This window comes from Antechinus flavipes, chromosome 1, assembly GCF_016432865.1.
Source record: "Antechinus flavipes isolate AdamAnt ecotype Samford, QLD, Australia chromosome 1, AdamAnt_v2, whole genome shotgun sequence".
In the NCBI taxonomy this organism is placed as follows: Eukaryota; Metazoa; Chordata; class Mammalia; order Dasyuromorphia; family Dasyuridae; genus Antechinus; species Antechinus flavipes.
In genome coordinates this window covers 725,305,310-725,376,092 of record NC_067398.1, presented here as the reverse complement: position 1 = coordinate 725,376,092, position 70,783 = coordinate 725,305,310, and the positions used below count along the sequence as shown (strand labels likewise).

At 44.8% G+C, this 70,783-nt stretch overlaps 2 protein-coding genes and 1 long non-coding RNA gene across 9 annotated transcripts in view; 1 reads left to right on the top strand and 2 right to left on the bottom strand.

Moving 5' to 3' along the window:
* Positions 1-20,849: 20,849 nt before the first annotated feature.
* LOC127545881 (uncharacterized) lies at positions 20,850-25,411 on the bottom strand. Its single transcript, XR_007949845.1, has 2 exons — positions 24,128-25,411; positions 20,850-23,383 (listed from the first exon to the last, which is right to left on the bottom strand). It is a non-coding gene; the product is annotated as an uncharacterized LOC127545881 (long non-coding RNA).
* A 117-nt stretch (positions 25,412-25,528) lies between these two features.
* On the top strand, positions 25,529-55,324 carry LOC127545867 (zinc finger protein 25-like). Of its 5 annotated transcripts, XM_051973367.1 has the most exons (6): positions 25,537-25,757; positions 26,245-28,058; positions 29,060-29,186; positions 29,675-29,761; positions 34,485-34,653; positions 34,995-36,841. In XM_051973367.1, the coding sequence occupies exons 2-6, from the start codon at positions 27,726-27,728 to the stop codon at positions 35,881-35,883; spliced, it is 1,605 nt and encodes a 534-aa protein (XP_051829327.1). In that variant the 5' UTR covers positions 25,537-25,757; positions 26,245-27,725; the 3' UTR covers positions 35,884-36,841. The 5 variants fall into 5 exon arrangements, with proteins under 5 accessions (XP_051829330.1, XP_051829328.1, XP_051829329.1 ...); XM_051973370.1 differs by lacking the exons at positions 29,675-29,761; positions 34,485-34,653; positions 34,995-36,841 and adding exons at positions 52,292-52,378; positions 54,006-55,324 and having other exon boundaries at positions 25,529-28,058; XM_051973368.1 differs by lacking the exons at positions 29,060-29,186; positions 29,675-29,761; positions 34,485-34,653; positions 34,995-36,841 and adding exons at positions 51,679-51,805; positions 52,292-52,378; positions 54,006-55,324 and having other exon boundaries at positions 25,530-28,058.
* A 10,153-nt stretch (positions 55,325-65,477) lies between these two features.
* LOC127545844 (zinc finger protein 135-like) overlaps positions 65,478-70,783 on the bottom strand; it is a 15,522-nt gene continuing 10,216 nt past the window's right edge. Inside the window, exons 3-5 of one of the 3 annotated variants that reach the window (XR_007949842.1) lie at positions 70,022-70,196; positions 68,404-69,587; positions 65,478-66,546 (exon numbers count right to left, since the gene is read on the bottom strand). Coding sequence is in view for 1 of the 3 variants with exons in the window: in XM_051973338.1 (XP_051829298.1) it covers positions 66,528-66,549; positions 68,550-69,587; positions 70,022-70,143 (1,182 nt within the window). In the remaining 2 variants the exon portion in view is untranslated. Of the gene's footprint in view, positions 66,550-68,403; positions 69,588-70,021; positions 70,197-70,783 lie in introns of all 3 variants that reach the window. The other 2 variants (XR_007949841.1, XM_051973338.1) reach the window with 2 other exon arrangements.

Genomic DNA, 70,783 nt, shown 5'->3' with positions numbered 1-70,783 from the left:
ATTTCTGTTCCGATTTTTTATTCCCCTCCCTCCCTCCACCCCCTCCCCTAGATGGCAAGCAGTCCTTTAAATGTTGGATATGTTGCAGTATATCCTAGATACAATATATGTTTGCAGAACCGAACAGTTCTCTTGTTGCGTAGGAGAATTGGATTCAGAAGGTATAAATAATCCGGGAAGAAAAACAAAAATGCAGATAGTTCACATTCGTTTCCCAGTGTTCTTTCTTTGGGTGTAGCTGCTTTTGTCCGTCATTTATCAATTGAAACTCAGGTCTCTTTGTCAAAGAAATCCACTTCCATCAAAATATGTCCTCATACAATATCGTTGTCGAAGTGTATAATGATCTCCTGGTTCTGCTCATTTCACTTAGCATCAGTTCATGTAGGTCTCTCCAAGCCTCTCTGTATTCATCCTGCTGGTCATTTCTTACAGAACAATAATATTCCATAACATTCATATACCACAATTTACCCAGCCATTCTCCAATGGATGGGCATCCATTCATTTTCCAGTTTCTAGCCACTACAAACAGGGCTGCTACAAACATTTTGGCACATACAGGTCCCTTTCCCTTCTTTAGTATTTCTTTGGATATAAGCCCAATAGAAACACTGCTGGATCAAAGGATATGCACATTTTGATAATTTTTTGGGCATAATTCCAGATTGCTCTCCAGAATGGTTGGATTCGTTCACAACTCCACCAACAATGCATTAGTGTCCAGTTTTCCCGCATCCCCTCCAACATTCATCATTATTTTTTCCTGTCATCTTAGCCAATCTGACAGGTGTGTAGTGGTATCTCAGAGTTGTCTTAATTTGCATTTCTCTGATCAATAATGATTTGGAACACTCTTTCATATGAGTGGTAATAGTTTCAATCTCATCCTCTGAAAATTGTCTGTTCATATCCTTTGACCATTTATCAATTGGAGTTTACTAAACATTAATCACACACACACACACACACACACAAAATCTGGAGATTATATCAGAGATGACATTTCTAACAGAAAGAAATCCAAGCTTAACCCACACCATTCAACACAAGTTACTCATCTTTGCCCAATATGCTTGCTCCTACTACTTATGTGGTGAGTTTTGTCTATTTCCCCTCACTCTTGTGTTTTCTATCATTTTATGTACTTGGTGTAACCAAACTCTGCCTCATTTTCCACCAAGATCTTTCGATTGTATTTATTTGGTCACTATGAAAACTTTATAAGAGTAATAAAAATAACAGCTTAGATTTCCACCAAGGTCCATAAACTTGCTAAAACATCCTACAACACATCATGTCAAGAGAATAAATTTAGGCTCTTAAATGTTTTGATATTCCCCCAGTTGGTCTGTAGTTTCTCCATGAATAACCCCATCAGTGAAGTAGGAAAGCCTGGGACTACAGATAGCAGAAGTCACCATTCTATACTTACTGGGCACAAGCTCCTTGATCTCAGGGAATTATCACGAGCCCGTGAGACTAACTAGCAAATAGGGGCTCACTGAGGGAACGTGTTAAAACCTTTGCTAAGACACAGAATCCACTTTGACTTTGTTTTGTCAACACCAGACTGTTCTGAAATGCTGTGGAGCTCTCCTATCTTACTGCATATTATCAGCATGTTTGTTCCTAGCTACAAAAAATGTTCTCTCCTTCTACAACTGGACGTCAGCCTTCACCAAGGACCATTCTAATCAATTCTGTGACTAAACAAGAAGGCTTTCTTGACAATCCTGTCGAATGGTTCTCCCAACTCTGTTGGGCTTCTAGTAACCACAGGCTGTGATCACACACTCCCTCTACCCTCCCTTCTCTGGATCTGACTTTGAGCTCCTTCAAGTCAGTCTCTTCTTTGTGCTCTTTCAGTGCCATAATTCAAAACAATATTTGAAATGTATTACACACACACGTATTTTACATGTAATCCAGAATGATTGAATCCAGTTTAGAAGAGAGAAACAAGTAAAACAAGTATAGAAGTAAATCAGAATGAAGAGAATCTGATTCCTAATCCTGACACTCATCAGCTGGGGAGGTCATTCTCATTTATGAAATAAAAGCTGAACACTCCTACCAGAACCTTCCTTCTCAAGCAGTAATCATTTAAGTGAGATAAAATTACAGGTCTTCTTAGTAAAAAGCTCTTGTGGTCATTTAGTCTTACCTAGAGCCAAAAGAGAGTGTAGTATCAGTGTGAATATCTCTCCCACAGTTAACATGTACAAAGCATTGGTCATTTGTTACTCTGAGAACTCCTTCCCACCAATATGTCTCTTCGGATTTTCAGATTTAAAGCTCCCTTTTCATCAGCTATCCCATGGGGCAGAAAGTGTAAAGTTGTATTACATAATTTACAAATGAGCAATTGGAGACTTAAGAAATTACTTTAAATGGCAACATTTGAGCTTAAGATTTACATCTTTAAAAAAATCAAGGTTTCATTTATCATTTTTAAATTAAAAGTGGAAAAACACTTTTCCTAGACCTAGAAAGTCTAACACAAGACCTAGAAAGATGGTCTAACACAAAGGAATACTTCCTATGCACCTACTGTGTGCAAGCCCCACAGTAGCCATTCTTCAGTAGCCACCTCACTCCTGATTTCACAGCAGGATTCCTTCCCCCATACCCAAGTATCTCCCCTGGGGGAAAAAAATTGATTTCTAGGAAACAGAAGAAGAAAAAAAAAGTTTTGTAAGAGAAAGCCAAAACAAAATTTAAAATAGAAGGCACTTGACAGTGAATGAGATGAACTGAATGAAGACTTTTCATAAGAATGTGGCCTCCACCTATGCCCTAATTGTGACTTGAGATTGAAATAACAAGTAGAGCTAGAGGTAAAAGCTGCAGGTGTTCAATTATCTTAGACAAACATTTCCCTCAGTTCCCCCCACACACCTTTTAATTAGCATTTAAGTACCTAATACTGTAAAGAGTGAGTTGTTGACTAGTATTCTTTGTTTCTGAGCTCTGGGTAAATTAGATCTCCCCAGTCAATGGGAGAAAGGGTTGGGGGTTTCTGGTTAGGGTCTATACAATCTTGTGTTTTGCAGTTTACACTTTGCACTCCTCTACTGATACCTTGTCTGTTGGGAGTTGCCCTTTCTTGCAAGATTGTAATAAATCCTTTTCTGCTTTTTACCTTGAGAGTCTCTGATTTTAATTTGAGTAAGGGTGCTGTCCCACACGACAGGATTCTAACTTTGAAAGAGAAAGAAATCTTAAGGGAACATTTCTGAAAGAAAAGGAAGAAGAAAATTTTTTTTCTCCATGGCAAACTCTTCACATGGAATATAACATAAGTATAACTCCTCTCCTTCAACAAGGAGCTTGTCCAGCTTCCTTTTACCTGGTGGCCAAGAGGATTTGGAAGGTTGCAGATTGGAGCACGCTCATTGGAACCCACTGACTCAGCAAAAACAGCCTCCTGAGCCTAAATCCCAGTCAGCTGCTTGTGTTCCCCCACCTGTGGTGGCTGACCAAGGTGGGTGGAAACAGGAGGGGAAGGCATGAGCTTCACCTGAGGATAATAGCCTGAAACTGGTATTTTAATTATTTTTAAAAGTTCCTTCCACACTATAAATAGTCTGGGTAGTTAGTTGGGACCTCCTGGGTCAGAGCTCAAGTAGCCCTGTAGGGTTACCCAAGATAGACAAGCTATCATAGAAAGCTCTGCTAGAAGGAAATGGCGAATCACTTTATCTTTATCCAGAATGCTCTCTGGACAGTACTAAGATGCTAAAAGATATGGCTAAAGAAGGTCCATGGGATGACGAGTGGGACAAGATTGAGTGAACAGCAAGAAGTTAATTCAGGTTCTCTTAGAACTGAACAACTCTCAAGGTCAGTTTCTTAAGTAAAATTGAAAAAGGTGAGAGCTTGGCTCTCTCTGATGGCTGAAGTGGGTGGGGGTGGAAGCTCCTGGGGCCCAACTTCAGGGGAAAAGCTAGGCAACTCAATGGTGTGGGCGAGGTGTTCTTTTTTTGTCTTGCCTGACTTGGGGGATATTTTCTCTTCTCTCTTATTTTTAAAAAGTGAAATGAGAAGCTTACTTCTTGGAGTGAGAAAGCGGGGAGAAAAAGGAAAGCTTCCCCATCAAAATGTAGTTATCAGATGGGAAAGAGGCAGTGTACCCCAGTCTTCTGGGGTGGATGAAATTGCTGTGGCTGAGCTAGCAATACCTAGTTCAAAAGAAATGTGGCAAATTCCAAATGGCCTTTCTCTTTGACAAAGGCAGACTTATTTAGGGGAAGGAATTACAGACAAAATGGAGTACCCTAGACACCAAGAGTGGTAAATATAAAATTGAGTAGGAGAGCATACAGTTAGAAAAGGAAAAAGGCAAATTCCCTTAGGGGAACTCACAACTAACCAGGAGAAAGGAAATACTCCAAGAGGTAGGAGAAAGTCAATGGCCCTCTTCTATGATACTGAAACCCCCACTATGCTCTTTAGCTCTGGGTGTACTTTTTCTTTTGCACATTTAGATCAAGTCCCACTCCAGAAGGAAAGGAGGATACTCCTTCCTCGTGTGTGTATAAGTGTATAAATATATGCGAGATCAGCAAAAAACAATCTTTTTCCTGACTATACACTCGTATTCCAAGTTTAGAATGAAAGAAAAACATGGCCTAAGTGCATAATTAAGCAATCAAATTTCTACATTGATCACAGTTAACTAAGTACATCAGTGAAACTCCTCATTTTGCATCGAGTCCCTCACTGTTGTAGGAGGGGTGCAGTATATTCCATCATTAGTATTCCGCAATGGTGTCTGGTACAAAGCTGATCAGAATGTGATGCTTTTAAAGTTTTTTTTTTTTTTTTTTTTATCTTTATCGCAATGTTATCGTTGTGTAAATCGTCCTTCTGGTTCTGCATCAATCAGTTCATGTAAGTGTGCCTAATTAAAAGCTTCATTATTTGGGGAAAGGAGGAGGGTGGTATTTTGGAGGAAGACTTCTTTTTTTGTAAGTCTCTTAAGAAATCAAAGTATGCTTTCAATATATGAATAAATTCTGATAGAAGTGTTTTACTTTGCCCTTAGTAAGTTTCTATTTTTCTAAGTTTGCTATTACTAAGTTCTAAGCTTGATGGCACATATTTTTTGGTATTGGCTTTTTTTTTTCCTAATGAAATAAACTTCTTGTTCTATTCATCATTCACATTAAAGTGCTTTGATCTTCAAAACAGCTGCAGCTAATTTCTATCTTTAAATAACTGTATTAATGAATCTCTGGAAGTTAGGGCTTCAATACATCAGTGTTATTGAAAAAAACCCGAATAAATAGTAGAACAGCAGGATGTCCTCGAATAATCATATTGTCAACCTTGACTACCTGGAGTAAGTTTTGTGTTTTTTGTTACAATTAGTAACAGAGAAATTTCTGCTTCTGCATAACAAAAGGTCCCAAGCCTCGCTTGGTTCCTGTGATGGATACTAGTTTATTTCTCTTTATTTCAAAGAGTTGATATTTAAGAGGGTTGAAGAGTCTTAATCTGTTTGGCATCCATGGGGCAGCTAGATATCCTAGGATTCAGAAACAGTACTTAAATTTAACACCAGGGAATCTTCCATAACTATTTCCAAGTGGAATCTCCTTGGAGAGGTGGAATCTATCCCATTGAAAACTTCAAGCTGAGACTGGATGACAATGTGCTGGATATAATAGGGATTTTTTTTTCTTTTTCTTTTTCTTTTTTTCTTTTTCTTTTTTTTTTGGAAAAGGGGAGGTAAATGAATAGGGTTAAATAACCCTTTAAATTCTCTGTGACCTGAGTGCTAAATTTATTGCAATAGCAGCCATTGCTTGAGAACTCCATTTTCTGATTGGGTTTATCACCTGTTTTAACTCAACTTGTCAGGATCTCTTTCAGAAAAAAAAAATCACTTTCAAGTCTTTAATTCAATCCAACATTTAAAAAAATCTTATCCATTATGGGTTTTTGAAGTCTTCCTCCCCCCCCCCCCCACAAAAAAAAAAAAAAAAAGGTAAAATACCCAGAAAAACAAGGACTTTTCAGGAGAGAGACTGGTATTTCACAGACTAATCTGCGAAATTAAAAAACCTCCTTCAGAATGTGATGTTACAGCTGCATTTGAGAGGGGGAAGCCCTGGGGCTAACGGAGTGAGATGAGAAGGTTCCTAGGTAGGGAATTATACCACATGAGAAGCTGAGGAGATTGTGTGTGTGTGTGTGTGTGTGTGTGTGTGTGTGTGTGTGTGTGTGTGTGTGTGCGCGCGCGCGTGCGCGCAGCTTATAAGAAAACTGAATAAAGTGTGAAGGGTTTTGAACATCAAAAAGATTTTTATAGTGGATCCTGGAGGTTTGGGAGACATTGGAGTTTTTCATGGTCAAATTTATGCTTTAGGAAGATCCTTCCACAGGAGAAAGAAGGAGGGACTAGAATGGGGAACTACTAGCTGCAGACAGATTGGGAGGGAGGGGGTATTAAACCAAGAATTCCTCCTGCTGCACCAAATAACCAGCTCAAACTGTCAGCTTTGAAAAACAGCCCAGCAATGACTTGGTGTTTTTTTTTTTTTTTTTTTGTTTTGTTTTTGTCTTTATAGCCCCTGCTTCCCCCTGCCACCCTGAACTTGGTTCTAAAGGTGCTCCCATGTATCCATGTCTGCCTTCTTAGGAGGAATAAATCCACAGATAGACCTAACTATCTTTCTTAGAATTGAGAAGAAAAACAGGTTGACAAATCTAATGGTTGAAATAATGACATTTTTTTGGTTATGTGCAGTGTTTAATCTATATTTGGTTACTTGGCCCTCTGTGGAGGGAAGGAAGGAGGGAGAAATTTGAAATAAGGTTTTTCAAGGGTGAATGTTGAAAACCTTGTATGTATTTTGAAAATAAAAAGCTATTATTTAAAAATATATGCAGGGTAAATAAGAAATCATAGAGGGAAGACTTTATAATTAAGAAAGATTGAGGAAGGGTTCAGTAATAAGAGGAAAGCAGGAAGGTCAATAGTCATAAGAGAAGAAGGAGGGCTTTCTAGGCATGGGGGAGGTTTGACAACCAGGAAAAAAAAGTCCAGAACCAAGAAGAAGAAATAATCATGTCTCGCTGGATAGAGTACATTGTAGAAAATGCTGAAAGATGGAGATAAGTGAGACAAGGAGAAATGTTTCAAATCTAAAAATATGAGGGATTGAGGGGTAGACATAAAAAGGATGGAATTCAGAAGACACAATATCTAAAAATAACCCCTGGGCCACCTTCCAAACCCCCTTTATTAAGGCTTCCTTTTTCTCTGCATCTGTGTCTACTGTATCTGGCTGCCTCCTCTGAATGTTGTCTATTGTCTTTGTTCACAGGACAAACTTCTAAGGAATCTTTACTGTGTCCATTCTTTTCTCCAACTTTCTCTCTCACCTCCTCCCCTTTCCTCTCTTCTCCTCCCCATTTCCCTTCCTACTTACCCCCTTTCCTTTGATCTGTCCAAATAGTGCTCCACATTTTCCTCCAAGTTTGTCTGTTACTTTGTCTTTGCCTATGTCCATCTTTCTGTGTTCCTCTGGTGAATCTCCCTCTGCATTTGCCCAAGTTAATTTTCGAGGCCTGTTTCTCTCCAAGATGTCTTTTATTTTTTAGAGTGAGGGTGTCTGTGTGCCTTTAAAAAATATTATAATGTTGAGATCCAGGGATGCCCTTCTTTCTCTGTAGGAAGCAATGGTGACCCAAACCTTTTACTCATTTTTTCCATCGACCTGGAACCCAGAGACATGCATCTGCTTCTTGACAATTCCTTCCCAGATTTTGACCATCAACTTGATGTGGAAAAGTTTGCAAAGTGGTAAGCATTTGAACAACATTCCAAATTGGAGAAAGAGGGAAGTCCCAGAACCTAAAGAAGCAAGTAAGTGTACCTCCAAAGAACCTTACAGAAAGTAAAAGGATGTAAAACTGCTAGGTCCCTGGATTGGGGTTTTTCCTTCTTTCCTATGTCTTCAACTTTCCCCTTTCCCTGTACAACTCATTTCATGGATGTAGACCTTATCAGGAATCACTTACTTTCCTGAATGAAGTGGTTATTGATAAACACTAGAGATACAAAGAGGTAAGAGAGCCCCCGCTCTCAAAGGCTGACGATGTAAAGAGAAGGACAATGCAAAACAGACTAAGGAAGCTAAAAACAGAATAAAAAGGAAATCATGAAAAGAGGGAAAGCACTAGAATTAAGAGGTTGGGAAACGCTTCTTGTAGAAAGTAGGATTTTTTTTGGGTTGTAACTTAAAGGGCGGGGAATCAGAAGTCGGGGGAGAGAGAGTATTCCAGGTGAAGAAGATAAAGGAAAATATCTAGAGTCAAGAAAAGAAGGCCAGTGGATTTGAAGAGTATGTTTTGAAGCATAAGGTGTAAGAAGACTGGAAAAGGAGCAGGTTTGAATGCCAAATGGAACATTCTCTATCTGATCCTAAAGGATCAGATAGAGAATTACATAATATATGTTGTATATTATATATATTAGAGATATTAGAGGCCACTGAAGTTTATTGAATCAGGAGGTAATGTGGTCAGGCCTGCACTTTCAGAAAATCACTTTAATGACTGAATAGAAGATGGACTAGAGAAAGTCAAGGCAGGCAGACCCCTCCCCATTCTCCAGCATCTATTCCAATAGTCCAGGCATGAGATAATGAAGGTCTTGGAGAAGAAGAGGAAGTTTATTCAAAATGCTAAAAGTGAAATTGGATATATTGTAAAGATTGACATGTCTTGGTAACAGTTTGTATATGGTGGCAGCAGTGGCCAGGGGAAAGGAGGAAAATGAGTGAGAAATCCTAGATGATTCTTGAGTTGGGAGCCTGAGGGCTTAGGAAGATGGGGTGCTCCCTACAGTAATAGGGAAGGTAGAAGAGGGAAATCTTTAGGGGGAAAGATAATGGATTTAAGATACCTATTGGATGTCTAGTTGGAAATCTGGGGTGGAAAGTGGGCAGAGAGATTGGGCAGGAAAAGAGATTTGAAAATCGCCAGCACAGAAATATAAAGTCCATGGGAGCTCATGAAATCTCATGTAAAATAATAGAGGGAAAAGGAGGCCCAGGATGGAGCACTGAGGGACATGTACAGTTAGAGGGGTGATCCAGAGGAGGATACTAAGAAGCGGCAGATGGAAGGGGAGGAAAACCTAAGGGGTGTCCCCAAAACTTAAAAGAATATCATGGAGGAAGAAAGTGAGCCCTAGTATTCAGGGCTGGAGAGGACAAGGAGAATGAGGATTGAGGAAAAGACCCTTGGATTTGGCCACTGGCAGATCATTGATAATTTTGGAGAGAATATTTCGGGTAGAATGATAAGGTTGAAAAGCTATATTATAAAGCAGGGGGTGGAGAAACTTTTTTTTTTTTGTCAAGAGTATTTGGATATTTATATTATCTATGGACCATGCAAAATTTTTAACTTGCAGAACTCAAACGGTAGGAAGTTTATTATCTAATTTCACTCATCATCCCCCGAGTTTGCCTTGGCAAAACCAGAACAAATGATTCTGTGGGCCTTATATGGCTCACAGGCCGACCATTCTCACCTCTGTTATAAGAGGGTAAGAGTAGGGTTATTATACAAGTAGAAGCAGAGGGAGTGGTAAAAGTCAATTAATTGTGGTTGGATAAAAGGAACTTGGAATTCTTGAACATGAAGGGTAGTACACGTGTGGGGGATGGGAAGATCAGTGTGACCATCTTTGTATATGGCTATGGTGGGGTAGAATGGTAGTTTGTGGTCAATGAATAGAGGAAGTGAATGGTTAGAGTATTTGAGGAAGAATCTGTGTATATGTTGAAGTTCCCTAGTATAACATGGGTTAAATGTATTGAGAGCTAACAATGAAGTGTCTCCATTCACTGATGGACCACTTGCAACTAATACCTACAAGGGCACTGGGTGTGTTTAACCAAACACAATAATATCTCTTGGTTCTTTCAAATATTAAGACCTTGATGACATAGTAGACACTGATAACCCCCGTGTCCTCAAAGATAAATAAAAATAAATTGACTTGATATCGAAGACGTTAGCAAGAACTTTTGGTCATTTACATTAAGATTTATTACTCTATTTTTATGTCACCTTTTTTCCCTGTACCTCTCTTCTCCAACCTAGAGAACTACTCCTTTTAACAAAGAATTAAAAAAGAGGGGGAAAAGTCATTAAAGCTAACTTGGACTTGCTGAGTCTGAAGCTTTTTACTGCAGTGCTTTAAAATTTACAAAGGGCTTTATATATTTCACTTAACATTCCTTCTCCCCTCAACTCTGAGAGAAATATTATTTTAGAGATGACAGGTTAAGTGACTTGCCTGAGATCAAATGGCTATTTTGTCTGGGGCAGGGTTCAAATTCAATTTTCCTAACTTCAAGTCCAGCAATCTATTCACTATCCCAAATTGTGCAAAAAAGGGAGAGGAAGTGAATTCTTCTACTTCTTCTTTGGGACCAACTTGGGTTATTATAATCATTCTATTTCTGTTGTTTTTCCATTTATTTTGTTGAAGTCCTTGTGCCTTTGATTTCTCAGATTCCAGCAAAGATATTTCTACAAGAAAATTATTTCTTAGGGCTGAACCAGCTGTTGTTCAGACACTTGCCCTGTGCTCCCCATCCTCAAGGTTCCTGACTTCTGTCTCACTACAAGTTTAATTTTTAATGTCTTGGTTATCCTAAAAATTTTCATGAAGTTCCAAATGGGAAGCGGAGAAAAGGCAAGTTCAGAACCTTGGAAAATGCCCAGTTTAAGGGGTTAGAGAAAGAAAGATATATTACTTATCTAATGTGTCACAGACTGTGCTAAGAATTTGATAAATATTCTCTCATTTGATCAAGACGAGAATGTGACAAAAATAAAGATGGGGAAGTCTGTGGGAAAAGTGTGATTTTTTTTTTTTTGGAGGGGGGAGGAAGGAAAGGTATATAAAAGCCTAAAGTGGTCAACTCCTTTATAGGAGTGCATAGGCAGGTAGGTGGTGCAGGGAATACAGTGCTGAACCTGGAGGCAGAAATAAGTTTGAATCCCACCTCATTTACTGTAACCTTGGAAAGTTGCTTAGTCTCAGCCATAGTTCTCTCATTTTTCAAACATAACACCTATGTAACAGGGTTATGGAGGTAATATGAAACTTTGTAACCTTAAAGCACTATATAAATGCTATTATTTAATTAGATGTAGCAAAGAGACTGGCTAATGCACTACATAAATGTTATTTTATTAGGTGTAACAGAGACTGGCCAGGAAGGACTTGGTGCTTAAAGTAAGTGTAAATATTCTGACTACAGTCAAACCAAGACGTGGAACTTTGGAAGTGCTTAAGCCGTGAGGTCCCAGAATCAGAACGTGTGATGCTAATGAAGCCTTTTAATTGGCCTCCAAGCTGGAAGGATTGATTCGGAAGAAGCTGAGCTGGAATGGAGTGTGCATAAGTCCCGGTGGCCCATCTCTTTCCCCCCCCCCTTACCTTTAAGAGAAATGTGAATTGCAGGTTGGAATAAGGATAACGGCTCTACCTGCCCTCGGGTTACCATATGTCCGAGAACACGTCACCTGTTATTTCATGACCTTAAGTGAATAAGTATCCTGAGATGGAAACTCTTACGTGGAGTGGTGAACTTCTATTAGAAGTTCCTGAGGGACCCATTGGGCCCAGAAAGCTGCGCTTGGGACAAGATTGTGACTCCACAGAGGGGTAATAAGGCTTAAGCCAGGAACTGAGCAGACTCTCTCTGCCACACTTCTACTTGAGTTTGAGCCCACTCTACAAGGGACAGTGAGCCCTCGCATTGGGCACAATGCTTACTTGATGAACTCTCAGGAAATGCTTTTCTATGGGCTAATCTACTACTGGTTGATTGACATGACAGGGTAGGAGACCACCAGTTCTCAATGGGAACTTGGACATTGAGACTTCTTTTGCCTTTAGCATATTGGAGCTTTCCCTTATCTTGTCCAAAAGTCAGCCTCCACTATCGGCTTCTAATCACCAGACCATCAGGCTGCCTACATCCTCATTTCTTGTCCCTCTACGACCTGGACTCAACTTCTGGGTGCTCTAGTTCTCAAAATTGACATTTTGCCTTAAGCTTGCCCCACATCAAGCCTCATACTCGCTCCTACTCTTTGGCTTTTCCACACTCACTTTCCAGCTCTGCTTTATACTGTATCTTCCCCATCAGAATATAAGCTTTGATTGCTTTTATTTGTATTCCCAGTACTTAACCTTGATATATCTGAGTCACTCTTACCAATCTGGTTTCAAGAGTAGAACAGGAGCAGCAGTGCAAATGGGAGATGATTTGGGGGGAAAAGAGCCATAATGGCGATCTTCAAGCATCTGAAGGGCGACCATCAAGAGAAGAGGATCCAGCAACAACAGGTAGAAGTTTCAGAGAGAAATTTGGCTTGATGTCAGGAACAACTTCCCCTCTTCAAAGTTTCAATCTTCTTCTAAAAGTCTTCCTATATTCTTTTATATTAAGTTTTCTCTGCAGTGTGAATTATTTGATGTAGAATAAGTTCAACCAGGTAAAGATTTTAACATATCCATTATATTCACAATTTTTCTGTCCAGTGTAAGACCTCTGGTGTAGAGTAAGATTTATAATCTGGTTGAAGGCCTTTCCACATAAGATTTTTTTCCCCAGAATTTTATTGTGCAAAACAAATTGTGAGCTCAGCTAGCAGGCACTCATCTTTTCTTTTGAAACTGGAAAAAGAGTTAAGAAGGAAAAGATAGTATTTGAAGTCCTATTGTAGAGCACATGCTGGACCCTGACCCTGGGCCCTATGTGAGCAACCTATTGAGCCCTATTTCCATATGGAAACAAGGATTTAGAGAGAAGTTATATCAGCTGACTGAGGTATATAAAACATGATACTGAGTCACTGAACTGATTTAAGCACATGCACTCACATTGGGGCGATTTTTAACGAGTTAATAACTTCTCCCCAAGGAGTTTTGCCATTTTTTAAAACTGGCATGATGAGGGAGGGAGAACATGTCAAAGAGAAACATTCAACAGAAGGACCAAGAAATCCTTTAATTTTATCATCTCCAACCAATTGGGGGTGAGGGGTGGGGATGGGAGGGACCCTGCACTTCAGGATAGAAAATAAAAAGCTCCTTCCTGCATCTGTGTGGATTAGGTTCTTGTAAGAACTACAAATAAACCAACTTCATATACTCCTGAGTCTTTTATCTTTATGAATATTTATGAATAACCTAACATCCTAGGTTAACTTATAAAAATTACTAACACTTCCTAAAATCACCAGCAAATATGTTTAGGCTGAGCCCAAACAGGTAACGGGTTCCTTGAACCTTATATAACCAAGTTGTTATTTTGACTCTGGTTTAATGAAACAAAGCCTAGTCTGAAAGATTGGCTTTTTCCCTCTTCCAAATGTATATTTATTCATGAAAGGATTATTTTCTCAAAATTAGAGCCCCCAGATGACAATTACATGTCAAATTTCAAATAATTTTGAAATTTCAAATAACAGTTTCAAGTTATTTAAATTGTTTAATTTGTAGTTTTTATAGAAACAAGTATATTGAACTTCCCAAAAGGGACTTCTTAGAATTTGTCCTTGAAAATATCAAATAATATCCTATCTAATTTCTTCCCAAATTAGTCTCATCCCCAGATACCTATGCAATAATTTTGTAAAATTGCCTTAGCCTATCACTACTTCTGTGTGCATATATATTCTTCAATTTAGCCAAACTGCACCTAGACAGTATCCTCAAAGTAGAGAGAGTATCTCTACTTACATTATAATACTTATCCCCTTTGTCAATATCAATTTTTGAGTGCTCTTTTTGGTTTTATCTCCGCATTTGGTATAATACAGATAAAACCCATGTTGTAAAGTCATGGTCACTCAGCTGTGGGTCTCCAAAAGATACCGATTTCTAGACATGGTAAGGATTGTCTTCAAAACCCAGCTTAAAAGCCTTTACTGATATGTACACTTTAAAAGATTGTTCTTAGCCATTTTAGCATTTCTAAGACTTGCAGAATTATAGTTTATAAGCTTTCTTCCCCCAATCTTAATTGCTAACTAAATCCATGCTATTTGGCCCATCTAGCTTTTGCAAAATGAAACTTTGACTCTAAGAACTTGCAACATCATAATGCAAAAGAGGAATTGTGTTTAAGCCCTGGAGAGACTAATTGCATCAATTGATGGAAATTGAGGAGGTTAACTGGATGTTGAATGTGGACAGATCTCATTGGAAGTCTTCAAGCACAAGCTGGACCGCCAATTTTAAAGGTGTCAAAGAAGGTATTTTTGGTCATTTAAAGAGCCCTTTAACTCGTGTATCTATTTAGATCTCTCCTCCTAAGATTTGGACCAGGGCTTCCACCTGTCGAGGTCTTTCTGGATCTTGACTCATTCAATCCATGAGTTAATCCATACCACCCCTCCCTCTAAGCTTTGGGTCCTATGTACATTTCTCTTGAAGGCTTTCTAGTTCTTGATCCAAATCACTAAGGAAAAAAGCTTTCAATAAAAAACTAAACCTAACAGATTCCAAGGGCATTCTACCAAAAGCCTCCCTGTAAGTTAACAGATCAAGTCATTCACCAATTCCAAACCACCCAACTGCACTATTATCAAATACATTTCTCCACCTCATTCAGCAAGCGTGAGACTTGTCAAACATTGTACTAAAGTTTAAAGCACTGTCCAGTCTTTGTGGAAAGTGGAGGGTAGGTAGGAAAGGAATGAATGGCTCTAATGATCTGGCCCATTCATGAAATCATGCTTGCTTTTAGAGGCTGCTGTCTTCACTGGTCATCTCTCAGCAGGACTCCTGAAAGCACTTCCTGCAGGGGCCCACAACTCAAATCTTTTCTCTATTCAAACTATCCTCCAAGAATTACTAATTTTCTCTCGGTACCGAGCACAGTGCCTGGCACATAGTGCATCTTTGATAAATGTTTGACAAAAGACTAATGGAGAGAGAGACACCTCTGAAGACATAACTGAAGCTATCAAATTGTTGTTCTTTTTAATCACTTCTGGTTTCTAGGAATTGTTTTTATTTTTATTTTTTTGAATTTTTACATCCTCCTCCCCCCAGAAAACCATCTCTTCTATCAAACATCATATAGAACTGTTTCATAGAGGCAAGGGAAATGCAATTTTTTTTTTAGGGTCAAGCTTGATCATTACAATTGTACAAGTTTTTTTCTTTTTATTTACATTATTGCAATCATCGTATACTTTTCCTGGCTCTACCAAAATTTTCTAAAAGTAAAGGTGGCTATTCATAGAATGAAACTTACTATTGCTGAAACTCAACAGTCCTTTCTTTTTCCACTCTTACCTTCTGTTCTCATAACTTCATAGAAGTTGTTGTAAATAACATCTTAGTTCTCCTATTAGGGGGTTTAGAAAGAAAAAATTCTCAAAAGGGGGGGAGGGAAGAAGGCCAAGAACAAAACCACTAGTAAATCTCAATTTAAAGGGTTGAAAAAAGACAAACCTTAAAGAGGAAAAATAAACTTAAAAGATATGCAAGGAGAAAAAAAGGCCTGAGTTCTGAAAAAGGATTGAAAGGGGAAGAATAAGGGCAGAAGGAGGGGTATGATGGCATCACATACAGAATTGAAAGGAAAGGGGTAAAGGAAAACATAAAATGCCTGAAATTTTCCAGGGGAAAAAGGTTTATACATCTAAATTTTCAGGGAGGGGGAAACAAGGAGGAAAGCTAGACATAGCCCTTATGGGGAAGGGACCAATGTGGAAGGAAAGTACTAGTGAAGCCTAAGCATTTTTAGAGGAAGCTAAAAAGAAAGCAGTGGAGGTAGACAAATTAAAGATGCATAACCAAGGAGATGATCAAGTTAGAACCTAAATAAGCACAAAAGTGCATAATGCAGAATTTTACACTTTAAAAAAGGATGATCCTTCCTCAGATTAGAAGAAAGCAGGTAATGACTGAGAATGTTAAGAGTTTGGAAGAAGAAGCTCTCATAAGATCACAATATTCTCAATGAACAATTATAAGTCTCAATGTGTAAGAAATGAGAAGGAATGGTTGGGAACTTAAGGAGAGAAGGAAAAGCCATTGTGGAAAGTTATATGTGTACGATAGAGTTTCTTTTCAGTTCAATTTCTCTAAATTTCAGTGCATGCTCTGGATAATCTTTCCCATCCATTTTTTCCATAAGGCTTTACCAATCAAAGCTATTACTTAGTAGGAATTAGATTATATTAAGTTGTGTACTCTGATGAAAATCTTTCTTGCATTCTTTCCACAGTGTGAACTCTCTGATGTCAAGAAAGCTGTGAACTGCCACAAAACATACATTCATTACATTCATAAGATTTTTCTCCAGTATGAACTTGGTGTTTTGTAAGTCTGAGATATGTATAATGGCCTTCCCACAGTCATTACATTCAAAAAGTTGCTCTCCAGCATGAATTCTTTGGTGAGTAAATTTTGTGAAGTGACTAAAAGCATTTCTACATTCATTCCACTCATAAGATTTGACTTCACTATGAATTCTCTGATGCAGAATAAGTTCTAAGTCTTGGTTGGAGGCCTTGCCACACTTGTGGCAGTTCTGAAGTTTTTCTCCATTATGAATTCTATGATGTATGGTAAATAGTTTATTCTCATGAAACACCTTTTTATAGACCTTAGATTCATAAAGTTTCTCTCCAGCATGAACTCTCTGATGTCTAGTAAGTTGAGAACTTCCATGGAAAGCCTTTCCACATTCACTGCATTTATAAGGTTTCTCACCAGTATGAATTCTCTGATGTCGAGTAAGATCTGGGATCCAGTTGAAAGCCTTGCCACATTCATTACATTTATAAGGTTTTTTTTCCCAGTGTGAATTCTCTGATCAGTGAGTCCTGTGCTACATCTAAAGGCTTTCCCCCCACTCATTACATTCAAAAGGTTTCTCTCCAGTGTGAATTCTCTGATGATCCAAAAGTCCTATGCTCCTTTGAAAAGCCTTCCCACATTCCTTACATTTGTAAGGTTTCTCTCCAGTATGAATTCTCTGGTGCAATGTGTAAGATGTGTTATCCAAGGGAAGGCTTTCCCACATTCATTACATTTGTAATGTTTCTCTCCAGTATGAACTCTTTGATGTTGAATAAGTTGTGAATTCTGGGTGAAAGCCTTCACACATTGAAGATATTCATGAGGCTTCTCTCCAGTATGAATTCTTTGATGCAGAGTAAGTTGTGAGCTCTCTCAAAAAGCCTTCCCACATTCCTTACATTTATAAGGTTTTTCTCCAGTGTGAATTTTTTGATATAGAATAAGATCTGTCATCTGGTTGAAGACCTTTCCATATACATTACATTCATGTTTTTGTCCAGTATGAAATCTGATGCAGCATAAGTTCTATGATCTGTTTAAAGGCCTTTCCACATTCATTACATTCATAAGGTTTCTCTCCAGAACGAATTTTATGATGTACAATAAGTTGTGAGCTCTGATAGGTTTTCCCACATTCATTACATTTGTAAGGTTTCTCTCCGTGTGAATTCTGTAAAGAGTAGTAATGGCTGAAATGTAGTTAAAAACATTCTCATCACATAAGTTTTAAGTATGTATCCTATAATATTTAGTTGGGACTGAATATCAATAACTAGTTCACACATTCACTGTTATAGAAAATAACCTGAAAGAGATTCTGCTATAGCGCCATAGATCTCTGAACAAGCTCTGAAACTTTCTAGGTATCATTTTTACCAAGATCCTCTTATAAAATACTCTCTATTCAGAAAAATGATTGGCCTTTGACTTAAGATTCTACCATATTTATTATCTTTTCCTTTTGTTTTTTTTTTTTCCATTTTAAGTTCCAAAGTTTCCCTCCCTCTCTCTTCCCCCTGTGTCAGAAAAGGCCACCATTTCTCAAACACACACATACACCATACTCATTTTTTTTTTTTTTGGTCAGTTCTTACTCTGGAAGCACAGCGTTCTTCTTTGTAGCCAAATATCTGTAATGCTCAAAATGTAATTATTCTCTTTTTCTCTTTAAGAAAATGGCTGTTGCCAAAAAAAAAAATATTTGTAGAAGCTCTTCTTTTAGTGATGAAGAACTGGAAATTAAGTGGATACACATCAGTTGGGGAATGACTGAATAAGTTGTAGTATGTGAATGTAATAAAATATCATTATTCTATTAAAAAAAAACTATCAGCAGACTGATTTCAGAGAGACCTGGAGAGACTAGCATGAACTTATGCTGAGTGAAGTGAGTAGAACTGAACATTGTACACAGCAAAAAGATTGTATGATGAGCAACTATGATGGACTTGGCTCTTTTCAACAATGAGATGATTCAAGACAATTACAATAGACTTGTGATGGAAAGAGCCATCCACATCCAGAGAGAGGAGAGAACTTTGGAGACAATGTGAATCAAACCATAATATTTTCAATTTTTGTTATATTTGCTTGTTTTTTTTTTCTTTTTCCCCTTTTGATCTGATTTTTCTTGAATAGCATGATGAATATGGAAATGTTTAAAAGAATTTCATATATTTAACCTATATTGGGTTGCTTTACTGTCTATGGGTAGTGGGGGGAGGGAGAAGAATTTGGAACACAAGGATTTGCAGAGATGAATGCTGAAAACTCTTTGCATGTATTTGGAAAAATAGAGATTAAAAACATGGATATTGTAGACACCATTCTCGTGGTTCTGTTCATTTCACTTCATTATTTCATGCAAGTTTTTTCATATTTCTGTGACATCAACTAGTTCACTATTTCTTATAGCACAGTTTTCCTTCAAAATCACATACCACAATTTTAATTACTCCTCAGTTGATAAGCATGCCCTCTATTTCTGTTCTTTGCCACCATAAAGAGCAGCTATAAATATTTTATAACATTAATAGTTTTAGAACATAATGATTCATTGATCACCTTGGGAAACAGACCTGACTGTGGTATAAGGGTATAGTTTTATAACTTTGAATACAATTCCAGTTTGTTCTCCAAAATGGTTCAGTTTTCATATTAACTATTACACAATCCCCAGCTTTATTGGGTCTTTAATAGGTGATTTTTCAAACTTACCTAGAATGTGTATCTTCATATCTCTGCTGTTTCTTTAATTCAGCCTCACATTCTGAAGTTTCTCCCAACTTGGAGACATGAGGAAGTTTTCTTTTGGCTCTTTCCAGAGATGATTTGTCCATAGAAAAGCTAAGCCTTGGATCTGACTCCTTGGTTTCAAGTATTGCCTCTAAATCTGAAAGATTTTTTTAAAGCTTAATAACCCTATTTCCCCTTCAGGAAGAAGGATAACTTCTGCTTGCTTATTTTGATATGCCTTTTTTTTTTTTGATATCTCTTCCATGAAGGAAAAAAAAATTAATATATATGGCCAAATAAAGATAATATTATGTTGGTTTTTAAAGTTATTCATAGTTCCTAAAAAGCCTTAGCACTGATCCTTATATCTATTTTGAGAAGAAGGGAGGTCATTTTCCCTCCTTCTCCTCCCCAAAGAAGCTAAGGCTAAAAAGTGATTTAATGACTTGCTCAAAGTCACTCAACATGTATCAAAGCGAGATGTAGAAACAAGACTTCTACTACATTGTACTGCATCTCTGCAAAAAACAACATTTGCCTAAGTCCTAAGAGGTAGAGTGGGAACAACTTTGCAAAAGCTCTAGGAAGTCCGCTTTCCACTTAATGAGAATTTAATGAGAATTCTATTGAAAACTGAGCTGGCCATCCATTTGAGATGGCTGAACAAGCTGTGGCACACAACTGTGATGGAATACTCTTGTGCTATGAGAAAAGACAAGCAGGATGCTTTTAGAAGAACCTAGGAGAACTTTATGAACTGAAGTGAATATAACCAGAAAACTCTACACAGTAATATTGTAAATCCTTAGCTTTTCAGAAAAACAACAATCCAAGAGAATTCCAAAAGATTTATCATGGAAAAAAAGCTATCCACATCCAGAGAAAGAGTCTGAATGCAGATGGAAATACATTATATTTCACTTTTTTGGCTGTCCTTCATGAATAATATGGAATTATTATTTGCAAAACTACATATCTATAACCCATATTAAATTGCTCATCTTACAGATAGAAGCTGAGGGAGAGTTTGGAATTCAATTTTTAAGAAAAAAATATACATATTAAAATTGTCTTTACATTGTAATTGAGGAAATAAATTATTTTTAAAAATTCATGTTACCAGTGAGCAGTGTAGAGCACAAGAAACCTAAGCTCATCTAGTCTAACACTCATTTTACAGATGAGGAAACTAAGACCAAGACAGGTTAAATGACCTATATGATTTCATACAATTAATTCGCAATAGATGTGAGACTCAAAACTATTCCAATTCAGGGCTCATTTCACATCCTATTCTGCCATGTCCTTTTATTCATTTCAATCATATGGGAGTGAGCTTACTTTATGTGGACATATTTACATAGATGGTATGATCACCAGTTCAGGAAAATGAGAAAATCCTTCCATTGCATCAGTCAACAAGCACTTATTAAGTACGTTATGTGCGAAGTGGAATGCTTAGCACTGGTGAAACATAAGGCAAAAATAATCTCTGCTTTAGAGGAGCCCACAGTCTTATGGGGGAAAACCATGACAACTATGTACAAATAAGATTTAGAACAAATAATATAGAAAAAATCCACAGAGAGGGCACTAGCCTTAAAGGGGACAGGGAAAGGCTTCTTGAGGATAGTGGGACTTTAGCCTCTTATCTTCAGCAAGAGAATCTAAGAGGTGAAAGCGGGAAAGAATTTCAGAATTGGGGGACTGTAATGACCGCGTATTTAAAATCAGCTGGAGTCAGGAATTCAGGTTAAGAGAAAAATCTTCAATCTTTATTCTTTTTGAGTTGAAGGGGGATTGCGATAGCAAAGCGAGCCAGCAGAGGTGAAGGGGAATCGGAGGTGAAGGGCAGTCATAATAGTAGTGCGAGTAGCTGTGTCAAGAAACCAGCCAGCAGTCTCTCTTTCCATTTCCCTTTCTACCCCCCTGCCTCCACCCACCAAAATCATTATTTCCTATACAACTCATCAGGACTTGCACAAAGAGTGGGCGGGGGCCATTCTTTCTCCAAGCTTATATATTAACAGAGTATGGTCCAATTACTATTTAGCCTCACATGCTTGGGACCTCAGTGCATCAACTCAAGCCTCAGCCCATTACATCTCCCACTTTCTTTTGTTTTAGAACACAGGTGATCATGCCATCCCTGACTCCTCAGGGAGGTCAGAGCCCCCAAGGGGAGGTGATCACACCCTCCCTGACTTCTCAGGAAAGAAGGTGAAAGCACTAAAAAGGAGATGATCACGCCCTCCCTGACTTCTCAGGAAGGGAGATGAAAAGCACCAAAGGGAAGTGGGGTTTGCTAGCGGTTTTCTGGGCTGAAGGGTCTTATTATGCACAAACCCATCAGCATGGGAAGTATTACACAAGCACATAGCAACAAGCAGAGGCTATTAGTGATGACTCTCCCCACAGTCAGTGCAGGCTTGATGTGGTGTAACAAACATGAATTGTACATGCAAGTAACCGTATAACAAACAATATAAATCAACATGGTATTGTAAAAGATTGCCAAAAGTCCTAGAAGGAGGGTATGTAAACAGCAGTCACACATACACCTTCTTCAGCTGCCAAGAGATAGTCCAAAATCAATCTATTGTCCATTGCTTCACATATCAGGGAATCCAAGTTTTTGAAGTCCTGCAAAAGTCTTTTTATGTGTTAGGGAGCCCAATGATTCCAGCAGATTTTGAAGTCCTGTAACAGTCCTATCATTTCTCAGAAAATCCAGTGATTTCTGAGGGCTTTCAAGTCTTATGTCTCAGAGAATCCAATGATTCCTGAGGGTTTTGAAGTCCAACAATTTTCTATGTCCATGAGTCAAACGCCATAATTGCCATGCTCATTCAGTGGTGGGCACAATCAGCAACAGAACCACTCAATATTTCTTGGGTCTTCTCCTTAGTTTCAAGGGTCTGCTCCATCTCTCTCCAATGGACAAGGCGAATACGGCTCGTTGGCAGCCATCTGATTCCTTCTCCCTCTGTGGAGATACAAGCAAACCCTCTTCCCCAAGCAGTTAACCTATCCGGTCCCTTCCATTCACCACTTTCTGGGTCTCTCCACATCACCTGGTGATTATCTAAAGATAATGGAGAGGCTCGCACTGGACACTGCCCTTCTGGTGGGTTATAAAACCTGTCTGCCAGAGCCAGTGCATCTTTGTCAAAAATCAAGAAGTTAATAATATAAAGGGTTAGATTTGGCGCCCAAGTGTGGGAACCAAGGACCTTACTTTCACTAAAGAAGTCTCCAGTGACCAGGAACTTAGGTGAGTATAATAGACAAATAGGGAACTTATTTTCTTAAAGACTAAACTACTAACCTTTTTTGGTTGAAATGGGATAAATCCTAGCTAAAGATTCTTCACCTCCACCCAGGAGTGGCACTATAGAAAGCACGATTAAGCTGATAGAAGATCAAGGGCTACTTATAACTTGGGAACAGGCAGCTAGACTTCTGGGCACATTAAAACGCACCTCCCCTTGGTTCTTAGAGGAAGAGCAAATCTCTCCAGATAATTGGACATTAATTGGGTAAAAACTCTCTGCATATTACAACGAAAATGGTCCTCATTCAATTTCCATCGAGGCATTCTATTTATACAATATAATACAGTTGGCCTTAAGAAACCATGTAAGTTACAGAAGAAAGGAAAAAAACCCTAGGAATAGCCAAATGAGGAAGCCTGAGATAAAGGAGGAAGACAATGAACAGATTAATGATCATATTCCCACAGGGCATGGAGACTTAAGGGAGGCTCAAGGGTGTGGTGAATCTGAGGCAGCTTCAGCCCCACATTGGGCACCAAATGTCATTCTCCTTTTCGAATGAGTTGAGTGCTGTGCTCGGTGCTATATTTGTCTTGTTCCATTATCAGGGTTTTCTCTTTCGTTTTTATTAAGTATAATTTCTAGAATGTTAATTACTGAAAATTTCCAATGAACTCAAGAGTCTTAAATTGTTCATTTCTTGTTTTGCCTAACTCAGTTTAGAGATGAATTTCAAGTTTTTTCAGCCTGTCCTGAACAGCATATATGCTGCAGTGTAAACTGGAGCTGGAGATAATCCTGACAAAGAGTCTGTGCTTCCTACAGTCAAGATACCCCCTTCCTTCTCCCTCCCCCCCGATTCTGGTTCTGGAATCAAAGGCTTCACATCCCTCTTCTGATGCTTGTTACTTATATGCCGATATTATATTATTTATACGACCTTGGGCAAATCACTTCTCTTCCAGGGCCTGTTTCCAGCTCTCCATCTGGATCATTTCCAAGGGCTCTGGAAGTAGTGGGTAACAAAGAGCAGATGCCCAGGACATTCTGTCCAGGCAGAGAACACAAAGGGAAGCTCTCCCCCCTTCCCATCAAGGACCACCTGCAGCAGAAGCCTTCTGGCCTGCTATGTCTGCGGTGGGCAACAGCTACGGGGCGTCACCTGCAGTCCAGCCCAAGCTTGGTTCTGAGTTCAAATCTGCCCTCAGACACTGAACCCTGGTTTGTCTCACTTTCCTCATCTGATTGAACAGCCTCGAACCCCAATGTGGAGCTGAGGATGAACCCTTGGCTTCTAATGCGCTAAATCTTGCACCTCTTGTTTCATTCAGGAATGGAGGCCTGGACACCTCCCCCCGGTTCAGTTAGGAAGTTGATTTTCATCCTTAACTAGCATTTCTCTGGTGTTTTAAGGTCTACAAAGTGCCTCACATGAACTACCTCATTAGATTATCCCACTGACTCTGGGGCTCTCATGACCTTCGTATTTACGTGGGGAAACTGAGGCCGGCTGGCTCCCTTAGTCCGGGTCCAAGCCGCCACTATACCTCCAGGCTTTTAGATGGCCAAAGGACCAAAGGCTACTGGGGATTCATGGGCCAGATTTCTTCTTTGGAGGGCAATCGGGGTTAAGTGACTTGCCCAGAGTCTCACTGTTGGAAAGAGTCCTGCGTCTGAGGCCAGATTTGAAGTCAGATCCTCCTGACTCGGGGCCACCGAACTGCCCCCACGGCTTGTTTTATTCACTCACCTGCACGGCTGCTCTGGGGGGCATCTCCCTCTGGTTTCCAGGGACCTTCCCCTCTCTCCAACTGGCAGATCACATCTGGCTTGGAAATCACAAGTCCTACTCATTGAAGACGGAAAATGATTGTGGCCAGAGAAGCCTCTCTGAGCTCCAGGCTGGCCTCCCACCCCAGCAGGCCAGCCCCAGAAGGAGGCCTGGTGGCAAGCAGAGGAGCCCACCCTGTGCAGAGGGAACATGGAGTAGGGGAGGGGCAGCCTCAGGGACAAGGACCAGGGGCCTCTGGTCACCAAGGGGGCCCATAGCCCCCAAGCCCGAGCAGACCCCCCCATTGCAAGAAAAAGGGAAGTTCTATGTATGGAAAACATTTCTAGCAGTAATTTCTTTGATACCAAAGGGAGGGAAGCAAAGTGGGTGCCCCTCAATGGGGTAATGACGGAGTAAACTGTTCGTGTACAGTTAGACGCGATGGCAACAACAATTCAGAGACGTTTGTAACGACCTTTGTGACTGACGCAGCATCAGGAGAGCCGAGCTCCCCAGGGCCACAGTCACCAAAAAAACCCAACAATGTTAAAAGATATTGGAGCCTCATCCGTGTAGTATTGACTTTAATCAATGAAGCCTCAAGCATCTATTAAGCGCCTACTGTGTGCCACAGCCGGGATACAAAAGCACCAATGCAGTCCCAGGGAGGGACCACGTGCAATTATCAGGCCAGGAGAGACTCCAAAGTGGCCTGTAAGGGGGCCTGCAGCGGGGACACGTGACCTGGGGTCCGAAGCGGCTCCCCGGGCGGTAGGAGAGCAGATCCTGGCCCCCTCCTCCCCCCGCGGGCTCCCTCCTCCCACGGCAGCCCCGGGGGCCGCCGCCCCCTCCTCCCCCAGGCAGGCAGGAGTTTCACCAGAGAATACAGGGAGGAGGGAAGGGGTCCCGCCCCCTCCTCACTCAGGCTGGCCAGGTGCCCCTAGTTCTCCAGCATCACCTCCGGGGACAGCTCCTTCTGGGAGGCGCCCCCACTCCCCCGAGCTGAAGGTCACGGCCACGTCATGGAAGTTCACGGGGGATGACGGGGTTCACCCAGGGCCGTCCCCCGTCACTTCGGGAGCAGAGTGGGGCTCCCCAGAGGCTGAGATGCAGAGGGCGGGCCCTCCAGGCACGGAGACGCCCCACGCAGAGCGAGGGGCGCTGGGGTCCGGCTGGAGGCTCGTTCCCCTGGGGCTCCCCGACCCCGCAGGGATCCTCTTCCAGGAGCAGCCACATCTCGGGGGCGGAGCTGGGGAGGAAAAAGAAAACATGACCACGTGTTCGGGGGCGTGGCTGGAGGAGCTCTGGCCCCACCCCGGGGCTGTCCAACGGACGTGTCCCCTCCCAGGGGGCGTGGCTCCCGCAGGCCAGGGAGTTGTAGTGCGCCTGCGTGAGTGCTTCCCATCCCGGACTGAGCTACCTCTCCCTTCTGAGGCTCCCAATCGGACCAAAGGCGCGGCAGCCCCTCTGCTGTCCCAGTTCCGGTCCCGCTGCCCTGCCGCAAGTTCTTCTGGGAAGCGTAGTCCTGAGGCTGGGGTGGTGCGTGGGCGCATCTAGGGTCAGGTTCTATGGTCTTGGAGAGCGAGTGGATCGAAGCCTCCGACGCCAGGTTGGAGACCCCTAGTGGGGCCGTAATGTAAAGCCGGAGAAACTGAGGCAAGGCAGGATTAGGGTTTTAATATTCTAACCGTGGAGAATTGGGGCTGGCCCGCTTGGGTGGGACTCGCGTCTCACAGCGTCCAGCAAGTAATTCCGAGACTCTCGGAGGGCTCGGGCCGTCAGGGAAAGAGACAAGGCGGGGCGGGGCGCTGGGGGGGGGGGGTTCCGGGAAGGACCAGAGCTCTTTAATTCTGACGGGGGAGCAAGAAGAGGGTGGAGCAGGAGGCCCGAAGTCTGAGACTTCCCGGCGTTTGGGATCTGGAGTTTTATGGCCCTTTGGCAGTGAGAGGCCAGAGGCCCCCAATGGGGCACGGAAGGGGGGGTGCCCCCGGGAAACTGAGGCTTACAGTGACTGAGGGGGGGGCGTGAGAGAGACTCCGGGGCTCCGAGACTGCACCCAGGGCCCTCCCCCAGGCCACTTCCTCCCTTCCCTGCAGGCCGGCCGGCCTCGCTGAGGTCCCGTGGCAAGAACCGACAAGGACCGCTCTGCTTTGTGGGGAATCTCTCTCGGGCAGATGGTTCTGACGATGGTCTCGGGCGTTTGGAAGAAGCTTCCCCTCGCACACACTGCCCTCCCTCCCACTCCTACCGAGTGTTTCCCCTGTGACCTGTATAATATGTGCGGGCCCATCTCTACTCGAGCCTTGGCCAGCTAGGAACATATTTACTTAACTGAGCTGGTGACATTTATCGGTATTTAGTCTATTAGCTGGACCACTGTCTGCTTGATTAAGCTGAAGGCCTGACTTTCTGTTTCCTAGAAATCAGGAGATTTCGGAAACAAAAACCTTCCAATCTCCCCGAATAGCAACAACCCCTTAGATGCCCCCTCCCCTTCTCAACGCCCTCTTGTATAAAAGCTATGTATATTACTTGTTTAGCCCTCCTACCACGAGCTTTCTCTTCCTTATCTCATGATGGGACGGCCCATCCTCTGGAAGTTTTCAATAAACAACTTTTCTGCTTTTTTTACTAAATGATCTCTGAGTAGTCATTTTGGGTAAGGGTCTTCTACATCCCTCACACAGGGGTCAGGGATTTCTGGCCTCTGGATGCCAGGCACCAGCTCGCACTAGAAGTCCCAGAACATTTCCTGAGAAGGAAGACCCCGTGGGGGAGGGGAAGCCCGAGACCCTCACTCAGGCAGATGAGGTTCCTATAGTTCTCCAGCATCACCTCCCGGTACAGCTGCTTCTGGGAAGGGCTCAGCTGCCCCACTCCTCCTGGGTCCTTGAAGGTCACAGATCCCTAAAACCAAATACAGATGTGCTCACCCAGGACCTCTGGCAAACTTCAGCAGATGAAGTTGGTGCAAGTTGCATGAGGGTATTTCTTGCATTTCCGAGATTCAGGGTATCCCAAGTTAGAGACATTTGTTGAGCAAACCGCAACAGATGCTGAATGATGCGACAAAATGGGCATTTGATGAGCCTATGATTTTGCAGAACTTTTTGGTTCAGTACCAACCCTCTATCGATAACCTCCGATTCATATTTAGCTGGGGAAAGTGAAGGGGTGCTGGGAAGGAGAAGGCTTGGGAAGGGGAGGTGAGGGGTGGGGAAGGGAGCAGGGAAGGAAATGGGGGAGGTAGAAATGGGGTGAATCCGGCACCTAATTCGAAAGACAGGAGAGGAAATGGGAGTGCAGGTGGAGAAGGGATGGGATAGACACCTGATTGGGGGGAGGGGAGGTCTGAAGATGGCCAGAAACTGAGAGTTGGAAGCGGGGAGGTCCTGAGACCCGAGAGACGCTGGGGGTCGTTTCCCGGTCAGCGGGACCCATGGGGAGGACACCTGCGGAGAGGATTCCTGCCCCAGTCAAGAACTGACAACACGTGGGGGAACCTGGTGTGGGCAGAAGCCGTCAACGCCACGAACTACGATTCCCAGAAGGCTTTGCAGGAATACCTTGGGTCTGCATGAGGAGCGGAGGCCGATGTCGTCATTTCCTCTCCCTCGGGCTTACAGCTAAAACCCTATCCCTTAGCTCGTATCGAAGATGCGACTATTGGCCAGGCGGGAGGAGGCAGGGAGGGCGGAGAGCCAATCAGAAGCCAGAACGAAGGTCCGCCCAGCGGGGCCACGCTCCGAGGCAAAGGCGTAGCCCGCGGGTGACCTGGAACCACAGTGGGCCTGGAAGCTTCCCGCGGTGGGTGGGGGTCCCGCCCGGACTCCTTCCTCTGCCCTGCCTCCTGAGGGCTCAGCCAGCCCGGAGCATGGCCCCCGGACCCACCGCGGCCGCTGTCCTCCAGGTGAGCCCGCGAGGTGGAGGGTGGGGGAGAGGGAAGGGCAGGACGCCCCGGCGAACTCGCTGTGGGGGGTCGGGGGAAACATCCATCTCCCAAGACGGGGAACTTGGAAGTCCGAGGGAACTCGGGGCGACGCCCCCTCGGGAATCCGAGGGGATCACCCACAACCCCCCCGCCCCCTCCGGGTTTTAGCTGCAGCCGGAATGAGGCCGGTGAAGAGGGTGACGGGCACCAGGCCCCGCAGAGGGCAGTGGGGGGCAGGTGTCCTGGGAACCCCCAGAGAAGCCTCAGGGACCAGAGGGTGACTGGAGGGCTGCGGGCGCTCCAGCTTGCCAGTAGAGTGGTTCCTCCTTCCTCCATGCCGGGATCTGCCGTTTTCCCGGCTTTCCTGGGGACTCCGTGACTTATGTTTAAGGTCTCAAAGTGTCCCGGTTGGGAGCGCGGGGGGGAGGGGAGGAGGCCGTGGAGGGCTACCCAGGAACCCTGGAAGGAGGGACGGCGCCATCTTGCGCCGGGGCCCTACTGGGGGCTGGTGCCGGGCTCAGGGCGGAGCCGGTTGGCAGAGTGGGCTCTCCCCGCGAGGGCCGGGCACCTCCTGCAGTGCGGGAGGCAGGAGCCCCCCCGTGCTGGCTTCTGCCCGCCCGCTCCGGGTCTCTGTGGCCTGGCAGCGGCCGTCCTGCCGGCCTCAGTTCTCCTCAGACCCGCGGCAGGGGCCGGGCGCCCCTCAGGCTGCTGGGCGCGGGTCTCAGGGACTCGGGTTCGAATGGCGGCGACGATGAGCCTTCTCAGGGCCTGCTTCAGAGTAGTTTGTGGGGAGCACTTGGGGAAGCGCCAAGCGCCTTTCCCTCGGAGGAAGTGGCGGCTCCTCATTTCCGGGGGTCAGACTCCAGCGCTGCCCACGGTCCGCGCCCAGGAAATGCGCGCCTTGGAGCACTGCCTTCCGCCGGAAGTGCTCCTTCCAAAGGCCCCGGGCCCTGGGAGCACCCACCTGCTGCTTCTTTCAGGGATCGGTGACCTTCCAGGACGTGTCCGTGGACTTCTCCCGGGAGGAGTGGGGGCAGCTGAGCCCTTCCCAGAAGCAGCTGTACCGGGAGGTGATGCTGGAGAACTATAGGAACCTCATCTGCCTGGGTGAGGGTCTCGGCTTCCCCTCCCCCGCGGGGCCTTCCTTCTCAGGAAATGCTCGGGGAGTTCGAGTGCGAGCTGGTGCCTGGCATCCAGAGGCCGGAAATCCCTGAGCCCTGGGGGCCTAGAGACGTTCCTTGGGTCACTACTGCCCAGGTGTGCCCAGGTGTGCCCAGGTGTGCCCAGGTGCAGGGTCTCGGTCCCCCCGGAACCGCTGCCCCGCCCAGAGCCTCCCTCCCTGTCCCAGACAGCTTGAATACGGCCACAGTCCCCATGCTCTTAGCAGGGATCGGGTCAAACGATCCAGTCTCTTTAGCCCAGCCCACGGGGGCCCATTGCCCACGGCTTCCAGGGCCGGGATCTAGGAGGGCCTTCAGTGGCCCTGTGGGCCCCCCTGTGGCCATTGCCCGCGGGCTGTGTTTTCCCAGACGGGGAAGGGGCCAGGATCCAGCTCTCTGGGGGGTTCTCTGACCACAGACCGTTTTAATGCGCAGGCCTGGCCGTGTCCAAGCCAGATGTGATCTGCCAGTTGGAGAGAAGGGAGGCCCCTGGGATGACTGTCCCCCAGAGCTGCTGTGCAGGTGAGTCATGGTGACCAGCAGCTGGTCATTGTGGGGGGGGGGCCTCTCCTGAGAGCTCCCCAGGCCTGGGTGCCTGCCCACAGCCTCCTCCCCCCTGCAGGACATCCTTCTTCTGACCCATCCCCCCTTGGTTGTGCCTCAGTTAGGACTGAACATTGGGGCCCCATTCCCTGCCCTTCCCCTTCTCTCTTCACAATAACCAAAAAGCCTGTTGGAGAGCCTTGCCCTTTCCTTCTGGATATTCAGATTTTGTTGCTGTGGTTATTTTTCCCAGTTCCATTTATTGTATTTGCTCTAATTCCGCTTTCTCCCCATCTCCATATCTAAGGATCTTGCTCTGTGTAGCTGGGTTGCTTTTGACTTCAGATTTCAGGAGAAGTTTGTGGGAACCTGAGTAAGGAGCAGGGAATTGGGGAAGGTGACTTGGGAGGCTTGGGAATTGTATAGAAGAACAGGGACTGAATTGGGGAAGCACAAATTTGGGAGAACTTGAAGGAGATGGATTTGAACTAAAGAAGAACAAACAAGCTTCAGTCTGAAAGAAGAAAAGGCCCAAGGAGGAGCTATATTCTGGAATAAAGAGAAGGTAGTTGGTAAGGCAAGGTAAGTGAAAAAAAAAAACTGTTAAAAATAAGAAAGGTGGGTGGGCTTGGTTCTCTAAGAGCTAATAAAAGAATGCTCACCTATGAAGAAAATAGTAACAGGGAGTAAAGTCTGTATAAACTTACCATTGAGAATAAAGACTGGAAAATGTAGACTTGCTTAGAGTGTGCATTGATTATTGCATATCTGTTGTGTTGAATGCTTGCTGGTCACGTGCCCAGATTAGTCTGACCTCCCTCGAGGAACGTTTATTTCTGCACACTCTGGGTTTTCCTGGGATGGTGACATGTTCCTCAGAACTGGAAGAAGCCCAGGCAAGTGAAGAAGCTCTGACAAGTCAGCTGGGAATCCTCCTTGGCCACTGTCTTTCAAAAGAAATATGAAACTCTCTGCTGTCTTTCAAGTTCAGCTAAAATGATATGAAATTGAAAAGGTACCTGAAGCATGGATTGACTAAGTGAGAAATTGTGGACTATGGGAAGAGGAATTGCTGCTGTAGCAATTCAAAAGCTCACAAGAGACAAACAGCATCCCAGAATGGAATCATTTCTCAAACCAATGGTACCCAGTATCAGCACGTGGGGTGCCTGGGCATTCAATAAAATGACCAGATGTTCCAACATCAAGAGGCAGAGCTGATCTTTAGCCTTTCAGCCTGTGGAATAAGACCATGACGCAGTGGAGCTGTGGAGGCATTTACTTTATTCACAAGAAATAGAGATAAAAAGTAGAGTTGGGGGGCTTTGTATATGGGGAAAAAAATCTTAACAGGGCAAGAAACCAGAAAACCAGTGGGAAAAACCTGCTGAAGAACACCTGAGGGCAGGTTGAGGGAAGCGTACAAAAGGGATTTTGTCATCAAGTGTGTGACACGTTATGAAGTTGGAGGCAAGATTAGGCATTAAGAACACTTCATAAAATAGTTATGTGTTCAGTTTGAACTTCCAGTGACCTTAATAAGCTTTCAGTTGCTCATTTATGCCTCTATACCCCCCCCAAAAAAAAAAATCCTCCTCAGGTAAGACATAAAAGAACCTTTTTAATTTTAAAATATGGTTAAAAATGCATTGCTAAAGCTAAACCTTAGCTTTATATGCAATGAGGAAAGACTAGGACTTTTCCTAGTAAGTTCATAAGTAAAGCCAGAATGCTCCTTTCTTTGATATTACTCAACATAGTTCTAGATCTGCTAATAGGAAGGAAAGGGAAAAAAATCCTAAGCAAAAACAGGCAAAGAGGAGATTCATTTCTACATATTTGCTAATGGCATAAATAAATCTGAGGAAACCAAGAAAGGAACTAAAAGAAAGATTTTAGCTTCACCAAATAACAAGATACAAAACAAATTCATCTATGATAGCATTTCTACATAACAATACCAAAAAGGAAGAAATAATTCAAAAGAGAAGTTGGTTCCAAACAAGGAGAATATATCCATGTTATTTCATGTTTCTTAGTTCTTGCTTTTCTCTGCATAGAATCTAGACCTGGGTTCAGAGAGACCAGAGTTCAAGAACTGCTTATGACTTATGAGTAATTGTGGGCCTGAACAAACCACTTGGTGCCTCTGCCAAGTCTCCAAGGATCACACACTCATGATGGTTGTAGAGGAACTGATGGATTGATTCTTCTCTGGGCAGTCATCCTTGCCCCGCTGCAGGCAGGGGATTCATGGGTCCACACAGGCCTGTGGTCGTCCAGGATTGCCTGCCCTTGCTTCCACCCTCTCAGGTCTCCATTGCCTGGGCAGCTACAAGGGCTGGTTTCCCTCTCAGAATTGTGCACAGAAGGCTCACAGGTTCCTTCACCCTTTCTGTCAGAGTCTGGGGTGGAAGCTGCTCCCCGTTATGTCCGCCAAAGGAACTGGGTCTTTCTGTTTTGTGAGACTAGGTCCAAAATAAAATTTCCCATCACTGTTTCCTGGCACACAGAAATGGGCTCCTCACCCCCATTTACCTCCTTTTTGAAGAATGAATCGTATCTCAGACATACCCAAAAATGATCTCCCTGGGCTTTGAGCTAAGAGAACTCCAGAAGATAGAGGAGGGCTGCTGCCAGGCAGCTAGGGGGCACCACAGCACAGGGGGACCACTAGCAGTGTGACCGTAGGCAGGTCACCTGCTCCTGTTTGCCTCAGTTTCCTCGTCTGTAAAGTGAGAGGAGAGGGACACTTGTCCAGCACTCTTGTCCAGACTCCCCCCAGTAGGGTCACACAACTGAGCAAAAATGAGGTCACCTGCGGGTTGTCCCAGCTCCCAAACTCAGCTGGACCTTTTTTCTTTGTCTCACCTGTCTGGGTTACTTCAGGTGTTCTCTTTCCACTGATCTTCCAAATCCCGCCAGGCTCTCCTGGATTTCCTTGCACGATGCGGTAAATATGTGGGACAGAGAGCCCGTTGGGAGCCAGGAGGGCAAGTTCAGATTGGGCCACTTCTTTCTGCCTGAGGGTGATAGTACCTACTTTACAGTCATTAGTGGGTACCATTTATTCTCTTAATACACACCGAGCTCCATTCTCTGTTTGACCTCTCTCACCTCTTTTAAATAAGATTTGTGTCTCATGGCTGTGTACCCATCATTGGTCTCATTTCAGTAAGATTCAGAGAGGTTAGATTTGCTTTTTTACCTTAGGCTTTTCAGATAATTTGTACATATTCTAATTATTTGGATCTCTTTCTTTCATTTTCCTTTCTTGTTTTTTGTTGTTAGTGACATACAGAACTGCCAATTATTCTTGTGTGCTTATTTTGTGTTCTACTTTGTTGGAGTTTTTAATCTTCTCGATTATTTCTTTAATGATTATTATAATCAAGTTGAATTTATATCAGAGATGCAAGGATTATTCAGTATCAAAAAAATAGAAATAATGGAAAAAAGACCAATGACATCACTTGACATTGAAAAGGCCTTGAATAAAATAAACTATATGAAACGTCTCTTCCCCTACAAGCATCGGAATGGAACTTTCATTCTTAAATATGATCAAAAACATATTTAAACCTTAGAGCCAGCATTCTTCTCAAAAAGGAATATTGAAAACTTTCCCAGTTTGTACAGGAAATGAAGTAAAAGTATTTCCTTTAATTATTTGACAAAGTGCTGAAAATATTAGCTGTGTCTGTGTTAGTAAACTGTGAGGGGAAAAAAAGGGCATTTGCTAATCTTTAGCATTATTCCTAGTAAAAGATATGATGGCTTACTTAGAAAATTCAATCATTTATTTCATAAGCTTTCCAGTTTACCCTGTTTCTCCTTGGAAAAAGTTCTGTCCTTCCTAAATATGGGGAGGATAGAGGATGTGCATTTCACTATGAAAATAACCTAAAAGTATTGAACCTCAGACTGGTGCTTGAGCATATGTACTCTTTCCTTAGGATATACTTATCAATGTAATGCAGTTTTCCTTATTGCTTTATTATTACTATATATTATATAATATTATAAGAATAATATTATATGTGCTCATTTTCAAGTCTTTATCATACTGATAAAATTTATAAATCATAAGCCTTTTGTGCAGTATTAAAAATGCAAATGCATGGAAATCTCATAATTAGATTAGCTTAAGTAAAATAGCCTTCAAAATAAATATTTAATTTTTTTTTCTTTTACCTACAAAATTTTCATGGTACTGTTTTCAAAAAGCTTGAAATGAAATTCATTAGGGTTTATGGGTAATGATTTTTAGAAAGAGATTAAAAAAAGAACAGAAGAAGTTTTATTTTCAATGATGTAGGTATTAATACTGGATCTGAAATTCCAGATTGTTACCTAATTCCAGTAGCCTATTTAACATTTTAATAATATAGAAACATATAGAAACCTTTTGTTTTGCTTTGGCCTATAAGAACTTTTTAACAGCCTTTCATGCATATTATAAATTGGAAGAAATATTAATGCATTACTAAAACTAATATAAAATAACATTACAGACAACTATATAAAAAAATTACAAATGATATGATAAACAAAGGGTGCTGCCTTATTTGTCTTAACTTATGCCTTTGACAGTAATTTCTTGATGGAGGAGAGAGAAGACCAAACTAAGTAAGCAGCAAATGGCTTTTTACCTGGTCAAGGGTAAAGGGGTTTTGATTTCTTTATACTTTCCTTCCCACAGATTCAAAGATTATTCCTGAACCCAAGAAGTTATTTTCTAAGCTTGTCACTTTTTCAGAAGAGTCATCTGGACAGTTCACAGATCATTGCTGTTTCTCCAAGCAGAAAGAAGCTTCAAAACTTAATGTCAGGTTAAAAAGGAACAGTCATGGTGAGGAGATCCAATCTAAGTAAGTAGAGGTATCCCTAAGGAAATTTCCTAATAAAGGGAGAGGTCATGAAAGAAAGAAACTTGGCTTAATTTTCCATCTAGGGCCTATTCTTTTTCTTTGATCCACATTGTCTATAGAAAAGAGTTCTCCATAAATATGTTTCCTCGGAGCAGAAGTTTCAGTGTCTATATAGATCTATGTAAAAGTAACTGAATCTATTTCAGGAAGTAATATCCAAGGTAATGCATGTGCGAAACACTTAAATTATAATGCCCTATTTGTTATCATATGATGTCATCAAAAGAAACTATATAATGAATGTGGGTACTCTTTTAACTAAAATTCTCCCATTCTCACAGAATTCATCCTACAGAGAAACCCTATAAATGTGATAGATATGGGAAAGCTTCGGCTAGAGGCTCAGAACTTGCTGCACATTGTAGAACTCTTACAGTGGTGAGAACTTACAGATGCAATGAATGTGGGAAGGCCTTTAGCCAGCGCTCACACCTGGTTGGACACCAGAGAATTCATACTGGAGAGAAACCTTATGAATGTAAAGAATGTGGGAAAGCTTTCAGGTGGACCACAGGACTTACTCAGCATCAGAGAATCCACACTGGAGAGAAACCTTATGAATGTAATGAATGTGGAAAGGCCTTCACACAGAGTTCCCAGTGTACTCAGCATCAGAGAATTCATGCTGGAGAGAAAAGTTATAAATGTAAAGAATGTGGGAAAGTCTTCAGCCAGAGGTCTCAACTCATTGTACATCAGAGAAGTCACACTGGTGAGAAAACTTATGAATGCAATGACTGTTGGAAGGTCTTTAAATGGTACTCACACCTTACTCAACACCAGAGGATTCACACTGGAGAGAAACCTTATGAATGTGATGAATGTGGGAAAGCCTTCGGTTTCAGAGCGGGTCTTACTGTACATCAGAGAGTTCATACTGGGGAAAAACCTTATAAATGTGATGAATGTGGAAAGGCTTTCAGGCAGAGTTCACATTTTAATGTGCATCAGACAATTCATACTAGAGAAAAGTCTTACGAATGTAAAGAATGTGGAAAGACTTTCAGGTGGAAGTCAGAACTTATTCTACATCAGAGAATTCATATTGGTGAGAAACCATATGAATGTAATAAATGTGGGGATGTCTTTAGCCAGAGGTCAAAACTTACTCTTCATCAGAGAATTCACTCTAGAGAAAAATGTTTTTTTTTAAAAAACCTTAAAAATTAAAGACTGAAAAGATATGAGGGAGAGCACTACATTTACAACTCATCAGGTAATTCCCAGGACCACAGAAGCTCAGCCATGAATGGTCTTCCCCTCCATTGCATTTAGTTCTCTTCTCCATGTGCAGACCTCCTTTCTCTAATGCATCTGCACACTCTCATTCTCCCCTGACTCTTTCCCAACTTTCTAAAAACACTAAATCATAGGATTCTATGTGTGGAGCTCAAGGGGACCTCAGACTTTTGAGTTTAACCCCTCATTTCACCTATAAAGGGCCTGAGGCTCCTGGACATTATTAGGCAGGACATAGTCAGGTCTCACTGGGATTTCAATAAAAAAAAAAAAACAACCCTTTCCCTGTATCCTCCTTTCCCCTGTTCCTTCCTCCTCCCGTTTGTATTCCTAATGGTCTTCTGAAGCTGCTCTCAGACTTGTCAGTGACCTGATAACCAAATAAAAAGCCCTTTGGTGCTCCTTTCCTTCCTCTTATTCTGCACAATCATCGACTCTTGAACCCCCTGTGGTTCCCTGTTCTCTCTTCTGGGAGATCTCACACTTGGTTCTCCTCCTGTCTTTTTACCTGTGTCTTCTGTCTCCCCTTTGCTGGCCCTTCCTATCAGGAGTTCTCCAAGAGTCTGTCCTGGGCCCTCTTCATTTTCCCTTTTTCTTTCTATCTGTTGAGAATTTCATTCAGCCCTCTTAAAGATACTAGGCTATCAATGAAAAACTCAAAAGAGGATCAGAGAAAGGAAGGGGAGAGAGTTAGCAGGAGCAACTGGTTCATGCCAATGATGGGCCCCTTTTGCTTCTATAAAGGACCTTATTAGCTTTATTATTGTCAATAGGATGTCTTTTCTCCTTGTATTACTTTTGAAATGAAAGAGTTGAAGAGGATATTTCATGGTGATACTAAAAATTTTTCTGTTCCTTCAGAAATGTCATTAAAGGGAGCACCAGTGTATGTGTGTGTGTGTTCGGGGGTATCACTGCCTTTGTGAATATCACCATAAATGGTACAGCCTCAATAACTCCAGGAAGTGAATATTTAAAATTCTTATTTCTTTCTTAGTTATTCATGTTATTTTTATTAATAATTAAAAAATTCCACAAACATATTATTCACAATTATATGGAAAGCACTATACTTTACTTTGATAGAGACACAGATATTCCCGCCCTGATGGAACTAGAGTCTAATAATGGTGACGTAAAGGTACACAAATATAATAATTAAATACTTTATTTCATTCTTGAAATTAATGTTTTTCATACTGTCATCCAAATATGTGCATTTTTTTCCATACATTTTGTAGATGAAAATCTCCACCAAGTGCTTTTCTTGTATTTTTGTCTTTAAAGTCTTATTGATGCTTTTTGTTTTTACATCATGGTCATTTCTGGAACTATCATTTTCCCCCAAACCATGTATCTTAACTTTCCTATTTCTGCTGAGAACTTCACAGTTCTTCTAGTCACTGAGGTTCCCAGATGGTCGCCCTACCTCAACACCTTACTGTCCATCACTCCACATATCTAATCTGTTATCCAGCTTTTTCTGTTGGTTCTCCACAGTATCTCTCACATCCCTCTCTCCTCTTTAGTCACACTCTGATACAGTATTAAACTAGCCTCCCAATTCATCTCCCTACATCTGGGAGACTCTTCCTTCTCCAGAGCCAGGCCAGAAAAGTGAATCACTTCCATTTGAAATGTCTTAGGAAGATTCTGAAGATTCCCTGGAAGGAGAAGATACCAGATGATGAAGTCCTTTTTCAAACTAAACTGCCAAGCATTCCAATGCTGCTGCAGAGCTCACAACTCCATTGGACTGGCCACTGTTCAGATGTTGCATGTATGCTCAGCAAAAAAAAATAATACAAGAACACCCTCAAGGTCTCCTTTAAGAATTTTAAAATTGACTGACATGGGATATACTGGCCTACGACCACTCAGTATGATGTACCCTCATCAGAGAAGGTGTTAGACTCTATGTGCAAAACAGAATTAAATTAGTAAAGTTGAGATGTGCAAAGTTAGAGAAGACATCCCAATGTTCATAGGGACTATTTGTGTCCTACTTGTGACAGAGCACTTCGAGCTCACCTTGGTCTCCTCAGTCATTCTCATTGGACCTGGACTCTAACAGTGATGTCATTTTGGTCCTCTTCTAGAATGAAGGATAACTGACCAACTAGCAGATAATTCACCAATTTATTGAATTGAATTGACTTGGGAGCAGGTTTTATGTGGAACATGAAGCTCCTTGCCCATCCTCAAATTTGTAATGCAGGGAAACCCTTATGGAATCAAGATTCTTTTCCATTATTGTGTTCTTAGAGAGCTTTTCTTGCTACAGTGCACTAGGGTAGACTAAGTATTGCCATCCTAAATAGCGTAGAGAAGTTTTATTTGAGTTGTAACTGTATACATCTGCAGGAGATTCATACAGGAGTTACCCCTTCCCTCCAGGTCTGATAAAAATGTTTAATTCAAATAGAAGGAATTGACCGTATAGATATATACCCCAAGGATGTGACAAAGTAGTCCTAAGAAAAAAAATGAAGCAATTCAGATGATCAGCAAGCATCTGAAAATATTCAAATTCTCTGATGATCATAAACATACAAACTAAAACAACTCAGAGGTACATCTTTGCCTCCATTAATGGACACAGAGTTGTCTGCTGCAATGAGAGGCAAAGTACTTTGACAGACTGAATTGCAAGAGATGATCACTTAAAAAAAAAGATGATCACTTAGCCCAATCTGAGTACCTGCCAAATGATCATCCAACCTCTCAAAGATCATCATCCAGGAATTCTGAAATTCCTATAAAACTACCAAAGATAAAAAGAGCAAATGTTGGAGGTCAGTGGACAGATAGGCTTCAGGGTGTGTGCCCTATTGGTGAAACTGAATTGATCCCAATGTTCTGGAAAACAATTTGGAATTCTGTGTGGGGAAAAGTCAATAAATAGTATATTCCTGTTATCCAGTGACAACACTATTACATGTGCCCTCAGAGAGATTAATGAAAGAAAACTTTGAAATATGATGCAAAAATTTTAAACAAAATATCAGCAACGAGTTTATAGCAACTTCTCAGCAGGATAATACACTGTGACCAAGTGGGATTTATATCAGGAATGCAGGGCTGGTTCAGTATCAGAAAAACTATTACCCAAATCGATGGTATCAATAACAAAACCAACAGAAATCATGGTAATCTCAATAGATGCAGAAAAACTTTTGACAAAATACAGCATCCATTCCTAATAAAAACACTAGAGAGCATAGGGATAAAAGGAGCTTTCCTTAAAAGAATAAACTATCTAAAAGCAACAGCAAGCACTATTTGTAATGGAGAAAAGCTGGATGCATTCCCAATAAGATCAGAGATGAAATAAGGATACCCATTATCACTTCTTATTATTTAATAATGTACTAGAAATGTTGGCTTTGGCAATAAGAATAGAAAAATTAAAGAATGTAGAATCAGCAATGAGGAAATAAAACTATCACTCTGCAGCTGATGATATACTTAGTGAATCCTAGAAAATCAGAAATCTACTGGAAACAATTGACAGCTTTAGGAAAGTTGCAGGACATAAAATAAACTCACACAAATCAACATTTCTATATATTACTAATAAAACTCCTCAGCAAGAGATAGAGAAATTCCATTTAAAATTACTATAGAAAAAATAAAATACTTGGGGATCCATCTGCCAAGACAAACCCAAGAACTATATGAATACAATTACAAAATACTTCTCACACAAAATAAGATCTAAACAAATGGAAAAATATCAATTGTTGATGGCTAGGCAGAGCAAATATAATAAAAATGACAGTTCTGCCTAAATTGATTTACTTGTTCAGTGCCATAACACTCAAACTGCCAAAATATTTTATAGAACCAGAAAAATTAACAATTCACTTGGAAGAATATTAAGAAAACTAATGGAAAAAAAGTACAAAGGATGGCAGCTTAGCAGTATTAAACCTAAAACTACATTATAAAGCAGCAGTCATCAAAATCATTTGGTACTGGCTAAGAAATAGAGTGGTAGATCAGTGGAATAGATTAGATACACATGACACAATAAGGAAGGCCTATAACAATCTAGTATTTGATAAACCCCCAAACTCCAGCTTTTGGAATAAGATCTCTATTTGACAAAAATTACCAGAAAAACTGAAAAATAATGTCAGAAACTCATAGATTTACATCTCGCCCCCATATCAAAATAAGATCAAAATGAATACATGATTTGGGCATAATGGATGATACTGTAAAGAGATTAGGAGAACAAGGGATAATTTGCCTCTCAGATCTTTGGAGAAGGGAGGAATTTATGACCAAAGAACTAGAGAACATTATGAAAGGCAAAATGGACAACTTTGATTAGATTCAATTAAAAAGTTTTTGCACAAACAAAACTAACAGAAACAAGACTAAAAGGGAAATACAAAGCTGGGGAAAAAATCTTTACAGCCGGTATTTCTAATAAAAGTCTCATTTCTAAAATATATAAAGAACTGTGGGACAGTAATACATTTTTTGTAGAGTTGTGAAATGATCTGACCATTCTGGAGAGCAATCTGGAACTATTCCCAAAGGGATATAAAACTGTGCATAGTCTTTGACCTGGCAAGGTCACTACTAGGTCTGAATCACAAGAAAAGTATAAAGAAAGGAAAAGGACCCACATGTGCAGAAATGTTTGCAGCAGTTCTTTTTGCGATAACAAAGAATTGGAAAAGGTGTGGATGCTCATCAATTGAGAAATAGCTGAGTAAGTTGTGAAGATAATATAATATTATTTTTATTAAAAATGATGAACAAGCTGATTTTAGAAAGGCCATGAAGTGATGCTAAGCAAAATGAGCAGAACCAGGAATACATTGTACACAATAACAGCAAAGATTTGCGATGATCGACTATGAAAGACTTGGTTTTTTTAAGTAGTACAGCGATCCAAAGAAATACCAAGAAACTTTGGACAGAAAATGCCACCTGCATCCAGAAAAAGAACTAAGCAGTTTAAATGTAAATCAACACATGCTATGTTCACTTTTTTTCTTTCTTTTTTTTCTCTCTCCCATGGTTTTTCCCCTTTCCTCTGATTTTTCCTTCCCAATATAATCCATAAAAAAGTATTAAAAAAAAACTTTAAAAAGATAACTGGTATCATTAAAATCATTAAAAAACATAACTGCAATAAATCATCAGCAAAGGACTGGAAAGAATGTTGGCATTGCACAATAGTGCCTGGCACAATAATGGGCACTTACTAAATACTGCTTACTGACTGGCATCTATCAAGGAACAAATGAAAAAGTTATGATTCATGGACACCATTTCTGACATAATGGATTTTTTAAACAATCATAAAATTCAATTCAGGGTGCTTTAGAATATTGATAAATTGGTAGTCATTAATTTCCTGCCTCCAGATGGCCAGCACATCCCAGCTCATGGTGACCTTACACCTGAGGCTAACAGGGATTGTGGAGGGACATTACCTGGGGGACTGAGTGAGGACCCTACCCCCCTGGTGGTCTCAGCTCCCACTGTGTGTTTACTAAGCTTATGGTTGAGACCAGCAGATGTTTCCTCCCTGCCCTCAGCCAAGGTCGCAGAAGAGGCAGCTCAGAGAGACCCCCTGGGACATCCAGGAAGCAGATTTCTCTGAAGGTCTGTAGGGGAAAAGTACAAGAGATTCAGGGGAAGCAGCTCCAGCTGTAGGACCTGCAGAAACTGAGTCTCCCCCCCTCCACCCAAAAGAGAGGGGACAAACCCATTAGTAGCAAGTGGGACCACAGCATATCCCCACTTCTATAAACTTCATTTTCTTTACCTGAAAAATAAAATGCAAATTCAATATTTGAAGTTCACACAACTTGGTTCCTTCCAGCTTCATGATCTGGGACTTCCCTTCCTGCCTTCTATGGTCCTGTCTGATTGCCTCTATTCCTTACACAAGCCTTGACCAGCTACCACCTCCTTGCCTTTGCCCAGACTGGTCCCATGCCTTCCATGACGCTTCTTCCTCTCCTCAGTCTCAGAGTCCAGCTTCTTGATACATTCATGTCCCATCTTCTATGTGAAACCCCAACTAAGCTAGTGCTCCCAACCACCTCCTAAATACATGGAATATAGTTTGTTTTTCTGTACATTACATATTCATATAATCTGTATATCATACATCTATATTTTTGCATATTTATATATGTTACATATGTTTCCCTGTTATTCTTATAACACACACATACCTTTCATGAGAATCTTAGTTTTTTTGAAGCCAAAAATTATGTGTACTTTCCTAACACTCAGCATGGCACCTGGCACATTGTCCTGTCCTGGACTCCTGTCCCTATCCTCTTTGAGAGTCTATGTGAGGAGCTTCTTCCTCCTTCCTGTCTTGTTTGAGGAAAACTCAAGAAAAAATGAGGTGCACTAGTCCCAACCTCTCCATCTTCTTTCACTTTGCAGATACTAGGATGAAAGATGCCCCATGGAAGTCTGCAGGGCCCTTAGCCACAAGCCCCTGTGGTGGCAGCATTAAGGATCATTCCATGTGATGGCACAAGTGGGTAGTTGTCCTGCACACACAAAATGCCGTCAGTATGTGGGGTCATATTGGAAGGCCGGGCACGGATAGGCATTTGACCTGGAGTGGAGATGTCCCTAATTCTGTGAATCTGCCGTGTCTTTGGAGGGACTCGGATTCTGCTTGGCTCCCAGAGCACGGGGCCTTGGATGTGGGGATACCATCCTAGCCAGTCCTCTGCCAGCAGCTCCTGTGGCTCATTGTTGGTTCCAGAGATATTCAGAGACTTGGGGAGTTATCTTGTACCGCTGCCCTGACTTCCCCGTAATTGCTGTGCGTATTCTCAGTAAAACGGTCTTTTCCGCATTTGAACAACATGCTCAGCCCGTCAGAGTTGAGCTCCTTGCAGGAGAGTTTTAATGCTTGGCAGCTCAGCCCAAGGAAGGCCCTCTGGATCTAGCACCTTGCCAGGTGATCTTCAGACTTTTCCTAAGAGAGTCCAAATGGATCCTGTGTCTCGTCATGGTGCCAGGCATAAAACTGTCTGGGTTTTACGTACACGCATGAAATCAGCATGGCGCTGTAAACAGTCACTTTGGGAATCCGTCTGATTCCGCTCCTCTCCCACACTTCCTTTGGAGCCCCCCAAACACTGAGCTAGCAGCTCTAGCAATGAGTGAGTCAATCTCATCACCTTTGTGGACATCGCAGTTATCCCGCCAAGAAAAGTGAACTTGTTGACAGCTTTCAGGGCGCCTCCATTCACTAGAGCCAATACCTACGGATGGTCTGATGTTGCCAAGTGGAGAACTGCTGCTTTGGGGTGTCCGTTTTCAGGCCAGATTCTGCATCGGCAGAAAATTCATCCGTACTGGGCTGCATTGGACTTCAGAGGCTGCACCCCAAGTCCCGCACAGATTGCCCCTGCGCTGTGGTTCCAACCGGCCTTTTCAGGTTGAATGACTTCTCATCAGCTGGCGCTGACACTGGCCGGCCAGTGCTCCCTCAGCTGGCCCTTCAGAGCCCCGACCTTGAGCCTCCGCCGGTCCTTGGGCTGCCGCGGGTGCCCAACAAAGCTCAGAGGGAAGTCCGAGCGCGCCCGCGCCCTGCGCCCAGTCCCCTTCGCACTCCGGCTCTTTTCCTCACTGTCTGAGAGGCCAGTGTCCAGGGTGGGGGCACCCACAAAGTCTCATTAGTCTCAGGGAAACAGGTTAGTGCTGGTGATGAGAGTTGTGTGAGCCTTCAGTATCAGGCCCACTGCTCTTTCTGACTGTTCCTCTCAAGGACTTCCTGTCGGTTTTGCTGGTTTGTGGGCGCTCTGGCGCTAAAGTCGCCCCAGTTCCATGCTTGCCCTCTTTGGGTACATCGATGCTGATCTCCAGATCTTCTTAAAACTTTTCCTTGAACTGCATCAGAGTGGGAGCCCACATGCACTGATGCCAGTAGCCCGGCACTTTCCCCCAAAATCTTCACCAGCGACCGGCATAGATAACCCTCAGGATTTCTGATGATCTGGGACCACAGAACCCAGAGTTACTTCCCTGACCGTCTCTGGGCTCTGCAGGCTCATTGTGCTGACCTGCAGCAAGCCTAAGAGCCTTGACATGGTCTAAGATGATAGGATCCTCTTGACTCGGTTCTCCATTGTGTATTTCCTTTCTGAAGAAGAAATTTCTCCATCTGGTTAATTCTTGCTTTTGATACCCTATGACTACATGATTGGCTGTCAGATATGCCTGGAATCACACACTAAGAATTTTTTCCCATTGTGATATGTGAAATTGTTATAACTATGTCTCTCTTTTTTCTTTTATTACAAATTTTGATAATCAAAAAATTTTCTAAGAACAATACTGAATCTATTAAATAATAGAGTAATACTGGAACATTTCTGAGTTACTACAATAGGATGCAAATATGAACAAATTACAATTTTAACCTATCATGGTACTTAAATTCTAATATAGAGATTATAGTCTCCTAATGACTAGGAAAAGTAATAAGACAAAGATGTAATGTAAGAGTCTTTTACTTAAAAGGAATAATAAATTTTGACAAAGCAAGAGAATTGAACTATTTTCCTTAAGAAGTATATGCATGACTTTAACATATTTGACATGTATTGGTCAACCTGCCATCTGGGGGAAGGGAATGGGGGGAAGGAGGGAAAAAGTTGCAACAAAAGGATTTGCAACTGTCAATGCTGAAAAATTACCTATGTATATATCTTGTAAATAAAAAGCTATAATAAAAAAAGCAATAGGCAAAAAAGAAGCATATACATGTATATGATTGGTTTCCAAATTTATTTATCATGGAAATTCAGTGTGTTCCAGTATATTTAGTTCTCAAAAATGGATTGAGGATTTTACACATAAATTGTATTGATAATGGTAAAGAAAATGAAATATTTTTCCTATTGAATAGTCACTGCTACATGTGTCAAGGCTTAGCCTCACTGCAGAGGGTCTCCTCAATACCTGAGCAGATTCCAGCACATGTCACTTGTTTTCCTCCTCCAACAGAATAGAAAGCCTTTTATGGTGGCCACTGCTAGGTCTTGAGTTATTCTCATTGAGGCTCTACCATATTTTAATTGTGTGGGGTTTTTTCCCCTTGTTCTCTTATTATTTTCTCCTTGACCTGGAGTTTTCAGATTTTGGTTATAATATTCCTGTAAGTTTTCTTCATAGGATCTTTTTTATGTGGGATCAGTGGATTTTTCAACTTCTACTGTGCCCTATTGTTCTAACACTTCAGGACAATTTTCTCTAATTGTTTCTTATATTACTGTATCAATATTCCTTTTTAAAATTTAGCTTTCAGGTAGTTTAATTACTCTTATTTTTCTCCTCTTGCTCTGTTTTCCAGATTGTGTAGAGGGCTGAAACTCTTGAGTGGATGCACTGAGATCAGGACAGCTGAGCATTTGAGGCTAACTACTGATTGGACAATACTCTATGGGCATATGCTTGGAAGATGCTCCTTCCCACTATCTTGTGCTGGCTCAATGATTGGTGTATACAGAGGACTGTAGGAGGGATTAGGGGGTGGAGTAAGATTAGCCAGAGTCATCTTTTCGAGGAAGAAGGCGGTTGAGGTGCAGTCTCGAAGATTCTGCCTCTATCCTGTTCACATCTAACCCTAAAGACCAAGAATAAAGACTAAAAACTTTTTGCTTATCCTGACTCAGGCTGATTCTAAGGTATCCTGGGTGATAGCGGTCATCACAAGATTGGTTTTTTTTCTCATAAGAAGTGTCACATTATTTTATATTTTTACATACTCTATATTTTGTTTTATGATTTTTCAGTCTCTTATAACTTCACTGGCTTTCCCTTGCCCAAGTCTCGTTTTCAAGGAGTCATTTTCTTCCTTAATAATATTCTCCTTTTCTAGTTAATTGACTTTTTTTTCATAATCTTGTTTTTCTTGGATTATTCTTTTTTTAAAAAATTTCCTCAGTCTCTCTCATGTGATTTTCAAAATCTTTTTAAAAATTCTTCTATGAATTCTTTTTGGGCAAATCACCATTTTTTATGTTTCTCTTTGGGATAGAAGAGGATTTCTTTTTTTGCTTCAGTGTTCTTCTCTGAAGATGAATCCCAATCTTTTCTATTCCCATAGTAATTTTCTATGGTTGAGTTCTTTCTCTTCTGCCTGCTCACTTTTTGAAAATAGGATCTTCTTAGTGTAATCACTTCTAGGCTTGCTTGGGAGTGGATGGTACCTCTGATCTCAGGTTTCACCTTTAGTTCTCACCTTTGGACTGGATGTGATACCAAGAATTCCACCCTCCCATAAGTGCCTGGAGTCAACTAGTCAACATTATTCCTGCCCCACTGCATTTGTGCTTGTTCCTTCTAACCCTAACCCTAAACCTTGGCTTTCCATAACTTTGACAATGCTCTCTAAACATTTTCCTTGAACAGAAACAGGCTGTTTTCTAAATATCTGTCCCATCTTAGTTGAAATTCTACTATAACTCTTTTAACAAAATTTCTTTGTTGCCCTCACCCTAATTTCTGGGTTGAAGAGTCTTTTCCACTGGATCAGGATCAGAGGCTTTTCCACTGGAATCAGGATTCTGTCAGCCCCATGTTCAGGGCGCCAAAATGTGGTGTTCTCTTTCTTCTTTAAAATATATAAGATGATGGTTCTCTCTGGGGGAGAGCAGGTTTCTCGAGGGAGGTTTTCTGGAGGCAGCCTTAGTATCAGTTCAGATCAATAATTACCCCAAATGCAGCCAGCTGGCAAAAATACAAACATTTATCTCTCCTTCCAAGTCTTGTCTCTTTCCTTGGGCCCAGATAGCTAGATTCTTAGAGGCTGATCTCTCTGCTTGGTTCCAAGAGCTCCCTCAGAATGTCTCTAAATCCAAAGGTTTGTCCTTCAGCCTCTGCCTCTGCTCCCTTCAGCTCCAGCCAGCACAAAGATGAATCTGTCTCTCTTGCCTTCCAAAGTCATTCTCTCCTGGCTCTAGCTCAACTCCGGCTCGTGGCTTCTTCTGACTTGATGCTCTCCTCTCCATGTAATTTGGCTGAATTCCGTCTGAGAGCCTCTGTCTGTATCTTATATATGAGTGAGAGGAATTGTGGGATACGAGAGAGAGGGATTATGGGTTTCTCCCAGAATGCTCTCTGGCCCTAAGAGCTTCAAGGGAGGTATGAATTCACAAAGTTACAAAGTTTACTTTGTGAATCTCCCATACTTGTGAACTCCAATGAGTAAAGATGCAAACACAAGCATTGTATCAATTAGTTCTACTTAGTACCTTGTTTCAGGTTCTGGCCCAAAACATCTTCTTGTAAGATCAGATCAATAATCTATCAACTCTAATGAGTTAGCAGCTTGTAAAGATTCCAACATCCAGGGATGCATCTTGACAGCACACCTGGGCCTGGCCTCCTGTCTCAGCAGCTCTTTCTATTTTCCCCAGCTTAGTCGGCCACCTTCCCACATTGTCTTGGCACTGAAAATTTCCATGGTGGGGAGTATCTACTTCCCATCCCAGCTAGTTTAGGGCTCACCATTTGCTATTTAGGCAGAATTATTGACATTGGCCAGAACTCCATTCTCAGATTTTTCTTTGGATATTTTCCAGTTATACCCAGAAAATTACTTCTGCCCTAACTTTTTTTATATATTTTTGCATCTCTATGTTTGCCCTGAGGTGCTATTTTATCTTGTTTGTAAGGGACAGGGAAAATCTGGAGAACTAGGAATTTTCTGATTTACTCCTCCATCTTCTCAGAATCGTCTCCATTTTTTTTTCTTGTTGTTTATTGGTGTTTTTTGTTTGTTTGTTTGTTTGTTTTTTGGAGAAGTGAAGGCATTTGGGTATGATAGTACAATTCTTCCATACAGGATTGGCTGAATAGCCAGACCAAGTCTGTAATGGGCCAGAATTCTGGAGAAATGTACTTGACACAAGGATTCTTACAACATGGTGTTAACTCAGTGGAATTGATAAGACAATATTATCTAGTTTAGTGTGGTGATTAATAGTTCTCTAGTTCAGTATGATTGACTTAATCTTACAACAAATAATGGTTCCCTAGTGATATAATGATTGGCTTATACTCAATTTGATGAATGGATTTAATTGTAATAAAGTATTTAGAGGTCAAAGTCAGAGAGAGAGAGAAGACAGAGGACTGGAGGCTGGAGCTCAAGCCCTCAGAGCCAAGGAGAGCCATCCCATCTTCATCAGCCTCATGGCGGCTGGCCTGTCCTCCTGCTTCCCCCACTGAGACCAAGGTCTGTCTGAAGGCCTCCTTGCCAAGTCCCAGGCAAGGAGACAGACTGTGAAGGAGACAATAAAGAATTTGGACTTTTTCCCTGGCTATTCTTGTGGTGATCACTCAGCTAAAAGGAAGGCTGGAACAAAGACCTGCAGAAAGCTAACCAGAACATTACAAAGTCAATGATCAGTTATGTCTCGACATCTTTAAGAAAAAAGGTCCCAAGGGAAGTGCCCCCAGTTTCTGTCCTTGCACATTTTTTCCAATGACCTGGATGTATGTGGAAAACCTAACCAGTTCTCAAATGACACAGACTCCGAGGGTCTTCCCCTCACTCACTGACTTTTTGGTGAAGGCATCTTTGGCTTCCATTCTGTAGCCCTGTATTCCTGACTGGATGTTGCATCCCTCGGACTGTGGCCGGATACTTGGCCAGTCAGAGAGAGCCAGAGTGGCTTGAGTTGGAGTCACGTGCAAGGCAAGACTTCACAATGTGAACCCACTCCTCAAACTATCCTGAGTCCCCACCGATGTGTGCCTCCTCCTAACAATGAGCCAGACGGGTACACGACGTCTTCTTACAAGCCTGAGGGACCTTATCTCACAAATATACCCAGTCTTCCCGGACACATCCATAGAGTTCCCTAATAGTGGGGGGCCGCACTGAGGAAATGTGTGGGCAGAACAACTCACAACTTGGGCACTTTTAGGGTCTGGAATTCCTTTCTCTTTGCATATTCTCATGGGGCTCCCTCTGGCTGCAGTGGCTCCTGTGGGTGGGATCTTCCGCCCAAGTGCCAAAGCCAGTCCCTCTCTGGGAGTCAACTCTCAGTTGGGAGAAGGGAATCTTTCTTAGGTCCCTAGCCACCCCCTCTCTGTTACGTCTTCCCTTTGATCTGTTTGAGGTTCAGAGATAGGCACCACATGTGGGGGTTCAGTCACGTGAGGGATCCCCAGTGGCCCTTCTTTTTGGCAAAAGCCAGGTTTATTTAGAAGAGGTTACAGACCAAAGAGATACAATAGACACCAGGAACGGTAGATATGAAAGAGATTTGAGAGAGCAAAAAGGTTTTAAAAATTAACAATGGAAAAGACAAGTTCCCTAATGGGAGCCACAGCTAACTAGGAGAATGGGAATACTTCATGAGGCGGGAGGGGAGAAACAACGTGTCTTACCAAGGGTCCCACAGCTCACTGATGAATGCAGGAAAGCTTTGCTTAACCTTCTTCCAAGAATGGGCGTCCAGGTGGGGGGACTCCCCTTTGAACCTCCAAAGGCAGCTTTCTGATAGGGGCAGTTTAGCCTGGGGAGCTGATGTAGCTGGATCTCTGACCGGATACAGCAAGGCGGGGGTCCCCACAACAGAGGGTGAGCCCATTGCCATCAGTGCCCTTCCCTGCTTGCCTCGCGGAGTGATTTAGCGCAGTTGCTCCGCTCTCTGCCAGCCTGGACCGTGTTCCTCAGGACCTGAGTGACTACAGTGAGTGTTTCCACTTTCCCACCTCTGGCTTAAACACCATTGAACAAGCAAACCTTTGAGTAGCTGCCCGGGAGAATCTCCTTCTGGCAGCCCGATGTTGGACAATGGCGATGAAGGGAGCGAGGGAGAGAAATTCCCCATTCTCCCTCGTTCCTCTCCCCCGCGCCCTGCACAGATGCTCCTGGTCTCGAATCCCTGGGGTTCCCTGGAACCAGACTTGCCCTGCCCAGGACTTAGCTGTGGAAAGCCCTCAAGGACGCGCGTGATTTCTGTTTTCTGGTCAGAAAAAGGAGCTCACGCACTCCGCAAAGGGAGGGGGAGGCTTCCTCGCCTCAAGGGGGACTCCTGGGACCCGCCCAACCCGGTGGGGCCGGAGACGGACGGAGTCGCGTGTCTTCCTCCAGGAAAGGTTTCCTCGCTCGCTTCTCGCCACAAGTCAAAGCCAGAGATTGGCGGAGAAACCGCAGTGGGAGCAACTCAAGCTGCCCCAGGAAGGGGGGCTCTCCCCGAGAGGCAAAGATTGTGCCCGCAAGGTGGGGGCAGCCCCCGGAGGAAGCTCGGGCGCCGCCCCCTGCCCGGGCCTTTTCCTCACTCTGCCTCGGGCACGGAGCCTGCCCCTAACTCGGTACCGACGGGCCAGGTGGGCTCTGCCGTCCTGCCCCCGGAGGCCGCTGCCCAAGGGCCGGGATCTCGGAGCCTCCCCCGTGCTTTTGGCTGGGGGGGGGGGTTGGAAGGAAGGCTGGGGACGAAAGGGGAGCCGCTCTCCCAAAGGGCGGGGTGAGAGCTGCAAGCAGGGTCGGGGGAAGTGAGGGGGCGCTGGGAAGGAGCAGGCTTAGGGGAAGGGGAGGAGAGAAGGAAATGGGGGCGGAGCAGACACCTGGTGGGGGGCACAGGGGAGGTGGGGGAAGGTAGAAATGGGGGTGCAATGGGCACCTGATGGGGGGGGCAGAGGAAATGGGAGAGGTACAAATGGGGAGGGGGATGGGCAGGGACACCTAATGGGGGGAGGGGTGTGAAGATGACCATAAGGTGAGAAAAGTCAAGGTCCTGAGACCCGAGAGATGCTGAGGTCGTTTCCCAAACAGCGGAACCCAAGGGGAGGACACCTGGGGCGGGGGGATTCGCTGCCCTACGCAAGAACTGATTCTTGGGGGAACCTGGTGTGGACAGAAGCCTTCCACTCCACGAACTACAATTCCCAGAAGGCTTTGCAGGGATATCTTCCAGCCAACGTGAAGGGCGGAGGCTGATGGCGTCACTTCCTCTCCCTCTGGCATACAGTTAAACCCCACCCCTCAGCCTCTACCCGAGAGAATGCCGCTACTGGTCAGGCTCAAAGGGGCTGGGTGGCCGGAGAGCCAATCAGAAGTGAGGGCGAAGGTCTGCCCGGCGGGCCGCGCTGCGGGGCGAGGTGTCTGAAGCACGTGCCCGCCGTGGGTGAGGGGCCCGGAGTCCTCTTCCCAGGAACCAGCTCCCCGAGGGCTCGGCCAGCCCAGGAGCCCGGCAGGGAACATGGCCCCCGGGCCCACCCCCGCTGCCCTCCGGGTGAGCCCTGCGGGCGGGGGAGGGAAAGGACCCCCTGCCGAACTCTTCGCGGGGTGGGGCTGAGGACCCCCAACTTCTATTGGGGTCAGAGGGAACACGGGGCTGCGCCCCCCTCGGGAATCTGGGGGAACACCCACAGCCCTCCCCTGGCAAGCTGAAGGGAGCCGGGAGGCCGGCGAGGAGGGAGGGCACCCAGGCAGGGGCCAGGCAGAGAGGGGGCCCGGAGTCGGGGCCCGGAGCCTCTTGTTGGGGAGGACCAAGGGGGCCTTGTGGGGGGGGGGAGCACTTGGGGAAGCGCCAAGGCGCCTTTCCCACGGAGGAAGTGGCGGCTCCTCATTTCCGGGGGTCAGACTCCAGCGCTGCCCACAGTCCGGGCTCAGGAAATGCGCGCCTTGGAGCACTGCCTTCCGCCGGAAGTGCTCCTTCCAAAGGCCCCGGGCCCTGGGGAGCACCCACCTGCTGCTTCTTTCAGGGATCGGTGACCTTCCAGGACGTGTCCGTGGACTTCTCCCGGGAGGAGTGGGGGCAGCTGAGCCCTTCCCAGAAGCAGCTGTACCGGGAGGTGATGCTGGAGAACTATAGGAACCTCATCTGCCTGGGTGAGGGTCTCGGGCTTCCCCTCCCCGCGGGGCCTTCCTTCTCAGGAAATGCTCGGGGAGTTCGAGTGCGAGCTGGTGCCTGGCATCCAGAGGCCGGAAATCCCTGAGCCCTGGGGGCCTAGAGAGGCTCCTCGGGTCACCTACTGCCCAGGTGTTCCAGGTGTGCCCAGGTGTGCCCAGGTGCAGGGTCTCGGTCCCCCAGAACCTGCTGCCCCGCCCAGAGCCTCCCTCCCTGTCCCTGACAGCTTGAATACGGCCACAGTCCCCATGCTCTTAGCAGGGATCGGGTCAAACGATCCAGTCTCTTTAGCCCAGCCCACGGGGGCCCATTGCCCCCGGCTTCCAGGGCCGGGATCTAGGAGGGCCTTCAGTGGCCCTGTGGGCCCCCCTGTGGCCATGGCCCGCGGGCTGTGTTTTCCCAGACGGGGAAGGGGCCAGGACCCAGCTCTCTGGGGGTTCTCTGACCACAGACCGTTTAATGCGCAGGCCTGGCCGTGTCCAAGCCAGATGTGATCTGCCAGTTGGAGAGAAGGGAGGCCCCTGGGATGACTGTCCCCCAGAGCTGCTGTGCAGGTGAGTCATGGAGACCAGCAGCTGGTCATTGTGGAGGGGAGGCCTCTCCTGAGTGCTCCCCAGGCCTGGGTGCCTGCCCACAGCCTCCTCCCCCCTGCAGGACATCCTTCTTCTGACCCATCCCCCTTGGTTGTGCCTCAGTTAGGACTGAACATTGGGGCCCCATTCCCTGCCCTCCCCTTCCTCTGTTCTTTCTCTCTTCACAATAACCAAAAAGCCTGTTGGAGAGCCCTGCCCTTTCCTTCTGGATATTCAGATTTTGTTGCTGTGGTTATTTTTCCCAGTTCCATTTATTGTATTTGCTCTAATTCTGCTTCCCCCCCCCCCCCATCTCCGTATCTGAGAGTCTTCCTCTGTATATCTGGGTTGCTTTTGACTTCAGGCTTCAAAAGGAGAAGTTTGTGGGACAGGAGGACAAATGTATGTGAACCTGAGTAAGGAGCAGGGAATTGTGAAGATGACTTGGGAGGCTTGGGAATTGTATAGAAGTACAGGGACTGAATTGGGGAAGCACAAATTTGGGAGAACTTTGAAAGAGATGTATTTGAACTAAAGAATGACAGACAAGCTTCAATCTGAATGCTAGATCTCCATCAAGAAAAAAAAAATCCATGATTTTGTTTTTGTTTTACCCACACATTCTCCATGAAATTAAGCTCATCATTAGGTGTGAGCATTTGGAAGGTGGGAGAGGGGGGTAGTTAAAGAAAAAAACAAGAATTTTAAGTTCTGCTTTTAGTGATATTGTAGGAATTAATCGTACACACTCAAGCACTCACAGTGTGGTCAAAAAAAAGCAAAAGGAGGGCACTCTCATGGTCTCTTAAGAACTTTAAAAGTAATGGTATGACATAGGAGACCCTGGCCCATGACTGCCCAGCATTGTATGCCTTCATCAGAGAAGGAACTGTGCCCCATGAGCAGATCAGAATTGAATTAGCTCAGAAGAAACTCAAGAGTTGCAAAATTAGAGAAGCACTTGAGATGTTCCTAGGGACTATTTGTGTCTCATGGTGTGGCTGAGCATTCCTCTCTCATCTTGGTCTGATCAGCCACTGTTGGACACTCTGTAGCTTGATTCCAACATAGTGATGTCATTTTACTCCTCTTCCAGAACAAAGGACAACTTACCAAACAAATCAACACATTCTCACTCAACTTCCAAAGGCCTGTTTAAATATTTTACTGATATAAAGATCCTTTGTTTTTCTCTCTGTAAGAGCAATTTTTCTGCCATTAACACATTATGATAAGATATTAATGTATTAATAAAAATTTTTTAATAACAAAGGATAACAAACCACAGACAACTATGTTAAAAAATTACAAATGTTATGATAAACAAAAAGTGGTATGAGGGTAGGTAGACTGGCCAGTGGATAGAGCATCAGGAAGACCTGTGTTCAAACCTATTATCAGTCCCTTAACACTTATTATTTGTGTGACCTTAAGCAAGCCACTTTACCCCAATTGCCTCAGATACACATAAAAAAGGGGCTGATTTATTTGCTTAATCTGCGCCTTTCACAACAATTTTTTGAAGAGGGAGAGAGAAGACAGAATTAATTGCTTTTATCTGGCTAAGGTAAGAGGGTATTGAGGGTTTTTAATACTTTCCCGCCCACAGATTTAGAGATTATTCCTGAATCCAAGAAGTCATTTTGTAAGCTTGGCATTTCTTCAGAGGAATTATCTGAACAGTTCACAGAGGATCCTTGCTGTTTCTCCAAGCAGAAAGAAGCTTCAGCACCTAATATCAAGTCAAAAGGGAATTGTCTTGATGAAGAAATCCAATCTAGGCAAGTAGAAATGCCCTTAAAGAAAGTTCCTAATAAAAAGAAACAAACTTGGTTTAATTTTTCAACTAGGGCCAATTTTTCTTTGATACACAATAGTCCATGGAAAAGAGTTCTCTTAAATGTGTTTTCCCAGAGCAGGAGGAAAGTTATGTAAATATAATAGAATCTATTGCAGGAAGTGGTAAGTAAGGTAATGCATATGTGAAATACTTAAATTATAATATCCCATTTATTATGTGATATGTCATTAGAAGAACGTGAGAACTCTTACCAAAAATTTTCCCTTTACTTCTCACAGAACTCATACTGGAGAGAAGCCCCATAAATGTGATGAATATGGGAAGGCTTTGCCCAACAGCTTACAACTCATTGCACCTCGTAGAATTCATACTAAAAAGAAACCTTATAAGTGTAATGAATATGGAAAAACCTCACAGAGTTCACAGTGTACTCAGCATGAGCGAATTCTTGCTGGAGAGAAAAGTTACAAATGTAAAATATGTAAGAAAGACTTTAGCCAGAGGTCTCAGCTTATTGTACACCAGGGAAGTCATACTGGAGAGAACACTTACCAATGCACTCAGTGTCGGAAGGTCTTCAGATGGCACTCACATCTTACTCAACACCAGAGGATTCACACTGGAGAGAAACCTTATGAATGTGGTGAATGTGGGAAAGGCTTCAGTTTCAAAAAAGGCCTAACTGTACATCAGAGGGTTCACACTGGGGAAAAACCTTATAAATGTGATGAATGTGGAAAGGCTTTCAGGCAGGTCTCACATTTTAATGTACATCAAACAATTCATACTAGAGAGAAGTTTTATGAATGTAAAGAATGTGGAAAGACCTTCAGGTGGAAATCAGAATACACACTGCATCAGAAAATTCATATTGGTGAAAAACCTTATGAATGTGATAAATGTGGGAAGGTCTTCACACAGAGTTCACGATATACTCAACATCAGAGAATTCATGCTAAGGAGAAACATTATAAATGCAAAGAATGTGAGAAAGTCTTCAGCCAGAAGTCTCAATTCATTGTGCACCAGAGAATTCATACTGGAGAGAAAACTTATGAATGCAGTTACTGTAGAAAGATCTTCCTGTGTCACTCATATCTTATTCAACACCAGAGAATTCACACTGGCAAAAAACCTTATGAATGTGATGAATGTGGGAAAGCCTTCAGTTTCAGAGCGGGCCTTACTGTACATCAGAGAGTTCACACTGGGGAAAAACCTTATAAATGTGATGAATGTGGGAAGGCTTTCAGGCAGAGTTCACATTTTAAACTACATCACACAATTCATACTAAAGAGAAACCCTATGAGTGTAAAGAATGTGGGAAAGCCTTCAGAAGAAGCGCAGGACTTACTCAACATCAGAGAATTCACGCTGGAGAGAAACCTTGCAAAGACAATGAATGTGGGAAGGCTTTCCCACAGAGTGCCCAGTGTTCTCAGCATCAGAGAATTCACACTGGAGAGGAAAGTTGTTATGAATGTAAAGAATGTGGGAAAGTTTTCAGCCAGAGGTCTCAGCTTATTGTACATCAGGGAAGTCACACTGGAGAGAAAACTTATGAATGCATTCAATGTCAGAAGGTCTTCAGATGGTACTCACACCTTACTCAGCACCAGAGGATTCACACTGGAGAGAAGCCTTATGAATGTGGTGAATGTGGGAAAGGCTTCAGTTTCAGAACAGGCCTTGTTGTACATCAGAGAGTTCATACTGGGGAAAAACCTTATAAGTGTGATGAATGTGGAAAGGCTTTCAGGCAGATCTCACATTTTAATCTCCATCAGACAGTTCATACTAGAAAGAAGTCTTATAAATGTAAAGAATGCCAAGAGACCTTCAGGTGGAAATCAGAACGTAATCTACATCAAAGAATTCATACTAGAGAGAAATCTTATGAATGTAATAAATGTGGGGATGTCTTTAGCCAGAGATCAAAACTCACTCTTCATCAGAGAATTCACACAAGAGAAAAATGTTTAAAAAAAAAAAAAAGTGAAGACTGAAGAGGTATGGGGAAAACATGACATTCACAGCTCATCAAGTGATTCCCAGGACCACAGAAGCTCAGCCATGGAGGGTCTTCACCCCACTGCATTTAGTCATCTTCTCCATGTGCGGATCTCCTCTCCCTAAAGCATCTGTATGCTCGCACTCTCCCCTGACTCTTTGCCAACTTTCTAAAAACACTAAATCATAGGATTCTACATGTGGAGCTCGAGGGAACCTCAGACTTTTGAGTTTCACCCCTCATTTCACATATAAAGGACCTGAGGCCTCTGAACATTATTAGGCAGGACATAAGTCTCACTAGGATTTCAATAAAAAACAACTATCTTTTCCCTCTCCCCTTTTCCTTCCTCCTCCCGGTTCCGTTCTAAATGGTCTTCTGAAGCTGCTCTCAGACTTGTCAGTGACCTAATAACCAAATAAAAAGCCTTTGTTTGTTGCTCTTTTCCTTCCTCTCATTCTGCACAATCACTGACTCTTGGACCCCCTGTGGTTCCCTATTCTCTCTTCCTGGGAGATCTCACACTTGGTTCTCTTCCTGTCTTTTTACCTGTGTCTGCTGTCTCCCCTTTGCTGGCCCTTCCTATCAGGTGTTCTCCAAGAGTCTGTCCTGGGCCCTCTTTGTTTTCCCATTTTTCTTTCTACCTATTGAGAGTCTTGTATTTGCCCTGCACAGTATCGTCCATCTCTCCCTTCTCTTTACTCATATCCTGATACAGACTGTGAGGCTGACCTCCTAATTGATCTCCCTGCCTCCAGGAGATGCTTCCTTCTCCAATTCATCCTCAGTCCCAGATGATATTCCTGAAGCCCAGGTCTGACCGTGTCCCTTCTCCAGCCAAGAACTTGCACTGGCTTCCCTGATGGAATTGACTTGGACCTGTTTCTCCCTCCTCCATCTCTGGGCCTTTGCATTGGTTTCCCCCTTATGTTTGTAATGCACATCTCCCTCACTGCCCCCTCATCCAATCTCTTTGGTTGAATGGAAGCCTCCAAAAGATGGCCCTTGATCCTACCAGCACCTAGTGCCTCCCCCCCACCCATCTCCTTCATCTACATGTTCTCCCACTGAATGTAAACTCTACCACCACCCCCTCCCCAACAACAGGTACTAAAGGTATACTTCAGTTGGTGGGTGATACATGTTAATATTGAATTACACTGACTAAGGAGCAGATTTATGTTGAGGATAAAACTCCTTGCCCGTCCTCAAATTTGTAATGCAGAGAATATTGCTGGATCGGGATTCTATCCCATTCTTAAAGTGTTCTTTCTATTGCTACAAAGCACTAGGTGCTGCTATCCTAAAGGACAAATTTTCTTTTTGACTGGGAACTTATGCTGAAGGCAGGTGGAAGAAAGGAAGACCTGCTTACTGAGGACATTCCAGTCCTGCCTCAATCTCTGGGCCATCAGTCTTCAGGTTTTGTACTTTCTTTTCCTGGCATTATACTACCCCATTTGTCTGTCAACTCCATACAGCCCCAGTGTTTACTTTTCCATTTTCCCATAAATAGATATATTTGCCCAGCCTGGAAAGAGAGTTTGTCTGTGACACGATGTTATTGTATTTTGGGCTTTTCCCTTTTGGCCACAGGTAGAAATAGTCTTGGTTCCTCTGTGTGGGTCACAAGCATTGCTCTGATACCTTTTTCACCATAACTGCATCCCTCTAAATCCTCTCCTTAGGTGAAGGAAAAAGTGCACGATTTTTCTTCCTCTTCCGCCAGCCACTTACCTAGGATTCAGGCTACCTGGCTGTATGCCCTCTTTCTTAAGACCAAAGGAAGAAGTGTTTTTCCTTGGAGATTCATAGAATCCTTTGCCCTGTGTGTGTGCCCTCACCATCTAGGTGGAGATCCAAGCCATTACTTGAGTTGTTACTGTATACGTCTGCAGGAGACTCGTAGGGGAGCTGCCCCTTCCCTCCAGGTCTGATAAAAATCTTTAATTCATGTCATAGAAGGATTTGACACAATCTTCTATCAGTGTGAGATGTTTCCTTATCGATACATACATCTCCAAGGGATGTGACTTAGTCATCCTTAAAAAAGCATCTGAACATGTATTCAGATTCTCTGATGATCAGAGGCATACAAATTAAAACAATTCAGAGGTTCATCTTCCATTAATGGACACAGAGTTGCCTGGTGCAATGAGAGGCAAAGGACTTTGACAGACTGAATGATTGGCCCTATTGGTGAAACTCAATTGGTCCCAATGTTCGGGAAAACAAATTGGAATTCTTTGGGGGCAAAGTCATTAAACAATACATTTCTGTCACCTAGGACAACACTAGTAGTTGTGCCCTCGGAGAGATTGATGAAATACAACTGCAATAAATCAGCAGCAAAGGACTGGGAAGAAGGTTGGCATTGCACAATAGTGCCTGGCACAATAATGGGCACTTACTAAATACTGCTCACTGACTGGTATCTATCAAGGAACAAATGAAAAAGTTATGATTCATGGACACCATTTCTGACATAATGGATTTTTTTAACAGCCATAAAATTCGATTCAGGGTGCCTTAGAATATTGATAAATTGGTAGTCATTAACTTCCTGCCTCCAGATGGCCAGCATTTGCCCGGCTCATGGTGACCTTACCCCTGAGGCTAACAGGGATTGTGGAGGGACATTACCTGGGGGACTGAGTGAGGACCCTAACCCCCTGGTGGGCCCAGCTCCCACTGTGTGTTTACTAAGCTGATGGTTAGGACCAGCAGATGTTTCCTCCCTGCCCTCAGCCAAGGTCCCAGATGAGGCAGCTCAGACAGGCCCCCTGGGACATCCAGGAAGCAGATTTCTCTGAAGGTCTGTGGGGGAAAAGTACAAGAGATTCAGGGGAAGCAGCTCCTGCTGTGGGACCTGCAGAAACCGAGTCTCCCCCCACCCCCCCATCTTCCCTGCCAGTTGGCCAATCTTGCCATTTCTGAACCACAGCTATAGTCCTGGTGTCCTTCCTGCCCCTCCAAGCCCACCTCTCCTCCAGACAATGCAGTGACCCTTGGGTTCTCCCCATTCCAGTCCACCCAACAGAGGGGACAAACCCATCAGGAGCAAGCATATCCCCATCTCCATAAACTTCATTTCTTTCTCCCCAACATTTGAAGTCCTCACGACTCGGCTCCTTCCAGCTTCACGATCCGGGACGTCCCTTCCTGCCCTCTAAGTTCCTGTCCGATGACCTCTCTTCCTTGCACAAGCCTTGCCTTTGCCCAGACTGGCCGGGTGCCTTCCATGGCACTTCTTCCTCTCCTCAGTCCAGCTTCTCCATACTTTCATGTCCCATCTTCCAACCCCAAGCTAATGCACCCGACCACCTCCATCCTGAATATGGTTTGTATTTTTCTACATGCAATATGTTTATATTTGTGTGGACGTTGAATGTTTCTATATGTTCTGTATTTTACATATGTTCATGTCTCCGTGAGCATGCAAGTCTTCACAGTGGCCATTCGGAGGCTTTTTCCCTGGCCCCTGGCACAGGGCGCAAACTTCCCAAACACCCCCAGCCTCTCCCCCAGGGTCATGGGAGCCGCTCCTTCCACCTTCCTCTCTGGGCTGGGGATGAACACTGGGGGACAGGGAGAGTGAGGGAGAAGATGAGGGACCCCGTTCTGGCCCAAGATGTCTTTTCCATGCTGCAGATAGCTGGACAAAAGACAGGTTGGTTCCGGATCCTGCGGGGCCCAGCTTTCCGGGTCAGTTGGCCACAACTGGCCTGCATGGGAGCCTTGAGGATGCCTCCATGTGGTGGTCCTGCAGGAGAGAGCGGAGGAAGGGTCTCCTCCCCCCAAATCCTCTGGTGGATGACACAAAACCTCTGGAGTTCAGGCTCCGCCCGCCAGAGCCGCCTCCCTGCTGATCTCCAGGCTAATTATGACCCTTTCAGGGCAGTGTAGGGGCCAGCTCCGGGGAAGGATGAGAACTGCCCCCCTAATCACCACTGGCATCTATGTGGGGTTTCCTCTAAGCAGATCCCCCTCCTGGCCCCTGCCGCGGAGAAGCAGCCGGGCAGCCCAGAGGGCAGCACTGGCCCAGCCAGCCATGGGCAACAATGGCAGAGCAGCCCGGGGATGGGCCGGAGCAGCAGGACGCTCCCACGAGGAGCGGGGCAGGGTTCCACAGTGAAAGTTTCCTGAGAAAGGCTGGGACAGACACTGATGCAAATATAATGAACTGAACCGTCCCTATTCAAACGGAGCTTCCATTCTAATAGAAAAGGCTGTGATAATGACTAGCATTTGTTGTTGCCGAGTCAGTTTTTTCAGATACGTCCAACTTTCTGTGACTCTTTGGGGGTTTTATTGGCCGAGACACTGGAATGTTTACCATTTCTCCAGTTCACTTGGCAGATGAGGAAACTGAGGCAAACAGTTAAGTGACCCACTCAGGACCACACATGCAAGAACTGCCCCCGACCTGACCTGCTCCATCCACTGCACCACCTAATTTTACACGGTACTTTAAGGTTTGCAAAGCACTTGACAAGTGCTTGTCCATCACTTGATCCTTACAATAACCCTGCAAAAGTGGGCGCCATTTCACAGGTGAAGCAGGAGGCTTATCCAGAATCAATGGCTGCTAAAGCCCTGAGGCAGGATTGGGACGCAGGTTTATCTGCTGCATTACTACCACTTTAACAAGAACATATATATGTATGTACAGAAAACAAGCAAGAGATTAATACAAATGAACTCTAGGTAGTAGCAACCAAGATTGGGAGGGGTGGGAAGGGTTTGGGCTTAATTGCTTCCTGAAAGGGAGGGATCCTACGAGCCTGAAGTGTGCATCGGGGACATCTCCGCGTGGGGCAGGACCAGTGGGAGCTGGTGCAGGAGGGTGGCAGAGGCAGTATTGTGTGTGAGAAACAGCGAAGGGCAAAGTCTGGGAGGCGGGGAAATGCCGCATGCTTAGGGTACAGTCCTGTAGTGCTTTAAAAGCCAGAGAAGCAAAGGGGAGACACAAATTGACTGAGCAGGGCAGTCGTAGCATCAGATTGAGCCACAGGGTGTAGCTATGACAAAATTAAAAAAAAAAGCACCCCAGGATCCCTTCTGGATCCTCCCCACCCTCTCAGCTGAGCCCCCACCTGCCTCCTGTTTCACTGAAAAATTAGAGCCATTGGCTGAGCCTTCCTCCTTCCCCCCTCCTTCTCATCTCCCATCTCCCACGTGCCTTGGGCCACCACCTTCCCCTTCCCCTGAGGAGGTGGCCCTTCTTGCCAAGACAAACCTCCCATTCCATCCTATCCTCCCCAAGAGCCCCATGGATCATTTCCACTCTCACTAATTTCCCGGCTTCTGGCTCCTTCCCTGCTACCCATAAAAATTCCTGCAACTCCCTCATCCTCGGAAAGCCCTTCTTGATCTGTCCCTGGCCAGTAGCTCTCTTACAACTGCAGCCCCTCAGACCTTCTGCAGCAGGTGCCTCCATTTCCTTTCTTCTCACCCTCTTCCCGACTAGTCTGGCTTTCTCCACGGTTACAGAGCATCTCTCCAGTGTCCTTTTTGCAACGCACTTCCCTCTGGGCTTCTTTGCTGCTCACTCCTCCTGGATCCTCTCTCTTCTCGAGGCTTTCTAGACCCCTCCTTCTCTTGGTTCTCCCCGTCCCTCTCTGACCGAATCCCGCGCCCCCTTTAATGGAGGTTATCCCACGAGGCTCTAAGCTGGACTCTGGTCTGTTTCCCCTCCAAAGTACTTCACTTGCTGATCTCATCTATTCCCATGGACTCCAGTCATCTCTGTGCTGATATTCTCCAATCTGCTTTTCCAGCTCTAACCAATATTGCATCTTCAACTGTCTGATGGACACTCAGAACTGGATGTCCTGTAACATCATAAACTCAAACACCTTAAACCTTGTCCCAAGTCTCTCCTTCCTCCATCCAGTTGTCAAAGTTATTTTCCTAAAGCTCAGGTCTTACCACATCATTCAATAAACTCCAGCTTATTCGATGAAGTGCTGCCCATCCCTCTTCATTCTAGTGCCTTCCCTCTGTTGATTATCTCCAATTTATGCTTTACAAAGCTTGTTTCTATGAAGTTATCATGCTCATTTCTTCCATTAACCTCAGTCTCCTCAAGAGCAGGGACTGTCTTACTTTTATTAGTAGCTCCAGCTCTCTGCAGTGTTTGGCACATGGTAGGTACTTAATATGTTTATTGACCAATTTAGAGCGCTAACATTATTTTCAGTCAACTGGTTTTTCAGAATTTTTTTCTTCTTGTTAAAAAAATCTTTGTCATAAGAAATAGCTCTCTGGGAGAATATTAGAGATTTTAAAACAAAATAAACCAATAAAATTTATTTTCAAAAGGTTTTTCACCAATAAATTTGGTTAAATCATGAAGTTGGCAGCTACATTGCAATGATCTAGAATAGAATTTTTCCTTGTTGGTTTTTAATCTTTTCAATATTATTTTATGATTTTTAAATATTTTTATTTTATGATAATGTATACCATTGTTATTGCTGATATGCTGATAATGACTAACATAGCATTAAGGCCTCTTGTCATACTAGATCACTTGTCTGTTACCAGGCTTGTAATAGAGGGTCCGATGACTTGCCCAGAGTCACACAGCCGGAAGGAATCTGAACTCGGCTCTTGCTGACTCTATCCATTGTGCATCTACCTGCCCTACGTACAACTACCTTAGATAAAAGGGGCTCCCTCCCCGGGGCATCAGGACCAGCCCCCAAAGGGAAGCCATCTCCCTTCAGAGTTTTAACGGTGACCCCGACTGTCGAGGGGGTTTCCTTCTGCAGCCCAGCAGCCCCGGCCAGGATGCTCCCTGCTGTAGGTGTTGCAGTGCTCTCACAGCCCAATCACACGGGGAGGGGGACAGGGGAAGACCACGGCTGACGGGGTTTGGAAGTCCTGGTTCTCCTGGAGGAGATTCGCCTTCGCTGAGGCTCATCAGGGACCTCTGGTCCAGGAGTCCCAACGTTGCCTTTCCTTGGTACATCGCTTGTCCTTAAGGAGTCCCAGAAGTCCCAGGGGTGCGGGGGCTGCTCAGCCCTTGCTCCAGGGCACCAAGAGGAAGCCCAAACCTCTGGCTGTTCCAAGGGCACCTCGTTGTCCTCTGGAAAAGTGGCAGGATGCTGAGGCCTTCATCCTCCTCGCTGGCCCCCTCCGACCGCTGCTAGACTGGCTTGTTCCAGAATTCTCAACTCGGGTCTGGCCCCTGCCGCCTACAGAGGCCCAGAGGCGCTTCGGTGAGCATTAGGCACCTGTGGCGGGCACTGTGCAAAGTACCGGGGATACAGAGGCAGAAACACAGTCCTTGCTCTCAAGCTTCCAATGGGGGAAACAGCAGATGGCCATGTATGTGCAAGGTCTATTCGGTGCAAGTGAAAGCTCTCAGAGGGAAAGTATCTGGTCCCTCAAACCCTCCCACTTCCTCATCCCATGATCCATGTACTTCACTTGCCTCCCTTACATTTTCTAGCCCTTGTTCACCCCCGTCTTTTCCGCCACGGGTCCTTGGGAGATCAGATTTGCATCTGGACCTCCAGTTCCCTGAGGGATGGGTTTAAGTGAGACCTGGAATGTTCTGCTACGTGACCCTCCCCCCCTGAGATGTCCCATTCAATAAAAATGCCACGTTGAAACAAAAAAAAAAAAAAAAAAAAAAAAGAGAAAGAGAGAGAAGGGAACCTAATTTTCCTAGTAACCTGGTATGAAGTAACAACCTCCAGGACCTGCCTCGTGTGAAGAAGCATTTGGGAGGAGTAAGGACAAAATTGGGACCATAACATTGCCCCACGGGGCTCTTAGGATCTCTGACCCATCTTAGCCCAACAAGGCAGCTCAAACTGGCAGGGACCAGGGGCATCCTAAAAAGCCACGGGGGTGTGGAGCTTGGCCGGAATGCCCCCTTTCCCTCAAAGCTGGGTTCTGCGCTCTGGGACACTGAATGTGAACTGGGCAGCTCTGAATTGGGATCATTCCATTCCCTCACTCCCAGAACCTGAGGAGAAGCTAAGATGGTCGGTCTGGTTTGGGAACCAGGGTCGGGGAATGCGGTCCCGGAACCTTTGTTGGCGCTGAAGCCTGGGGAGCCGGCGCCCCTTCAGGCCCGGGAAAGCGCCCGACTCCACGGCAGGGCGGAGAAAGCCTGTGGGAGCAGAGTCCTGGGCAGAGCCCGGCTTTGGCGCTCCTTCCGACAGTCCCAGAGCCTACTTAGCCCTGCCCGCGGCTCTTCCAGCCAGCAGAGGACCCGGCTGCTGAAGAACATCCTGGGGCCCCCGTTTCTTCTGGGTAATTTTCAACAATGTCTAGGTCAGCGACCCAAACCTAACAATGTTCCTTTTGTCAGGACCCAGGTCCCAGCTCCAACCAGGACGCCCTCCACTCTCCATCTCATGGTTCTGAGACGGAGGCTCAACCTGGGATCTCTTCTTTTTTGTTTCCCTTTTGTGAGGCAATTGGGGTTAAGTGACTTACCCACAGCCCCCTCCCCCAGTGTCCACAGAGGCAGGGAACATGGGAACATTCAGCGCCCCGGGCTCGGTCCCAGCCCAGCTCCCAGAGTGTGGTGGAGGTGCCGACAGCCCCGCAACGTCCCGGAGAGCCTCCCGGCCCCTCCACAGCCACCATTCTGCCCGCTCCCCGGCCTGGTCCCCTTCCACTTCTCTCCCCACATCCGGTCGCCAGCACCTCCCCCAGCCAGGACTCCTGTCTGAAGCCAGGCCCCTCTGCTGTCTTCCTGCCTGGGACCCGGCTTAGAATCCGCCCCCGGCCACTAGCAGCGGAGTGTCTCCCACTCGCAGCCACCAAGGGCTCGTTAAGCTTCTGTGCGCCATCGCTCTCCATCTGCCCCTAAAGCCCCGACCTCCCGAGCACGATCCCTCGCTCCAGTCTGGCCAACAGATCGGACTGCTGAGCCTGCTGGAGACGCGGGGTTCAGCTTTACTATTACGAGGGCTTAGAGGGGTGGGCTTGCTGTCTCCCCCCTCCCCACCCAGCCCCCCCAAATACGCTTCAGAAGACGCCTCTGGTAGGAAATGACGTAGAGACTCATTCGTGATTCCCTATTGGCTCCCCCAAGGATGGCACTTACTCCCGGGTCTCCCGGCAGGCAGCCCCAACCAGCCCCGGATAGATTTACCTGCTTGACACACAGACAGTAGGGTCTGGGAAGCGTGAAGCCCGGCCTGAAACGTTACCTTCAGCCTAGAACCCGGGCTGTGAGATCACGTAATGCACCAACCAGAACCTGTTTCTCTGTAAAGCAGCGGTAACCTTTCACCTCTTGTAGGCCGGATGATCCATGGTCTGGTCAGAGAAACGGCGCCTTTCTTTCCCAGTGTTTTATTGATCCCCTTCCCCGGTTTTAACGTCCCTGTCACTCCCGCCCATCCCCTCTTCCCACCAATTACAGAAGCGCCGCTCCTAATAAATAAATACAGCCAAGCAAACTCAGCCCCGGCCGCAGCTGCGCCCCCGCCTCCGGCCAGAGACGGCCATCGCTGAGACCAGCCCGAGCCTGGCCAGGCTCAGATCTCACTGCAGCCGTCCTTGCCATCGCCAAAGCCGAGCTCGCCTCCTCTCGCTCCTGCGTTCTCCGCTCGGCGCCAGTTCAGACGTCCTTGAAAATTCTAAAAATCTGTCATTGCCCGTCACAGACGAGAGCTGGGCTTCCCAGGGGCCAGGGACTGCAGAAAGAGCCGCCTTTGTTAAAGCAGCTTCTCTAGCCTCGGGCGCGCGGCCGGAAGTGGGACTCAGACCCGGGCCTTCCCGCTCCCGAGGCCGCCTCTGTGTAGTCATTCCCTAGCAGACCCGCTCTTGGGAAAGTGCTGTGAGCCTCGGAGAGCTCGGATGCCCTCGGGACAAAGGCCTGCCGGCAAGGACAGGCTCACCGGAACTCCAACCTGCCTGCGAAAACATTTGGACCGACAGCGTATTATTGTGCTTGCCCTTCTTTCCATGTCCCGTCTCCAAACTGTGCCCTTTTTTTGGTCATTTTGTCAGGGGGGTGGGGGGAGTCTCGGGGTTCACCGGAAGCGCTGGAAGGCCACTTGTCGGGTGCATCCAAGGGAGATTCTTGTTTGGGGACAGATGAGGACGGCCTCCGGGACCTTGAAAGGCTCGAGTCTATGAAAGTGCTTTGTAGCGCTCCAGGTTACATAACTTAGCTTACATTTGGACAATTTTCAGTGCTTAGGGATAATCTGTGCTGCTGCAAGACCCGCTCGGGTCACATTCTTTGATCAAACGGCCAAGGTTCTCCGTGAGCCTTTCAGCTGACAGGACACTTCATCCTCCCGGGACGTTAGGAGCCGTGGCCTGTGAACACCGAGGTCCTTCATGGGGAGAGCAGGAAGCTACTGGAAGAAGGGAAAAGGGGAAAATGGCCATTTCCTCCATCCTTCAGAAAGACTCGGAGGGTGCTGCAAAATACCCCGTACCTCCCCAGATCCGCCCTTTTGCACTTGCTCCAAAATCACCTCTCCTTCCTTCTCCTTTCCAGACCTCCTCCACCATCTCTAAGTTCTGAGATGTTCCCCGAATGGGAGACCAAAGCTACAAACCTCTTTTCCTTCCCCCTTATCTCACATCGACTCAAACATGAAAAAAATGATGCGGGCGCCCAACGGGGCCTTGTTCTTGCCCGCGACCGTAGCTGCCCGCGCCTGTGGAAAAGCCTCGTTCTTCGCTACCCCCCTCCCCGCCCCCCCATCCCAGATGCCCGCCGGCCAGCGAGGGTAGGGGACAGGAGCCCAACCTAACCAGGGCTCCCGCGCTAGCGGAGCGGCTGCCAATTGTAAGTTCCTTCGGGTCAATGAGGAAAATGCTCCTGGGGAAGTTCCAGTCCCTGGAAGAGAAGCGGAGGGAGGGGATTTGGAGGCCGGAGCACTTAAAGTCCCGGCTTAGCGGCCTGAATTCAATGACCTTCAGTCGGACACTGAAGTCCACTCGGCCGACGCTTCTTAGTCACCAGTGGAGAGCCCGAGGCTGGGGACACACGAGGCTTAAGGAAAGCTCGGGCCCCCTCCTCACCGACGCGGCCGGACAAAAGATCACAGGAGAAACAAAGTGCTACGGGAGGTCTGGGGGTGGGGGAAGGGAGAAAGCGCCACGGGCCAAAGCAAAGGGGCCGCGGCCTGGGGCGTGTCCGGGAGACCCCCATGGGGGCGGGGCCGAGGGGGGCTCGAGGGGGCTGTGGCTGGGGACCCGACCCCGGAAGACTTTAAATGCCGGTCAACCGGAGTCTGACAATCACTCCGTGGGCCACAGGGAGTCACCGACGGCTGCCTGGACCAGTCGGCAGGGCCGTGGGGACAGAGGGAGGGCCAGGAAATAGAGCCTCTGAGTGGCAGCTGTACCATCCACACAGGTGTAGGCGGGACCCCAGGTGGAACCGGAAGGACTGGGTGACAGGGAGGAGGGCGGAAATGCTCCGGAAGGTGCGGGGGGAGGGGCAGCGCTGCGTCCAGGACTCAGGACTTTGGGGGGGAGGGGGTGTCCGACGGCGCGCGCACAGACACGCGCACGTCACCCTCCTGACGCGATACCTAAGGCGCCTTTCTCGCTCCCTCCCGCTCACAGATCCCCTGGGTCCCTCCCACAAGGACTCCCTCCCAAAGCTCCCACTCCGTGCCATCCTGCAGTGACCCCTCGGGCTTCTGGGGACTCTCAGGGGGCCCCCTTCAATGACTCCCTCCTCCCTCTTCCCCCGAGCCTGGGGCCCCGCTGGGCAGCAGGAGGAGGTGAGGAGCCCCCTGGGAGTCTCCTGCGACCCAGACCCCGCGGCCCCGCTTCTCCAGAGGCTGCTTCCCCCAAAGGACCAGAGGAGAGGAGTGGGCTGACAGAAACAGAACAAGAGCTGAAGCCTGGGGGCCCTGGGGGAAGATGATGGAGGAGGGGGCTCATCAGCCTCAAGAATTCAGGAGGCAGGTCCCGGACTTGTTGGTAAGCAGCAGGTGTGGAGCCGGTGAAGAGGGAGGGGCTGAAAATGCCTGAGGGAGTGGGGGGGGGGAACAGGTGAGGGGGAGGAGACCCAGTGGGAGGCGGAGGGTTTGACCTTAGCAAGGAGCCTGCTCCCCTGAGATCTGAAGCAGGGAGAAGAGGGCAGGGGATGACTGACAGATGGTCTAAGGAGCAGATGGGGTCAGACTGCCACCACTTCCTCGAGTCCCTTTTGGGTCTCATTGGAGGGGAGAGAGGAGGGAAGTGGCTACCTTCTGAAGGCTGAGCTGGCGGCCATGGCGGGGAGTCTGACTGGGCTTTGATCTTTAAGGGCTTCCTTTAGTTGGGATTCTCCAAACTTCAGTGGGCGCTCTCCACGTGCACCAGACCTCAGGTCCCTCACCTTGGGAGGCCTTACCATTCAAAAGGCTTCATGCGGTTGTGAATTCTCTGGTGTTGAATAAGCTGGGTGCTCAGGCAGAAAGCCTTCCCGCACTCAGTACATTCGTAGGGCTTCTCTCCAGTGTGCATTCTGTGATGTCTGGAAAGCTGGGTACTCTGGCGGAAGGTCTTCCCACAGATGTTACATTCATAGGGCTTCTCTCCCGTGTGAATTCTGTGATGGGAAGCCAGTCCCGTGATCCAGCGGAAGGCCTTCCCACAAACGTTACACTCGTAAGGTTTCTCTCCGGTGTGAATACTCCGGTGCTGGATGAGGTGGGCGCTCAGGCGGAAGGCCTTCCCGCATTCGCTGCACTCATAAGGCTTCTCTCCGGTATGAATTGTGTGATGAGAGGTAAGCTCTGTTCTCCAGCGGAAGGTCTTGCCACATTGATTGCACTCGTAAGGTTTCTCTCCAGTGTGAATTCTCTGATGGTCCGTGAGTCCTGTGCTCCGCCTGAAGGCCTTCCCGCATTCTTTACATTCGTAAGGTTTCTCCCCTGTGTGAATTCTCTGGTGTTGAATAAGTTCTTTGCTCTCACGGAAGGCTTTCCCACACTCATTACATTCATAAGGTTTTTCTCCAGTATGGATTCGCTGATGTTCATTAAGTCCGGTTCTCCTGCGGAAGGCCTTCCCACATTCATTACATTCGTAAGGCTTCTCCCCAGTGTGAATTCTCTGGTGTTCATTAAGTCCAGTTCTCCGCCTGAAAGCCTTTCCACAGTCTTTACATTCATAGGGTTTTTCTCCAGTATGAATCCTTTGATGTCGAGTGAGCTCTTTGCTTTCTCTGAAGCCCTTCCCACATTCTTTGCATTCGTAAGGTTTCTCTCCAGTGTGAATTCTCTGGTGTCGAATCAGTTCTTTGCTCTCTCGGAAGGCCTTCCCACATTCACTACATTCATAAGGTTTCTCCCCAGTGTGAATTCTGTGGTGTACAATAAGCTGTGAGCTCTGTCGGAAGGCCTTCCCACACTCGTTACATTTATAAGGTTTCTCTCCAGGACCAAGTCTGCGGGGAAGTAACGGAAAGGTTGTGGTTAGTGGCTTTCGACACATACTACATTCACAAGATCTCCCTTCAGTATGGATCCAATAATATTTAAAAGGACTGAATCCTAATGAAGGATTTCCCACTTTCACCGTACTTTAGAGCAGATTCTAGAGCACTTACAACTTGAGAGCCTTCTGAGTTTTTCTCCAGTCTGAGCCCTTTCATTCTCTCTCTAAATCTGTGTTTCTGAATCTATCACTGGACCCAAACTAAATGTATGAATTAACCCTGGAGCTCTTTCCCTTAGAAAGCTTTTTTTTTTTTTTAAATTCCTATAAATTTCCTTTCCTTTGGAAGATGGCTTGGCCCTAACCCAAAGTTATTACTTTCATTGCTTCCGTGGCAATTTCAGTGCTTTCAGGAATTTCCCTTAGGGTGAATTTTTTACTTACCTGGGATGTCTCACCACTTTTCTTGGCTGTTTCTCTAGCCTGGCATCACATTCTGAAGTTTCTCCCAAACTAGAAACACAGGGGCGATCCCATGTGAGTATTTCCTGAGATGACTGTTCCATAGAGAAGCCCAGCTTTGTAGCTCACTCCTTGGTTTCAGGCGCCACCTCCCAATCTGAAAGAAATAACAAATGTAAGTAAGTCTCTCCTTTTCCTGCTGAGATACAGGCAAATCCTGCTTACTTAGTCTTGCCTTCTCCATCTGCCATTAAGAAATAGTACTGTGAAACTTCACAGTGTAGAACAAAAACTGATCATTTTAAAAAATATCATTTAACAACTTTAATAATTTTAAAGTTTTAATAATTCTTTAAAACAATTTTAATGATAATTTAAATTTGTATAATCCCCCTTTTTGGATGGATGGGATAGAGGACAGGACTTGTAATTTTACTGGTTCAGAAAACCACCAGTAGAGTGAGGAAATTTCCTTTCCCCAACAGAGGAACTCAGTTCTAAGAGAGTTAGCTGAGATTAGAAGATTTGCTCAGTTTGTACAGCTTTTATATGTTATTAGCAAAAGGTTTTCTGACTTCCAAGGGGGTACACACTACACATTTATATCTATAATATAAATAAAAATCAAGAAACAATCAGGTATAGTTGATAAAAAGCTTTCACAATCCTCATACCAACTTTCTAAGGTCAGTCAGTTATTCCTTTTACAAATGAGGAAACTGGGACTTAAGATTTATTTATTTA

Bases quoted from the DNA above. Each gene is read 5' to 3' on its own strand.
- LOC127545867 (XM_051973367.1), top strand. From the start codon at position 27,726: ATGAGGAGCGGAGGCCGATGTCGTCATTTCCTCTCCCTCGGGCTTACA. The intron at 28,059-29,059 runs GTGAGCCCGCGA...TGCTTCTTTCAG, and splicing joins CCGCGGCCGCTGTCCTCCAG to GGATCGGTGACCTTCCAGGA. The intron at 29,187-29,674 runs GTGAGGGTCTCG...TTTAATGCGCAG, and splicing joins TAGGAACCTCATCTGCCTGG to GCCTGGCCGTGTCCAAGCCA.